Consider the following 72,089-nt stretch of genomic DNA (forward strand, 5'->3'; position numbering starts at 1 on the left):
GTGGGGACAAGGGTAAAGACCAGAAGTCTTCACAAGGGCCCCAAAAATCTTCTTCAGGTGGGGATTCACAGTCTAACAAAGGGAAAGGCCAAAAGAGACCATGGTGCAAAGTCTGTAAGCAAAAGACACACTGGACCAGTGATTGCACCAAGTCCAAAGAGAATACTCCAGCCCCCACCAATGCCCCTAAGGCACCTGCTCCCCCTAGTGCAGTTACAATTGGTGGTGGAAGTACACAAGCCAAGGGTTTAGTAGGGCCTTTACCCTTGTCCCCACCTTTGTCAGAGTTCTTAGAATCTTGCTTCTTTGGGAACGCTGCATTATGCGTTTGTCCACCCCTGAGCCTCCCAGGGGTGACAGATTCTGCATTGTGTGCAAACACCTTCAACCCATCCAGTCCTAGAGGTGAGAGGCTTTGTATACTGTGCCAACACCCCCTACCTACCCAATACTAGAGATGAACCACAACTATACGCCAGTAAATATATTACACGATCCGTATGATGTGATTTACTCTTTGATTTTAATTATTTGCATTCAAATGTTTTGCATTCTTTCTTGTTCACTCCATGAGCACATGCTGAGCATAATACTCTTTTCCAAAATTAATTTATTTCCATTGCTCAACCGATCAGGTTTCCTTATTTGCCTTTTTAATGTTAAATATTGTGATTAATATATATCTCAGGGAGGCTCCCTTCCTGTATGTTTAGTTTGGTTGCAGTCCGAAATAGTGGCTTAGATGTGTATTCATAAGCATCAAATTCCAATTTTTGCACAAGACTTTATTCAATTGTTGATACTCTGCATCGAATTCCAAGATGAACCTACGCTTCTTTTCTTGGTCAATTGTTCTGCTTTCATTTGCCTGTCATAGTTTCAAGCAAAAGATTATTATTATTTTCTTACTTTATTTATTTATTTCGCAATTTTTATTGCGCAAACAAATACCCGAAGGTGTCTCGGCGCATGTGACAAAAACGAGAGACCAAGCCGCAGGATTACTGATTGAACAGCCATGTCTTTAAGAGCCTACGAAAGCTTATCAAATTGGGGGCAGTTTTTATGGTGAGTGGCAAAAGGTTCCAGAGTTTAGGTGTGGCAACCAGGAAGCGCCTGTCTCCCCAGGTTGCCGTTCTGGTGCGAGGTAACGGAAGCAGGCAGGAGTTGGCGGATCTCAGCTGTCTCTTGGGGCTATACAACTGGAATGCTTCAATCAGAAACTTTGGACCGACGCCATGCACTGCCTTATAGGCAATGCAGAAGGCCTTGAATTTAATGCGGCCCTCTACTCTTAGCCAATGCAGGTGACGAATGGCTGGAGTAGTTGGCTGGCGGCGGGGGATGTCAAGAAGAATTCTTGCAGCAGCATTTTGTATGGACTGCAACTTAGATAGAACGAGTTTCTGAGTATTAAGGAAGAGGGCGTTCCCATAATCGATTTTAGAAAACACTAGGGTAGAGACCAGGGTCTTCCCAGCTGAGGTGGGAAGGTAAGGCAGTATTTTCCTAATTTTCTTTAAAATAAAGAACGCAGATGACACTACCTTGTTGACATGAAGGTTGAATGACAGCTTGCTGTCAAAAATGACTCCCAGGTTTCTGGCCTTATCAACTGGGACAGGAGGAGAGCCCAGCTGGTCAGGCCACCAGGCAGAAGACCAAACCGGGGAGAGATTACCAAAGGTCATGACCTCGGTTTTGATGAGTTAAGCCTCAGACAGTTGGAGGACATCCAGGTACTGACAGCAAGCATGGCGCTTTGGAAATTAGCTGCCACCGCTGGGCCGTCCTTGTGTATTGCCAGAACCAGTTGGGTGTCATCTGCGTAGGATGTAAGTCGCAGCCCATGGGCAGCTAATGTAGCTTGAAGCCCTGTTTTTGGGTAACTTCTTTCTTGAAACCTCTTTGTCATCTATTGCACTTCTTGGAAGAAATCCTCACCAGTAGCAACAGATCCTGTGAGACCTCAGTAGCAAGCCATACAGAATACCTCATTCGAGTAATTTGCGTTGGCCGCCGTTTGCATGCACTCTTCTATTGCTAGTTGCTGTTTTGGTTATCTTGTTCCTTAATATCAAGACATTTAATGTTCTCTGAGTTTATATTACTTGTTGAACTTGTTTTTTATTCAACCTCTCAATCAAATCTTCCAGTAGAATCTCTTCTCCAGCCTAAATCAGGAACAGGCCATTGATGAGTCTTGTCCAAAGAACAATATGATCCATCATTTCTTGATTCATCTCTGCCCAGGCTACTTCTGTCTCCAACCATCCCATAAAGAGTTTGGCATATGTTGGGGCAAAATAAGTACCCTTTGCAGTACCTTGCTTCTGCAGGAAAAAGAGACATTGGGAGTTATATAACCTGTGAGCCCGAAGGAAACATAAGGGCCTTGAGCGAAAGAGGAATGTATGGACGGTCTATGTTTGCATCCTCCCAAGACACATTCTAAGTGACAAGACAGACAAATGAGACATAAGAGAATATTACCAGGTCCACACCTCAGGAATTTACAAACTACAGAGGGTCCAGAAATCCCTATAAGGCAAAAGACAAATAGAACCAGAAAATTACAAACATTTGTAAGGAACTGCCTGACAGACCACCCTGAGTGCCATGCTTCATCATCGCCATCGTCACTCGCCAAAGAATCCTCTAATGGCGAACTTCCAGTGCTGGAAGGAAGCGCTTATGGAGGACATGGGATCCAAATAGTAAAGGTAAAAATCAAGGATGCCTACTATTAGGAAATATCTTTTATTAGCAAGATGGTAAAAAAAAAGTCATACGTCAGTAGCAACAAAAAAAGTGATGTATGGAATTCCAAAATTCGCCACACGCAAGCACTCAAGCCACACTTAGTCCAGTTGGTCTAGGGCTACTTGTGTTCCTGCTCAGATGGACCATCCTTTGAAGTTCAGGATGGACCTTTCCTATTGGAGCAGAACCGCAGCTAATTTGCATATGGCTGATTCATGATTGAGGTGGCACAGTGGGTAAAATAAAATGACACACTGGAGTGCAGGCCAAAGTGATTAGCAGGGGCAGCAGGCAACTCAATCAATGCATCATTTGTTTGCCACTTCTATTAAAAAAGTACCTTCTATATCGTTCTGGTGGATCTTCTAATCACAGATTCCTCACCTTCGTTATTAGTCCCCAGTGACACATTGGATCCAACAGGGACCCAATATGGCTCTCACAAGTGAGAGTGGAGTCTTAATCTTGCTGATATCAGTTTCTTAATCTTTCTCCTGCAATGCTCCAGAGGCAGCATATACATAGCATAATTGCAGGTGACAATGCACCAAGATTAACTTTCAACCTTATTATTAAGGCTCCCTGTTTACCAGTTTTACTGATATTTACAGATAAATACAGACAGAAATCAATGTGCTTTCTGTCTGCATTAATTTTTTTAATTGGACAAGTACAGAAATTGTGCTCCTTTTTAGTGACTCTCCGTGCGGTCTTTCATGAATTATAGCCCAACAGCTGAGCAGATCGACAGCATGGGAAATTAAAAACAGGATGAAATTCCTTTAAAAAACTGAATTTTTCAACATACATTTGTGATATAATGCTAATATTTGTCAGTATATGTACTGTTATGTAGTATTTGGCAACTTAAATAGCTAAAACACGACCAAAATCAAAGTATGAGTGCACGTCTATCATTAAAATAAATATGGAAATGTACAGTTTCACAACTACATTTGTATGCAAAACACAAAATAAATATGGATAAATGCAGATGGAAATGTTAAAAAAATAAATAACATAAAACTGGGAGCCCTAATTATTATGCACCAGAATTCAGTCCACTAGAACAGGGAGCTGGGAGGGCACCTAGTAATATTTGAGACTCAGCCGGAAAGATGGTCACCAAACGTTACTTGTTCTTCTGATTGATATTGCTAATCTCAGATTCTTCACCTTTGGAATAGATACCACATCACTACCCCTCAGTGGAGGGTCTGAGGAGTAGGGAATCTTGCCGTACTGAGAGGGGAAGTGGCCATCCCATCGGATCTGGCAATCAAGATAGTGGTTTGTGAGCATGTGCACAGATGACCACTTTGCAGCCTGGCAGCTTTCCAAAATTGGCGCTCCCCCCCTTGCCAATTCAGTAATGCTTGCCTTGGCCCTGGTGAAATGAGCAAGCATGCCTTCATGGTGTTTCTTCTTTGCCAGTTCATGACAGATGTTAAAGCGGTGGATTACCCACAAGGACAGAGTCCTTTCACACTGCCTGGCTTTTTTTTTGGTCCCCTAGAGCCCCACAAAGATCTCATCATCTACATAATGGCTTCTCATATGGTCTGCATAGAAGCTCCCCACTTTTAGGGTCAAGCCAGTGGAGCCAGTTCTTTTTCAAGGAATGGTACAGAGCGTCGGGGGGCGGCTAGTGACATTTGAAAGTGATGAGGCGTAAAATGATTGGCATACTGCATCCGAGGCGAGCGAGCCCGAACAACCTAAGGGGGTTTCGGGGGGGGGGGGGGGTAATGGTACATTTTCAAGAAAATTTGAGAAAGCAGGAAGGTTAATAAAGCAATTGTGAAAGTGCAGTTATTACATTAATAAAGATATGTCATACAACATAGGTAGCTGCTTATTCAGGCTTTCTTTCACCCCATTGTTCAGCAGGGTCTTGATACAAGACAGATAAGAGAAAAAGCAGTGTGGTCCTCGGCCAGGAAGACTCATATTTCGTTGGTAAGAAGTCAAAAGATTGGTCAAATTGAAAACCTGAAATGCAATACACAATCCAACAATTTGCAAGTACATCTCATCTATGTTCACCAAGCCATGTTTTACCCATGATTGGAATTGTGAATCACCAAATAAACTGAGCCACTGCAATCAAAAGCAGAGGGCCTCCTCAAAACGTATGCCCTTAAGAGAGTTCTCTCATCTCATATCCTCTCTATATTTTCTCTGGAAGTTCAAAACTCATCACAGTCTACTGCACAAACCTGAACCCTTCTGCATATTCCAACACCAGAACTCATTCTTGACCATTTAGTTTGGAGCCATTCATACCAGGAATACAGAAAATACCTTTAAATAGAGTAGAAGGTATTCCAAAACACTGAGTGCTGAAATGTTGCTTAAGATAAGATGTACACACTAAGTACTATGGCCAAGAGCACGTAATGTTCAGTCAACAATAGGCTTAGGAAAAACCAACCATTCTGAGAGCACCTACAGTCAAGATCCTTCACCTGAGACTATGTGTTCCCAAAGATATAGGGATATGTTAACAGCTGTAGGTAGACTTAAGGCCTTTTAACTGATGTACAAGGTGAAGGGTCTGGACTGTGGGTGCTCTCAGAATGGTTGGTTTTTCCTAAGTCTATTGTTGACTCTTTCTTCCCTCTCCCTTTGTCCTCTACACTGTCTCTATCTGTGCTTTTTTCCCTCACTTCCATTTGTCTATTTCATCATCTAGAGCTCAGTTCCTTTACTTTTTCTCTACTGGCATCCTCTTTCTATGCTACTATTCTTTATTTGTTTCCGACTTTCTCTTTATTTACGTATGTGCTTTGTTTGCTTGCTCTGTTGCTCTCATTCAGATGATTTCTTTTTCTGTCTTGTGTTCTTTCTTGCTCTTTTTATTTCTTCCCTCCTTTCTTGCCATCACACCTGTCCCATCCCTTTCTCACTACCCTTTTTTCACTTAACTTTCTTCATCCCATCTTTACTATCCTCTTTCCCTTACTTCCATTTCCCCCTTCTTTGTTTTCGTTTCCCTCTTCCCTTCTCTTTCTGTTCCTTTTCTTTAACAAATTTCTCATTTCCACCCCCTTCCTCCATCTATTTATCTTTAACTTTTTCTTTCCTTCGCCCTTCTTTCCCACCATAGTCCATTTATTTGCTTACTTCCTCGTGCATTTCTTCCTCCCTACCTCCTTTATTTACACATGTTCTCCCTCCAGTTTATCTGTCACCACTTCCCTCCTCCATCTTATCCCAACCCCACTTCTTCCCTTGTCCCTCTCATCTCCTTTTTGCTCTCCCCTTCTGTTGTCTCCTCGCCTTCTTCTTTACCTCTAGCTCTCCCCATCTCGCTTTGCTTTCCCTCTCTTCAGCAGTTTTAATTTTCCAGGCAGTGCTCTGCGCCGGGTCAATCCCAAACATTGTTCTTCCCTAGTGTCACAGCAGCCCTCGCGCCCAGGCAGCAGGCTTCAGACACAATCAGCTGCTCTATGGATTATCCATCCTTGTTTACTGCTGGGGACCATTGATCAACTAAATGCCTTTATGTTAATGAAGGAGCTTTTTCACCTTCATTTTTCTTAGCCAGGCCTAGAAAGCCTCTGACAGGTGCTGCAAGCCCCATTTCTTAAAGGCACAGCTCCCTGTTCTATCATCTGCGTGTTATTCTAAGGGCTCGACTAAAAGATTGCGAGAAAAGTCAAATACGTACATTCAGTGACAAATGAAGGGCCCAGTGCAAGCCTGAGGCAACAAAATTCTGCAATATCTTTTTTTGCATTGAGGCTTTCGGAGTACATTTTAAGAAATGTTAGTCTAGCATCCCTTTCATGTACACCACTTAATACAAGCTTTAATGCCAACAAAAATCAATTCGTATATCCCGATATTCGCACCATGAGGTTGATCTGCTTTCGGAAGCGGGTTATGGTCCCCCCACTAGGTGGGAAACATGATCGAGAGTTCTCTGAGCTATGAAAAGGCTGCTGTATTCCCCCCCCCCCTCACCCCACCCCCCCACGTGCTCTGGGTTTCAGAAAATGCGGGTTTCACCAAACTAAAATAATGGGGGATAACTGCAACATGAAACAAAAAAAGCATTTTATTTTTGTGAGAAAATCAGGTTCTGTTTTCAGAAAGCGATGCTCTGAATGAATTCTATAATTTATTGGCTTGGCATGCGATGGCTGTACCTTAAAGGAAAGAACCGATAACACGAATGTAAACCCCTTAAGCAACACTGCTTCTCACGAACTCACAAGCACCAATCCCGAAACCTGCATACAAGGCCACACTCCATCTTATTTTCCTGTATACTTATTTGATTAAAACAAACTAATTGCCTTTCTCACTCGGTCTAAGCCTTCCGACAACAACAAAAAAACCATGTCAGCCACAACCAGCCAGTTAATGGTTTTCCATTTTTCCTGCTCTTTTTGGGTTGTAATTTCCCACGCGGCGCCAATTTCCCATCACTAATGTAAGGCGCATTTGCATATCTAACCATCGCAGTCACTATCCTATCAGCTGCTCTTGAACTTCTGATTCAAGGCGCCATTGTTCCGGGTGCCCTTCAGCATATCGGATCCAAAAAAAAAACAGCAAAGAGATAATTTTCCTTTCAGTCATTTTGTTTGTATATGTGCGCGCGATTTAGAGAAGTAATTACACGTCTCTTCCGAGGCACGAGTCAAAGATTGCTTTGTAGCAGCCCTGGCCGGCCCCGACGCCCACCCGCTCAAGAAGTGGAAGGATTCAAGGGAATGCTGTCGCGGGGTGTCGTGGATGGGTGAGGGCCGGGAGGGGGTTTAAAATAAAAATCCTACCTGGCCAGGTCCGCGCCGCCTCGGGTCCGTTGGCACCTACACTCAGGAACAGCCGCATCACTGCTGGCAAGTGGCAACCCCTCTCAACCAATCCTGGCGCCGCTAGCAGTGCCAGGATTAACTGAGGGCACGGTTACTCTCCGCCCGCCTGCCCATTAGAGAACAGAGGTTTGAGCCTTTGCTCAACCCTCGCTTTCCTAATGGACATGCGCCAGCCTGTGCAGCCACTAATGCGCATGAGTGGGCACGGGCAAAAAAATGTGCAGACCTTCCCCATTCATGCGCACTTGTGTATTGTGCTGCTGCATGCCCCTAGTGAAGGTCTGACTGACAATGCATGTAAAATGTGAGCAAGGTGATCAATTGACCGACCGGGTAGTGCAATACCACCTTTCGGCGAAAGGTTGCCTGAGCCACAGATCCAATTTGTCCAGGGAGAAAGTGGCTTAGGGAGAATGCACAGAGGGCTTATAGTTCACTCACTTGGTGCATGGAAGTTATAGCAGCAAGACCATCTTGATCAGATGCTGTTCTGAGCAACTGTGCTTAGGCTCGAAAGACAAACAAAAGGAACAGGAGTAGTTTGAGGTCCCACTGATGCTCGATGAATTGCTTGAGGGTGTATATGCATCAGGTCATTTACAAAAATCATCACAAATAGTTATTCAAAGAGAATTGTCAAGCAAACAAACACGTTAGAAGTACAGACACGTAGCCATGAACTGTTCCCACTGCAAAGGCATGCTGGGCCAATGACAATTCTAACAATAAATCAGAGTTTGGCTCACAAAGAGTTTAGATGACTTACACCATGCCAGACCACAAACATTTCCCAGCCTCCCCACATAGATGGATTTGGTCTACAAGTGTCTGACTGCAAGGATGACATCTACAACTTCAGGAAGCAAGCCAAACTAATTTACCATTCACAGATTAATCTTCAAACATGGAGTGGAAGTTGCAGAGATTCAGGTAAAGAACTCTCTCCTTTTGCAGAGATACAAGGCTTTCCTGGGGAGATAGCCAGAGTGAAGGGTAGATGCTCAAAAGCACTGGCCACCACTCTCCTACCACACTCTAGGCTATTAAGATGACTTAGGCCCAGTCTGTCCTCACTTTCCTCAGAATTGGATGTGGGGGGGGGGGGAACACATACAGAAGAACTGTTTCCCATCCAAATGAAGGCCTCCAAGGACTGTTGGAGGAAACTTCGGTGCTCAAAAATTTTGGCAATGCAAGTACAATGGTGGTGAAAGATCAAGCCATGGCACGACCCACTGATCAAGGATGCCCTGTACTCCCTCAGGATAGAGATGCTACTCATGGTCCACCAGCAGACATCTGCACAGCTCATCAGTACTGGAGTTCAGGAACAGACCCATCAGATGGTTGGCCACCATGAATATCTTCTGCTGATCCAGGCACCACCATAGAGAGTCCCTTCTGGCACAAGAGACAAGACCCACACACCTTCTGGCTTATTGCAGGGCCAAACAGCGCTCATGTTTTCCATTTAGACCTGTACCATCCTTACCTAGATGGTTGGTTGGAAGGGCCAAACTGAGCACCCAACACTCCAAACAATGGATGTGGAGCTGGCTCTCTCCTCGAGACCAGATATTACTGATCTCCACGTCCCCCAGGTGACCCAACCAGCAGCGATGCATCGTCACAACTTTGAAGTGTGAGCAGGAAAAGAATAGCGGCCTGCCATGGGTCAGGTTGGTACATGAGGTCCTGAGAGTCTCTTGTGCAATCAGGGCAGCTTTGGACACGTAGGCCTGGCGATGGGCCAATTGAAGCCTCAGATTCCTTTGAAAAGCATACGTGTGCCATTTGACATGCATGATGTGGATGCATGAGACCAGGAGCCTAAAAAAACCTCAGAACTTGCATAAGACCCATGACAGTTGATAGAAACCCCTGCACAGAAAGCCAGGCCACTGACCAGAGATGGTCTGTAACAGACTGTGTCAAACCTGCCTTGAGCAGCCAGTTGTCTAGATACGGGAATGCATGTACCCCCACCTTCGAAGATGGGCCATGACCACAATTTTTGCGAACACACAAGAGGCTGCAGTAAAGATGAAGGGCAGTACAGTAAAGGTGAGATGTTCTAACCCCACCATAACTCCTGTGCAGTCACAGGATTGGTATGTGTAAACACAAGTCCAAGGACACAATCCAGTCCCCTGGTCCAGAGCAGCGAGGATCTGAACAAGAGTGACCATTTTGGATTTGTTCTTCAGAAAGGTATTGAATGCCTAGCGATCCCAAACAGACCTATGTCATCCATCCTACTTTGGGAGAAAGTAGTGCAAACGGCACTCCTCTCGAAGTCTGGCACCCACTCAATGGCACCTTTGGGCAGCAGAACAATTTTTGCATCAAGGTAGTTGCATGGTGTGTCAAAAATCGTGGAGGAATAGGAGGTGGGAATGAAGTGAGAGGCAGGACGTGGCCTTTTTGAACAATTTGCAAGGCCCATCCGTATGGCCGGTGATGTGCCTAGGTAAATAAATCAAAGAAGCCTGCTCTGCATCAGGGGAGGAAGAGCTGGAGAACAGCTGTTCCTGATGGGGTTAACCTTGGCCGCCACCCCATCCTCTGCACCAAAGGTTAATGTTTGTCGTTGCACCTACCGAGACAGTTGATGCTAATGAAGTTTGAAATAGCCTCTAAACCTTTCATACTTCTAGGAAAATTGTCCATCTAGGGACAACCACCTCAAGGACCAAGCTGTTGCATGGCTCTCTAAATAGCTCTAGAGCCTTCTCTCCAAACATTCTAGAATCAAAGGGAATGTCCATAAAGTATGCTTGGACATCTCAAACTACCCGGTGTTCAGCATCAAGGTGTGCCTTCTTAGTACTACACTTGTGTCAATGGCACTGCCTGTGCACTATAGGTGTTCATACCTGCATGCAACACAGATGCTGCAGCTTGTTCGTCTTGGGCCTGTAAACTCCAGAGTTCCTCAGAAGGGCCGACAAGATCCCAAAGGCATGGCTGTACCTTCCTAGAAAGTACATCACATTCAAACAAGGTAAACGAAGAACTATTGATCAAATCCTTTTCTTTCCAAAGACATCACTAGGAAGAGGTGTGGCGCTGCGGGGAAGAAGTGTGGTGCCGCGGCCAGGGCGACTGACTCTGGAATCTGGGGATCATGGTTCGATCCCCGGCGGCAGATTAGCCCAGCACAATGTGACTCTGGGCAATAGCTTGCTTAATCTTCCCGACAGCCCCCAGCGCCTAGATACCCTTACGGGTAATTGTTTGCGCTTTACAAATGTAGATTACTACATTTCAACTCCCTAGCAGGGGCAAAGGGGGTTGAGGGGAAAAGCCTTTGGATTGACACTACTAGTGGATGCCCACACCACAAGGCTTCCAAGTGTTAGTGGTTTCATTAGAAAGTCTCAATTACCCAGGGATGACCTGTGCTGTCCAGTCACAGGTCATCTGACTGGAAGGGGCTGAAATCGGCTTGGATCATGTGGCCACGACAGCGTTCGTAAGAGCTTTGTTAAATGACTGTAGTGGCTCAGATGAAGTTCTGTCCTGTTGAAGAAGGTCAATAAACTGGCTTTGGTTTACAGAGAAGGCAGTTTAAACCGCTCTGCTGCTCATTGCACTTCTACAGCAAACAGGCACTTTCTTCAGGTGACAGACCAGGTGGAGAATCCCGCTCGGTCTCTGGCGAAGTATCTAGCTTCATGGCATCTTGCAAGTCTAAAGAAAGCCCAGTGTAAAGAGGGAGTAGGGAGGAACTCCTCATCTGGAGTGCCTTGAAGGACAGGGAGTATATCCTCCGTGGCAGATCAGAAGAGAGCCTCGATCCTCTTATAGTACCAGCATGTTGAGGCAGATAGTCTGGCTGCATGACCGATTGCACCTTTGTAATTCCACAGTGCACCTTAGGCCTGGCTCAGGCAGATGTCACCGTAGGGTGAGAAACCTGTGTTGTGAATGGATCCAGCAGTACAGAAGGAACTGGTGTGGACCCCAGTGCTGGAGTTGATGCCAGGACCAGCCTTGGTAAAGGCACCCAACAGGGGCAATCTACACTGGCAGCCGTCCAAGGTGAGAGTCTCACGGTTCCATGGAGCGCAAAAGGTGTCCCAGAGGGAGCTTTTTAGTCAGGAAAATTTGTAGCACGGCCTTCAAAGGCTGCCATCTGCTGCTGGGTCAATGCCAGAACCAGCTCAGTCAAAAATCACACCCTTTGAGTGATGCTCCTACAATTTAATATTATTAGGGGTGGGGTTGCAAGAAATGCTGCTTGGCTTTCCTATGCTTCTGTTGAATTTGACTTCTGAGAACAGGGCTTCAGCAGACACTAGCTAGGCGCTCACAAACAGCTCCACAACTTGAAGCATGACCTATTTTAAATGCAAACTCTTATGTTCTGCCTCACGCTCCCAGATGGCCTTCCGGTGCATGAAGGCACACATCTCATGACTTGGAGTCACGTCATGACCAGAGCCCATGCACCGTAGGCAGGCAGTGCACTGGTCTGGGATCTGCTTCAGTTTCCTGCAGTTGCGGTACAGCTTGAACCCTGTTGGGGATGCAGACTAGAAAGTAAACCGGCATCTGGATCACCTCTCTACTATTTAACACAGTTGCAGAATGTTAGACTTGGGGGTCTCTAGTTGGCATAGGTAAGTACCGGAGACAAATAGGGACCCTTGCGTCTAGTCAGTGTAAGGGGATATACTCCTAAAATAACCCCTGCCCACCCCCTTGGCACGAGCAGACAGGCTCATCTCAGAGGCAGTGTGTAAAGCATTTGTGAACACATACAGTAATTAAGTGACAACACTACAGATGGACACCACACATGTTTTATATAAAAAAAATAAGTATTCTTTATATAGACTTATCACAAGACCACAAATGACAAAAATCCACAACACTGTACTTTAAATGGTAGAATTAGCTTAGTTCTCTTAAGATGGTAAATGTGACACTCCGAGTTCAATGTACCTTAAGATGCGTAACGCAAGACAACAAAAGTGTTGCAAGGACGGTGATGCGTTGAAGATCTGGTGCAAAGAAACAAAGATGGTGTTTTCTTCTTGATGCAATACGCTTCCCGGTGATGCGGCGGCATCTGCTGTGACATCGATCCTCTACGCCGGCGCTGCGAGATGCTTCCACACGATGCGAGCCGCAACAGGCCCTGCGACATGCTTCCCAGTGATGCGGCGGCGTCTGGTGCAACGTCGATCCTCTCCCCTGGCGATGCGAGTTGCTTCCACAACAATGCGAGCCGCGACCGGCCCTGCGACACTTCCTAGTGATGCGGCGTCTGCTGCGACGTCGATCCTCTTTTCCGGTGCTGCGCACCGCTTTTGCATTGTGAAGCGACAGCAGCAGTTGGGCGATAGGCTTCTTGTTCATGAGTCGTGTTTCCAGCTCCTTGCGACACGCAGTTCCTCAGAAGGCCCAATATAGCAGCAGGCACTTCCAGAGGACTCTTGGGGAGCTGGTGGTTGAAGTCTGTTGTCCCTGAGACTTCAGCAGGAGGCAAGCTCTTTTCCAGGCCCTTGGAGATCCTTCACAAGTTGAATAAAGTACATACAATGTTCCTTTCTACTTTCTTTGGCAGTCAGGCAACCACTGCAGGCCAATCCCCCAAGCAGCACTTCAGCTTAGGGATAGTCTTTCCTCAGTTTCTTCTGGTTCCTCTCCTCAGCAAAGGTTTCTTCTTGTTTCCCAAAGTGATCTAAAGTTCTGGGGTTTGGATCCCAATATTTATACTAAGTTTCTTTGTTCTCCGAAGGCAGAGAAGCCTTTGCCTAGTCCAAACCAGTTCTGGTCAGTCCTGCAGCACTTGGTTGACAAGACTCCTTTCCTTTCAGAGTGCAGGGCAGAGACATCAGACGCACCACAGGCGGTGGAGCCAGCATTGTGGAGGGAAGGCACAGCCCTATCCAGGTCCCAGGTGCAACCCCCTCCCACTCATCTAGATGCAGATCTCTCTATTCACCCCTGTGCTGACACACTCAGTCTCCTGGAATGTCCCCAGCCCCGGTCACTCAAACTCCAGACAAGAAATACACAGCCTAGCAGAGGCAGGTTTGGATGGTTAGACAAGAAAATACCTACTGTCTAAAAGAGCTATTTTCAATCACAGAATGTTAAAACCAACTTCACTATAAGATGCATTTTATACCTCTGAGTTTAGGCATACTAAACTCAAATTTTTACCATGTTCCCTTGAGTCAGTTAGGATTATAAAATGTAATAATCACACTGCCCATTCTGGCCTATGGAGAATAGGTAGCCTTGCAATAGTGAAAAACAAAAATGGCTGTAATTCACTATTAGGACATGCCACACACATCAGGGCTTGTCCTACCTTATACTTACAATGCACCCTGCCCTTGGGCCTACCATAGGGGTGCCGGATATGAAGAAAAGGGAAGGTTTAGGGACTGGCAAGTGGGTGCACTTGCCCAGTCAGCAAGGCAGTACCAGACTGCACACAGGCTCTGCAATGGCAAGCCTTAGACACACTTTTACAGGCTGCTTCTGTGGGTGGCCCAACCAGTGCTGCAAGCCCACCAGCAGCATTTGGATTACCAGCCCTGGGCACTCCTGGTGCACTGTACTAGGGTCTGACAGGTAAACCAAACCAGCCAATCATGGAGTCACTAATCCATACATCAATTTACAATGGAGAGCGTATGCACTTTAGCACTGATCAGCAGTGGTAAAGTTCCCAGAGTCATAAAACAGCCAACAGGTCAGAATAAATATAGGCGGGAGGCAAAAAGTTCAGTGATGACCCTGCAAAAAAGGGCCAAGTCCAACACAGAACAACTGTTATTTAGCACTTATTCTGACTTTTTGCACTTCTGTTAGGCAGAAATGTTTCACTGTTTGGTTTATAATTGTTAAAAAATGATTATGCGCTGTAATAATGCTTTGCTGTTATAGGTATAGGTGTAATGGTCAATTACCTGAAATAAAGTTAACTTGAGCAAGGCATGTGCCAAAGTACACGAGTAGCGACAAACCAACCAAGTCTGGCTATTACTTTCTACTCTTAAACACTTAGACGCCTCAGGAGGCATTAAACAAGTAGTTTTACAGAACATGGACTGAGTGAGCTCAGCTTCACAACCTTACCTTTCAGCAAAAGGTAAGTGGATGATCTGACCAAAACTCAGTCAATACTCCTTCCCTGTAACTAGTGTACATTGCAATTACATGTCAAAATGGGCAGCAGCCCATGCACCCTGCAAAAGAGAACAGTTAATCAACCAGCAGTCTAGAACACCCTCCACCATGCCACAGCCTCAAACCCAGCCACCACACCCCACATACATTAGGCAAAATACCAGCCAGCAGCTCCCCACACACACACCACACAGCCAGCCACCACACACACACACACACACCCACCCAACAGCCAGCCACCCAACAGCCAGCCAGCCACACACACATCCAGCCACCAGCCACACACACATCCAGCCACCAGCCACACACACATCCAGCCACCAGCCACACACATCCAGCCACCAGCCTCCACACCCATCCAGCCACCAGCCTCCACACCCACCCAGCCACCAGCCTCAACACCCACCCACCCCCACACAGTCAGCCACCCACCCACACAGTCAGCCCACCCCCCCCACACAGTCAGCCACCACCCCACACACAGTCAGCCACCCCCCCCACACACACAGTCAGCCACCCCCCCCACACACAGTCAGCCACCCCCCACAGCCACCCCCCCACAGCCACCCACCCCCCCCCCCACACACAGCCAGCAACCACACACTACAGCCAGCCACCAGCCCTTCCCTCACACACAACACACAGCCAGCCCCACACACCCAAGCAGCCCCCCACCATGCAACCCACCAGCCCCCACCATGCAACACAAGCAACACACCAGGCCCTCCATAAAACACACCAGCACCCCCCCCATGCACCACACCAGCTCCCACGTGCAACCCACCAGGCCCCACCCCATGCAACACACCAAACCACCAGCCATCCCACAACACAATATGCCACCCCCACAACACCAAACCACCCTCCAACACCACACCAGGCCACCCAACACCAAAACACCAGCCCCCCCCCCCCCAACACACCACACCACACCAAACCACACAACACACCAAACCATACCACCAGCCCACCCCCACCCAACACACCAGGCCCCACAACACACCAGCCTACCCCCCTCCCAACACCACCGACCACAACACACCAAACCACCCCCCACAACACAAACCACCAGCTCTCCACCCCCCACCCCCACCAGGACCTTCCTCTACACTTTATGCCTGCTCATCAGGAGAGCTCGTGCCTGCGGCATCTTCAGCTGGACCAATCTAGTGCTGCCTGATTCCCAGCACATGCTCCCACCAGTTCCCTCCATTTCTAAACCTCATCTTGGTAGAGGACACGTTTCTGCCAGTTACCTGCTCCCTGCCCAGCTCCCCACTTCCGTCATACCATGTTGCTTCTACCACTTGATGCCAGCCCTACCGCCACTGAAGATCCCTGCTGCAGGTGTGGTCGCCATTTGGGTGTGATGCTGACCGTTCAAAGTGGACCAGCACATGTGGCTACGGACGGTGGGGAAAAGGGGTGCAGGCTGGGGTAGGATGGTTCTAGTTTCAAAGGGTTATGCACGACTGAGCAGCAAGTCACTATGGTATAGTACAAGCAAGGTGCTGATGAGAAATGAACCCGGTACGTCCTGCAAGCTGGTGTGCATGGAGCTTTCTCCAGGACACATCCGACTCCAACCTAACCTCTATTGAAGATCTTCAACAAGCCTCAGCCAATGCAAAGAATTCTGCCTTAAGACGGTGGAGCTGCACAAGTTCGGCTCCATTCTTTAGTTGTTGCAATTACATACTCATAACATACTCACTAGGTTGTCTTACTACATGTAAAGCATTTCAATGCACTATTGCAATGTAATCATTGAAGAGATTTAGAGACTAATGTTTAATTTAAACATGTAGCCAGGCCTTCCGATTCACGTTTTGCATTTATTCTCGTAGTTCTAAATGCATATGCATTCGAAGTTTATACTGACTGCAGAATTAACTTAGCCGGACTATAGTCCTCCGTTAAAATGCATTTAGCCAAGACGTTTTCTCCCCTTTGCAGGTGCATCGTCATGCTTCTTGTTAGAGACAGGTATGGTTTGTATAAGACTGCTGATAGTAAGGCCCGATGGGAAGAACTTGGCAGTGAAAGTGGAAACCTAAAAGGTCTTTTGTTAGTTGTGTACCAGGATGGGAAGGTCACATATCACCGCTCCAAATTCGATGCGATGGAAAACTTTAGGTGCGGACCCTCATTTCAAGTAAGGACTTGGTTGATTCCTGGTGGTGAGATAGGAGGCGGTTTCTGAAACTCCTGTGGTTTTAACTGGTGTTCGTTAGTTGGACAGATTCTTTCTGTATTTGGGGGGGGGGGGGGGGGGGGGAATACAGATCGTTCAGATTACCTTCTTACAGGTGTGAAGCTTTAGGCTATGAAATAGACAAAGCCCAAACAGGTCAAGGCACGGATAGCAGTTAGTCTTAAGAAGGAAGGAAAGCAGAAGATATAAAGGCCCCCAAGCACGAGAGAGAAAAGTTTAAGGCCGTAGGAAACAGAATGCAAGCTTAAAGACTGGAGATGGTTAAGCAAGAGAATGCCAAAGCTTGGATGCGGCCAACAAAAAGGCCCTACCTCCCCATCTTGATTTTTTATATTTAGGAACAGTTAAAAGCTTTCTGCTCAAGGATCACTGCTGTCGGTGGGAGTAGATCATTGGAAAATGTTTTTATGCCCTCCAGGCCCGATGTTATGGAGAGCCTTGTGAATGATACAAATTGGTTTGTTCACAGACAGCCAGTGAAGAATCCGAATCCCCACCAAGACTGATTGATTGTGGATGTTCTCAAATTCTAGTCTAGCTGCAGCATTCTGGACCAGCTGAAGTTTGGAAAGTACAGTCCTATTGATATCCATGTACAAGACATTGCAGTAGTCTAACCTGGATACGAGTGCCAAGGCCACTTGCTTATACACTGGAGAAGGAACTATTTCCTTGAAGGACTTAATTCAAGAACAGGTCAAAACATGCGGGTGGACCTACAGATCAAAGACATTTTTTTAGGCCTAAACTCCAAGGGGCTTAATGGAGCATAACGATCGGAGACCCATCGCTTAACAAAGATCCCATGAGCTTCAGAGTTAGGTCTGTGTCTCTCTCGTTTTATAACCCTGGTCACAAAGATCTGCATGCAAAGTCTGGTAAAGTCCAACTCCATGTATAAGCATGGTGCCTCAACTCCATGGAACCCAAGGATGTCAGACCATTTACCAACTCAGCCTGCCCCCAAGCCTTTGTTAAAAGGGCCAGCTCTTGAAGTTATTTAAGGCAAAGCACCATGCAATAACCGTAACCAAGGCTTCCAAACCAAGCTGCGCCCTGTTTACATGATAAAGGCAAACCAGTGATGGCTAAACAAGTCCAGGATGTTAATTCACTTATCAATTGACCCCCCACCTACCTGGCCCCAAAATGTACTAAATCAGCAGAACTGGTTAAAAAAAAAAATCTAGATTCTGTATTTCAGTTCTGTGACTTTCGCAGGGGAGTGGGCTATCTGGTTAACTCAGATGGTCCAACCTAAATACCTGCCTAGGTCTAAACAGTCGAAATAAATGTCTTGGAATAACAGCAGCTCCAATTTAAAAACAGCTCAAGATAATCCACCTAAAATTAGTACTCACTACAGAGACCACCAACAGTTTACAGATTTGTTCTTGGAATATCACTAGTATTACTCTTCATATGAAGAGTTCAAAACCGACTTCACTCTTTTCTAGACAAGTTTCATGTGGTGGGCCTACAAGAGTCAGAGAAAAGGACAGCTTTAGTATTCCCAATTTTACAACTTGAGAAAAAAGGACAGATGTCACCCATAGGGAGTATTTATGTTATGCAATAAGCAATGCAAAGTCCCACCAATCAATCTTGGTCGCCAAGGCAAGTACTTTAAGAAATGAATGGCTATAGATTATAAATATCTACTTGCCATCTTCTTGGACCGATTTGGCAAATTTTACTCACAACTTGGACAAGTTGGGAACATCTAATTGGTCACTACAGGGACTTTCCTTGCTTTGTTGGGGAGGGGGTGGGGCGGGGTCATTCTAGGATGACCTCGTCGCTGCATTTTTTGAATGGAGTACTTCCAAAGTGATACCGGATGAAGCCCAATTCCACGCCCTTATTTCTAAGAAGAGCGTGAAGCCACTCCGAAATGTAAAAGGTTTAGACCCTTTAGTGGAATCTGGACTGTTCAAAAAACGAACCGTTAAGACATCAACCTGCTAAATAGAAGTTTCTCGGTAAACCAGTACTATTCTAGATTTTACCAGGGTCTAATTTTCCCACTTTTGCATGTATGGAAACTATCTCTAGGGTAGGGTGGAAAGTGATCACAATACTCTGAATACTACATTAAGATGTGCACTTTCAAGTATAATTACTTGATAGATCAGTATAATTAACAGTATATAAAATCTGAAAATGTCAATAAATGTTACAAAAATATATAAGATTCGCACTTTCAAACACGACACTGTACACCAGCCTCGATAATTGTCATAAACAAATATATGGTGTGGAATTTAAAACCATCAATCAAGCTTGTATCATTAGCCATTAACCCCTTGTTAAGAGAAGCACTGGAAGAATGCAATAAACTGGATGGGAAGGATAACACGTGGAGAGAATCGTGGGACAACATGACAAAAATCATGATCTAATTTGTCCCAAAATAGTCAAATCAGCTCAGTGACTAAAGGAGAACTCCAAATCAAGGAGCATACAAACGATAGAGGCTATGTAGGAGATTGATGCGACATTTAGGAATTTCACGTGTATAAAGCAATTAGAAGTGGCTTACAGAAAAACATAAATGAAGATAAAACATGAGGAAACAGGAAGTAAAAATATTACATAAAAATTGAACGAAAGGTTTTGGCATCTAGTAGGGACTGGCTTCTCCTCATATAGGAGAGACAGACTACTCGATACCATCAGATAATTGTTTGCATTCGTCAAATCCCATTATACGAGACAAGATACTTTTGAATGACATCAGTACGATAAGGGGATGGCAGTCAGTGAAACTACCAGCTTCACCAATAACTAAAAGTAAGAACTCTTAGGCCACAATGGGATCACGACTGCTACAATGAAAACGGATCCAGAGTTGGAGCAGGATACTAAAGCCGGTGTTCGATCTGGTCTTGCGGTCTGGAGATGTACCCACGTCATGGCACAGGTCAATAAAACCACTACACAAAAAGGGAAGCCAATAGATCCAGCAAACTTCTCCGATAGCCCTCCTAGATGCAGAAGGCGAACTTAATTCAATACCCATCGTTACATTTAACAGAATGGATAACCTGTAACAACCAGATGCCGGTATACGAAGCAGGAATCAGAGCAAGTGGACTCCTCAGAAGACCACTGGAGGTTTGTGGTGTGGATACTTCATTTGCCTTCAAAAGGTAAATGGCAAACTTCTCTGGTTGAAGCTCAGAGAAATGGGTGCAGAAGCCAAGTATCTGCATCGGATAATTTCACTACATCCAAAGTCCTAGATGCAGACCAAGCCGGTGTGGGGCTTGCAGTCGCATCGGAGCGATGTCTTGACTCCCTACCATGGGTTCATTTGAGCAAGGGTTTAATCTTAATTTAGACCATCTAATGGTGGCTCACCCATTGAGAGGCCAATGGAACAGAGACAGGAGTGGGTCCACGTGATGGACTGTGTCCAATGCAGTGTTTTCCTTTGTACTTTTTACCGCCCTATTAGAGCGAGATTCATCAGGCCACACATTAATTTAAGGCCGGCCTTGCGGTTTATTCAATCTGTTCCTAATGCCCAAGTAGCTCCATCAATTGTAAATTTGGCTTCCGCTGCTGTGCCAAGAAGGAAGAATCTGCTCGATTTTATGGTATGACTATTTGTAGCGGATGGTGCCCATCATATTTTTATCGATATGCTATTCCACACTTAAGAGTGCTGCATTAGTTGGACGTCAGTTTGCATTTTCCATCAATAGTAGATCACTGCTCAGTTAGCTATTTAGCATACGGAGACAAACTTGTTATCTGCTCAGACAACTGGATTACAGCATCAACTCGCTGCTCTTGATGATTACAACCAGATGAAAGGCCTGTCGCGAATATCAACAAAAGTAAAAAAAATAATCATAGCCTTTGGGAAGAATCCAGACATTCACATGGAAATTGGGAGACAAAGTAGAGGCAGTAAACATTTGTTTACCTGGCCAAGAATTAAGCCTTTTTTGTAAAAAAAAACAAAAAAAAAAACAAAAAAAAAAAAACACATTTTTAGGAGTCCGGCGTAACAAAAGTGCTAAAAAAAAGTTTGCACAAGCATATGAAGGGGGTGTGATCAGGCCCCCCATAACTGCTTTAAGGGCAAACTTATTGCTTACTTACAGATAGATCATATCAAATGAAGGTAGTAAAGAAATTAGAACTGTTCACATCCAAAATGCTCGCCTTCTATTTAAGTTAAGCTCCACCCCTCATGAGGTGATCAGACTCGAACCAGATCTTCCATCACTGGAGGCAGCCCACTTGAGGCGGAAAATTCATGACTCTTGGTCTAAGATCTACTCAAAATCTCAGAGGGACCCATAAACTCATTTTAACCCCAACCAGAAGTACATCCTCTTCAATCCAGAGGCACCAATTAAACAAAAATGTTTGAGATTTGCCTACTACATATATTCAGCTGAAAGAGTCGACGGCTCCTGGAAGTCCACATCTAGTCACCTCTACTGCAGAGTTGACGACTATGAAACCGAAACTCCAGGCCATATCTGCAGCTGTTCTGGGTTGAGAAACAGTCAAAGAATATTCATATTACCCTGATCCAGGAAGCAGCCACTGCACTAGAAGAGGCCGCCACTGGCTCGCTTTCAGTCACAATCAAATGCTTTTAGCTGGAAAGTGACACAATCTGGCTAGATCTTACAAAAGACTTCAATTCCACGGACTACATTTCATTTACTGAATCTTATTAATTCCAAGTAGGCACCAGTGGCAGACTGCATCAACAGGTCACAGTAAATAAAATGGTCGCCCATAAATAATTTAATAAAGTATTTATTACAAAAAAAAAAGTTTTGAAAAGCATGCAGTTATTTCAGACTGCGTGTTAAGCACTACATGTGCTACAAACATTAGTACATGTGCAACTCAAAGCAAGGCATTGCAGTCAAGCAAGTGCAGGAGGGGCTGGGGCACCAAACAGGGAAGGAAGAGGCGCAGAGATGACTGGACAGCAGCAATGGGTACAGATTGCGGTTTCAAAGGACAGCCGACCCTGCTCTGATTCAATGAGTGACTGGAGCCGGGTGGGCGCCTCGCCCTCTGCTGCCTTCATCCCGCATGTCATGGTTCTGAGAGCACACGGTTCAGGAAGGTTCGGTTTCCTCCAGATAAGGTCCATTAGAAGAACTACAAATAATCGGAACAAAATGGAACTGTTAACAGTCGAAACATTTCAGGCCACAAACCGGAGAAGAGAAGTGTAGTTCACATTCAAGGCACCAGACTGAGTAGCTATTCTCCCGAATCAGCCCCGCCCACGTCTCATCTCAAAGTGCCAAGAAGCCATCATGATCCCTCAGAGGAGCTTTAGCAACACCAGCGGCAGGAGAGCAGCGAGTCCAGCCAGCATAGAGGGTTTGACAGCAGTGCCAGGGTTGCAGAGGTCACTGGCACAGCAGGAATGGGTGACCGTGTAATCGATGCCCAGAATAGAGTTGGTCTCGTTACTAAGACACTTGGTGACATCCAGGCACCCCTTGGCATGTATCTTTATTGCACCTGAAGAAATAAAAATGGTTAAAATCAGACTGGATGAGTTCAGATCACAGTGAAATATGGATGGGCAACTTAAGAAAGCTGGAGGTGTGCCCCCTTACAACACCCACTTTGTTTCCACCACTCTAAAGCTCAGAGCAACCTCATGTGGCACTTAGCACACCCTTCCTACCCAAGCAGAGACTGGACCAAAGCCCCATCAGATGGCCATGCTTGGGGCTCTTTTTGCCTGCCAGCAGCTGGCATGGACAACTTTTTGCAGGGCCACTGGAATTATTCGGCAGGGGAGGGCCTAATTATGTGGCAGTATGGAGTAAATTATGCAGTAAGAAAAAAAAACATTTTGTAGTGTAACGCAGCAAATTACGATAGTATTACTGGATTGTTATTTTTATACCTGTTCACAAAGAGTAGGCCATTTGTACCTGTTAAACACCCACTTTGTTTCCACCACTTTAAAGCTCAGAGTGACCTCAAGCGGCACTTACCACACCCTTCCTACCCAAGCAATAGACTGGACCAAAGCCCCATCAGAGGGCCATGCTACATATAAACACATACAAATTCCATATGCAAAAGTGCAGCAATACCATTACAAGGTTATTAAATAGAAAAAGCGTAAAAGAAAGGTGTTGTATATGACCTGTTACCATTACATTAAAAACATGTTTAAAATGGGCATTAAAATATAAACACGAATATAAAACTAGTTATTTGTGTTATTTATTTGTGCTTCTCATCCCTAACACATTAAATTGACAATTTGACAATTTCTTACTAACATTTCCCAAGGGCAAGACTCCCTTGTACCTATTGTGTCTACAGCATTCCGAATTCATTTATGGTTGCCCTGGAAATACTTAATCCTATTCATCACAACTTCAATCCTGATTTGGCCCTTAGAAAGCTTATGGCAAGTAAAATGTGCTGACACTGAATACAACTGGTAGTGATGCAGAGAAGCTGAAATAATTTTGAAAACCGATACAAGACCCAATTCCCATGTTTATGCAGATTGGTTTGATCCATTTCTTTCTAGGCTTGACATATATGGAACTACAAAAAATACATGCAAATCGGTTTCTTTAACCTTGTTTGGGAATAAAGAGCACAGATCATTCCCTGTTCCAGTGTTGTTAATAGCCCAACGTGACGCAATTGCATTTATGTATAGTACACCATATCTAAACTTCATATATAAACTTTGCTAATTGTGGGCGCACCGCATCAAGAAAGGGCTCAAAATTTGCTATGTCCTTAAACAAAAGGAACCTAGTTAGGGATTCGTTGGGTAGAACATATAACATGCTATTTTGGATGTAGGCCCAAAAGGTTGTTTAGTAGTTTCTTTGAGGCTACAGATAGAAATGAGACAGAAATGAGATAGACACGTGTGCCTAAGCCACAGAATTCTCCAATGCTGGTTCAACTTCAAAATCTCCTCTAAGCCAACCTTGTAGTGTAACAATTCTGGAGTGGACCAAATTCCGACCCAAAATAGGGGTCTTAATAGTGCGTGATGGTCAGTATTACTGGATTGTTATTTTTATACCTGTTCACACTGTTTACAAAGAGTACCCTATTTGTACCTGTTAAACAATCAAATCTAGCAATAAGCAACAGAAAGTTGTCCAGTCAACCTTTGCCAAGGGCCTTCCACCGCATGCCAATCTGTGCGGCTGCAATTTTAGTAACTTTAATCCTTTGCTAATTCTCACACATCCATCCATCTGTATATGTATAATTGTCTCCTGCTCAGATTATGCAACAAATGATTAGGTGCCAAATGCTTAATTTTACAGAAAACTCCATGGCCACACAACCTCCTAATTTCACTGGCTCTCTAATCAAAAACGTATTAGCTATGTCCCAGTGGCGAGCAAGCAGCAACTGTCATCTCACTTGACAACCCACTCATCCCAGTGATGGCTGCCTCTTCCACTGCATAATGGGGGTGCCAACATCTGCCATGTAGGGAGATGCAGGGCGTTTACCTCCATAAATGCATTTTATTAATGCACCCTTTAGTATTGTCACTTTAGCCCTCAAGTCACTTGACAACTATACTCTGGCAAATTGGCTACAGCTGCAAAGACACAAAAGCATGTCCAAGGTCTTGGGGTGTGTATGGGGGGGGGGGGGGCAGTATGTAAAGGTCATTGCGATATTGACACAGCTGTGCTTGCCCTTAGCCATTAAAATGTACCAATTCCCTATACATCTTGGTTTCCTTGTTCAGGTTTGTATCCAATACTAAAAAAGGTTTACCTTACACAAATGCACCGAGAGCAGAGTGGATTTTTCGGGTACAAAACTTATGAGCAAAGGATTTCTAATTTGTCCATGACGGTTTCTCTAAGAAAGATAGGTTTTGATAAAGATTTGAGACCTTGGAAAGTAAATCCTCATTTCCCAGCTGTAGGAACGGGTCACTTGTAAAGCATTACAACGACCCAAAACAGGCATCATGGCGCTAAAATAGGAGGCACAATGAGTATGTGAGCTATAGTAGGAGGTTAGGCCTGGATGGGCGAGGGATCCCAGTAAGTTTGTTGAACTGCAGAACTTCTGGGAGAAAAAGGTAACGCTGCGACTTCACTGGGGCCTTGTCCCCTTAACCTGCCAGAAAGAGCTCACTTTATCAGCGGCTGAAAATCTCTTCCGATTCTGCAATATGCTTCCGGAAGGTGTGTTTGGTCTTCCGGGTTTGAGACGAAAGGGTTTCCGGTTCAATAGGACAAGAAGCTGCTACACAGTTTCTTTAAAAGTTTGGCTTATGAGTAGGGGAAGACTGGCAACAGAAACCGGCCCTGGCAAACTGCTCGGCCTGCCCCCCCCTGGGGGGCTGAGAGGGGTGTGGGCAAGCAGTTTGCAAGGGCCGGTTTTGGCCGATTGTTACAGGGGGCTGCCATTGCTGGACTCCTGTAACAAAAGCAGCCCCCCAGGGTGCCAAAACTGGCCCCCACCCTAGCGGCCCACCAGGGAAACGCCCGGTGCCTGCTACAGCCAGTCTGGCCCTGCTTATGAGAAAAGAGACTGGAGCTGTGTTTGACACTCACTTTAATCACGTCCTGTAGGGTCGGTCTCCAGACTAGCCGTCTATTAAAGTGCAGGGCTCACAATTATCTATCACTTGCTGGTGTCTTTAGGAATACAGGTAGAAGAAATCTAGGAGGAGACTAGGATAGAAGTGGAACAAAAGAAGTGGGATGGGTGATAATGAGGACTAGAGAGAAGCAACAAAGTAATAAAAACAATCACTGGCACAGCCAATAGGTCGCGCCTTGGGGACCCTATGTGTTTAGCCAGATATAGGCAATGTTTTTAAGGTATGTTGTAGAGCAATGTAGCTGCTGTGTTTAGTACTGTAAAGTTTGTGCGCAAGTTGTGCTTAATGTAGTGACATAAGGGCACTGGCATGGTGTGGAATGTAGTGGTGTGTTGATATGATGTGTGTTGGTGAAATGTAGGTGACGCGCCTTTTGAAATCCGGCTGACACGTACCTTTGCTTTCCTGCCTTCCTTTCCTGCCGTGAGGGGAACGGCCATCGAGGGGGAGATTTTGCCTGCAGTCCAGTCTCGCCGACGCCGTGAGGGGAACGGCCACCCAGACTACAAGCCCCAGAATCCCTGGCACTGGGCGCATGCCGATGGCGATCTCCGGCAGCATCTAGGCCTTTCAAAGGCCCTGCAGGAGCCCCGCAGCGCGGGATGCGCGCGGGCGGCGCCGTCCTTGCCCGTCACTGACCGTACCTGACTGGGCCTCCCCCCCCCTAACGAAGATTTGCTGCTGACAAGGACGTAAGGTACTGGGGAGCTCATTTCTAACGGGTCAGCGCTGTGTGTGCATTTCTTGTGCTGTATAGCCGTTAGGGCTTTCTTTTGTGATTATACCTGGTCTTGTCCAGTCTTCCCCCCCCCCCCCCCACGTGTTGACACCAATTGGGAGTAGTTGGTGTAGGGGCAATTGACTATCAATAATTTTTTATTCCCATTATCTCCCAGCCACGGCATCTGGCAATAGCACTGTTAGGTAGCGCCGGGGAAAGGACACAAGCATATCAGGTCACCTGTTTAGCCCAAGGGAGGTCATTCCTTAGACTAAAAAAAACAAAAATAAATTAAAAAAAAAAAAAAAAAAAAAAAAGGCCGGGACTCTGCTTATCTTGGTGGTTGCTTGACTTGTTGGTTCTGCAATGCCCCCTAAAGACACTAGAGGCAGAGGGGCCAATGTCCATCTTTCAGGAACTATGGACCAATTTATCACCAAGGTAAACTGTCATCGACCAAGAGATCACATTGCTGGAACGTCGCAGGACCTTGTGGTGGCAAGGAGGTACTCTATGGGTCATATTGCGCTTGTGCAGTCTCCTGATCATCAAGTCCTAAACGGTGATGATGCTCCCTGTTCACATCTTGATTCTCCAACTATAGATATAACACCTAGTGGTACAACTGCTGTATCTATGGGGGACCAGTCCACGGTCTCAGATTCGTTGACATCGCCCTGTCTGCTACCATTTGCTTCCAGCATAGTGCCAGAGCCTAGCACCAGGCAATTACGCGAGAGGAATCCTGGTGCCATTCCAAAAAACAAGCAAGGGCCCCGTACTAATAATGGTGGGAAGCACAAGACTGGTAGAAAGAAGCTGTTGGCTGTAAGTCATACTAAAAACTCTAGTATGCCTTTGCAAAAGCAACCCCCTTTGGCGGCGTCAGCAAATAAAGTTGTATCCTCAGACCATTCATTATCCACCAGAATGGCATACCAAGTTGCAAATGGAGGGACCAGCATAGATGATAAAACGGAGGGAGGGGCCCCTGAGATGTCCAACTTCTATGATGCAATTAGGCTTCTCCTCCGTCCCCTAGAGGACAGAATTTCTAAGATTGAGCAGCATTTACTTAGTATAGAGCAAGGTTTTGGGGGAATTGTAGATTCTTTAAAGCATGTCCCTCACCATAGGGCCCCCAAATTACTGGTTACTCCTGGAGCAGAAAATGTTCCAGCTTCTTTAAATAATCCCCCTGTATTGTCTATAGATCACCAGGCCTCCTCTGATGTTATTATGGGCACAGCTGTGCCTTTTGCTACTAAGCCCCCCCGGCACGATATATCCCAACCTAAGGAGGATGGGAGGACTGCCTCCCCCCAGATTACCAGGAGGGATAATGTCCCAAATTTACCTCTGGAGGCTTCTCCCTTTGTGGTAATCCTTACAGGGGTCCCCGAATTGAGTACCCACGAAGTAGAATCTCCCACCATTTTAAAGAATAGGGTTGTGCATTGGCTCAATAAAAATAGACCATTGCCAACACACAGTGTGCAAGATTCTTATGGTTAGGAGGGTCTCATGGGTAGGCCATTTGGCCAAAAATATTAGCGGGGACTGTGTCTTAATTAATTTCAATGACCCCAAAATAGTGGAGTTCATTTGTAATTGGAGACACCCTAGCACAGGAACATCCATACGTTCACTCCCCCTGACCCATTTCTATCCCCCTGGTCATTTCACCTCACCAATGGATGGGTGGACATTGGTCCAGCGAAATGGGAGGAGTTTCCCGCAAGGGGGTTGGCTCAGACCTATACCACCTTTAGATCCTACTGTCATTCAAAATCGCTTCAGCACCCTGGAGGCTGATTGACTGACTCCAGGGCAGTGGTGGAGCACCCTCCAGTCCTTCGCTCCAGTCCTTCGCTATCCCCGAGTTGCTATACCTCTGAACCCACAACACCACCAAATTCTTTGGGTCTAGATTCATCCACCCCCGTTATTCCAACACAGAGGGTTATTATTAATAACATTGATTCACATCTGGTCCATCCCCTAAACATCGCAGGTCCATGGGTTGACTCTTCTAGCCATCTCAAGCTTGCGTCGTGGAACGTGGCAGGTTTGCGCAGCAAGCTCTCTTCCGGACTGGAATGCTTTTATTGATGGTTATGACCTGTGTATGTTCCAGGAAACCTGGAGCCTTGAGCCATTGTATAAGTCGGGTTTTTCTTGTTATTTTGTTCCTGCCACCACGGTGGGCCGAGGCTGCCCCATCTGGTGGACTTATGGTTTGGGTTAGGGCAGAACGTAATCTCAAGATAACTCAGCATATCTGTTCCACACTGGATGTAATGCGGCTATCCATCAAGTGCTCCAGGAGCAATTATACTTGGGAAATTTTTAATGTATATGTACGGGGAACCCAAGGGGGTGCAAAATCTCCTACTATCTCTGCCCTCTCCGACCTGCTCCACTGCTGCCATTCAGACTCCTTTCTTTTGGTTGGCGGTGATTTTAATTGTTCATTCGAGCCCCTTGCAACTGATGACGTCCTGGGAATTTAGGATGAGGACGCCAGATGGGGCGTTCCGTCTTTGTCACTCAAGCCAGTGAAGAGATGGTCACCAGTTGTTATTCAAATAAATGCTCTATCATTAGAATTTGGGCTAAGAGCTGCCAATGGACGCACAATTTCCGATGTATTGGGAGCTAATACCTTCAATAGGGTCCCCTCCCAAAGCAGAATAGACTATATAATGATCGATAGGAGGGCATGGAAATTAGTCATAGATATGGCTATTATACCAACAATAAATAGCGATCATAATGTTGTGTCCCTTAAAATGCGGGAAACATGGCTCAGTAAAGAGTTCATACCCACTCCCGAAATGCGTATGTTGTCCAAGACAGTTTTACCATCTAACTGCAAAAGGTTTCTTAAATGGCCTAAATTTATCTTGAGTGACTCAAAACTTATTACCCTTGAGGAAATTCTTGCTGACCAGACTCTTAAGCTCTCAGCAGTTTGCAGGGATGGGGCAGGCCCTGCTGCAGCAGTGAAAGTCTACGTGGAAACTATCGATTCGATAGGTTCTTTATTTCTTGACCATAATAAAAAAAGTCAAACGAGTGTCAAGCCAGCGCAGAAGTGGTTTAATAGGAATTGTAGATTTAAAAAAAACCAAAAAAAGAACACAAACAGCCTGGTCCTTGCCATTAAAACTAATAATCCGGGTGATGTTCGGCTGGCAAGACTGCATTATAGGCAGTCCATTGCAGCTGCAAAGAAAGATTGGGAAGAGCTGCGTTGGGATAGCCTAAAAACTGCGTGCCATTAAAAAAATGCTGAGCTCTTCTGGTCTTTAGTGAGAAGATTTTCCAGATGTGAATTGGACCAAATTCCCAACCACATAACAGATAGGGAATGGTTTGAGCACTTCCCTAAATTATATGTAGGGGACGAGCAAATAGGTGATCCTCGCCCACGAGTTGGGAATATAGCCATTGACTCTGTACAACCCCCATTTACTAAGATAGAGAAAAGGGAGGTCGAAGTAGCAATTAATAAGATCGTACCTGCAAAAGCCCCGGACCTGATGGCATCCCAGGTGATTTATTTAAAGCTAATGTGGAGGATGGGCCTCTTACTTGGAGCTCTTTATTAATGCCTTGCTGGAGGGCTCACCGGTACCAAATTCTACACTATTCACAAAGCTGATTATGTTTAATACATTTTTAATTATTTATTGTATTTAAAAACCTTTTTTACGACTTGTTCTTATATGTATTTCATTGAATTGTGTTACTATGTGTAAATGCGCTTTTATGATATTACTTGTCGAAATAAAGCTGTTGATGAAGAAATGTAGGTTTGTATATCATAACAAACTTTGAGAACAAACTTTGAGATTATAATTGAGTACCTCACATTTCTTTATTTAATGATATACCTTTAGAAATGAAATTTGCTGAGAAAATAAAAATTGTGATTTGTCAGGCTGGACACGTGATAGCTAGGAATAAACATCAAAATGCAGTAGGGCACCATATAAGGGCCCCATCTTTCCCTCAAAAGGTCTTTGAGCATTTGTGTTGCGCACTGCAAATATTTCTGTTATCCGTAGTGATTTTGTAGATTGGTAACTCATGATTGTGTTCGCTCTGCAAGCAGGTTGTAGCAACAAAAAAATTGAAATTCATAAATTACGTTTTTTAAATTAAATCTCATAACTAATTTGGAAAGAACATTAATACTCCAGAACACATTACATGATTCCATTCAATGCGATTTTATTGTGCTACGATTATTTAAGCTACTTAACAGATATGTTTCAATAACTTGGTGAGGTTTCCTTTAGAATATTTTGCAGTGGCCATAGTCATGACTTAAAAATGTCCCACTGGGCCACACATAAGCCTGCTCCTTAGCCAGAACGTGAAGACCTAAGAACCCAGAGAAGGCACTCGTCCACAGGAATGGTATTCACCAAAATCAGATGCCCCACACAAAATGGAATTTAATCACAACAGGTAACAGACCAGGGGAGAAAGCCTGCAATCTTTCCTCCTAGTTGTTCATCCCGTGGCCCAGGCACAGATTTGTTTAATGCAATATCACGTGGGCCTATCCTAGTTTAACTCTTGACTGAATTATGTGGCACTGCCAGAAGATGAAATCCGATAACCCATGCATTTCCTTGCAGCGCTTCTGAAAGCCCTTTACAAAGCCTGACTGATCACCTATGTGCTGCTTATTGCTATATTTGGGTGTTACACTGGTACTAATGAGGCGAATCCAAAGCTCCGTGTTAGCATGTTCACAAAATTGCAAAATAATGAAGTAATTCCATCACAAAATGTGGGGCATTGTGCCTTTTAATTGGTCTTTTCTTGCCACACATTTACTCAAACCTGCTGCATATTTTGCCATCCCCTGCCAATTAATTACGGTGGCCCCAATTATTACCCTCACACAGTAGGAACCTATCCACGTCTTTTTATATATATATATATATATATTCAGTCTGTACTGCAGAAGTGCAATCGCATGCATATTCAATAATTCAGGTGTTGTAAAATCGTAGCGTGCCATGGTATACAGACTGATAATGCTCCGGAAGTGGAAGCATAGTGTCCATGGTATACACATCAGTAATGCTACGGAACTGGAAGCATAGTGTGCCATGGTAAACACCAGTAAGGCTCTGGAAGTGGAACATTTCCAGTAATCGGGAATGGAAGCGTAGTGTGCTATGGTATGCACACCAGTAATGCTGCAGAATCATAGTGTGCCATGGTAAACACACCGGTAATGTTCCGGATGTGGAAGCGTAAAGGCAATGGTATACACACCAGTAATGCTCCAAAATGAGAAGCCTAGTGTACCATGGTATACACACACGGGTAATGCTGTGGAAGCGTATTGTGCCATGGTATACACACCGGTAGTGCAAGCATAGTGTCCATGGTATACACACCGGTAATGCTCCAGAACTGGAAGAGTATTGTGCCATGGAAAACACATTAGTAATGTGTCAGAAGCATAGTGTGCCATGGTAAACACACCAGTAATGCTCCTGAAGGGGAAACGTAATGTACCATGAAAACACAACGGTAATGCTCCAAAAATGTGCCATGGTAAACACACCGGTAATTTTCCGGAAGTTGAAGCGTAATGGCCAAAGTATACACACCGGTAATGCTCCAAAAGTAGAAGCGTAGGGTGCCTTGATATACCATCCAGTAATGCTCCGGGAGTGCGGCGGTCTACTAAGCTGACAAGACTATGCCTGCCTTGCAGGAGTGTGCTGCCTTCTTAGAAGATATTGTAATTCAATAAATAACGTGCATGCAATCAAATAAACCAATGGGAGATAGTGTCAAATTAAAAAGAGCAAGAAACAAATAAAGGAGTGACCATGAAAAAGAACCACAGACAAGTATGCGCTGTGAAAGTGAAAGTGACCGCGCTAGGTTTAATTTGTAACATGATCCACGACAAGGGAGGAATGCAGCTGGCAGGCTGCTGCTCACTCCCGACAGCTGGAGGCCACGGGAGTGATCATTTAGAGAAAAGGTGGGACATGCACCCGCCATTGGCCAATTGCGAGCTTTCATTTTTGAAAGCCAAACGCAAAGGCCAATAGTATTTGTGGAAATTGAAAAACCACATGGAAAAGTCGGGAAGTCTGGAGTGATTCCAAGAGGCCTCCCCGTAGAGCACCGCATGCGCGCTGCGCTAGGCCAGACCAAAAAAGGGAGGTGGGAAGAAGAGCAAACCAGAGGCTTGCACAGGGTAGGAAAAGCGAAATGAAGGGAGGGGTGTGTGGAAAAGAGCATGACGGAGGTCGAGTGGCAGCAAAAACGAGAAGCTGGTGGAAGCAGCGGGCGGAAGTCACATGATATTTTGATAAAGGAGAGGGTTTGAGAAGGGTGGAAAAAAAAATATACCACAAAAGAGTGGAAATGGAGATACGGAAAAAAGGGTCACCATAATGATCAGATTGTAAATACTACAACCCTTCACCCTATAGTGGAAGACAAAAAAGCGGGAGCCCCTTACCCCCATGATAAGGGGCTGGCAGATCCGTCTCGTCCTCCTGAAACAGAATTTCCAAGTCCTTTGCAAAATCACCAGCATTTCCAGCTACTCAGGAATGTGCCCAACATTTTAATATGGCGATTGCAGATGTTTCAAAACGAATTTGCACTCTTGAACCCTCAACCAGATATCTTACTTGCCTAGGATTACTCTCCTCACCCCCCCCCCCACCTTCGATCTCCCTCAGTGGTGTTGCCCCCCTACCCATTTAATGTCAGTCGATTTGTAGAGCGCTACAAGTCACCCAGGAGTGTAAAAAGGTGCTGTGGCAAGAACCATTAGGATCTTCAGGCCAACCCAGAAAGAAAACAAATGATCAAAAGAGGGAGCAGAGACCTTGAACCACGGTGCCTGTGTGATAGCCAGGCTTTAAGTGGTCCAGGTCCTGCCAGCGCTCAGCACCAGTAGTCCTATAATGTAGGGGCTGAGAAGGGTCTCTAGGAAGCTCTCCATTTTTGCCCTCACCCCAAGGGTGAAAATAAAATCTTAGCTCTACAGCAGTACCACCCTTCGCTGCCTTGGATGTACCTTCAAAGTGACTCCGTTCTTTCAGAACTGAATCCTTTTCAATGTGCTATACAATGAAGCATTGTTTTTGCTCTGGTCTTATGCAACTAACAATCATTAATAAAGCCAATAGGCCTGGCTTGTTGTAACTGCAATGTTACTTGTATTATATATCTGGGTGCAACAGGTGTGCAACGCCCATAGGGGTAAAAGGGCTTCAGCCCCCATACCCTGGTGTGTCTCAACTCGAGCTGCTGTGGTCTCGGCAGGGCAGTGTCTGGAGTCTCATCTCCGGCACGCCCAGTTTTTCACTGGTCTTTAACCCCTTCAGTGCCCATGACGAGACTATCTCGTCATGAACCCCGCCCGCTAATTCAACGCCCGGCACAGGGCGGGGAAAGGGTAGGGGCACAGAAGGGGTTAAAACCCATTTGTATATTTACATACCTTTGTAAACTGGTTATAGAGTCTTTGTTTTTTTCTGGTTCCAGTGCCCCCTGCCCCCCCAATCTGCCTATTGCTTTGCAGTACTGTGAGAATGCATTTCATGAAAAGGAATTTAAAGTAGGGTTGACAAAAGGTAAATGCCAGCCATGTGTTGTTTAAAGAGCCTGCAAAGACCGAGTCTTGACACTAACTAGGGTTATAGATTAAAAAACAAGGTATGTATTCATTTGTAATGTGACTTCTGTCTTTGTTCCCTTTAATTATTTCCTATAGTAGCGCTTTAAGTGGGCCGAGGCCTGTTGGTGCTCAGCACCGGCAGATCTTAAAAGCAGACACACTCAGAATGGGAAAAAATAAAAAAATATATCTTAACTCTGCAGCAGGTCACTGTTTTGGTGCAACTTATATTTTTGAAGTTCTGAATTGCTAAACTTTAAGTGCTTTACATGAGCACCAACAAGGACATCTACATTTATTTTTTGTTAGGCACAGGTGATAACGTGATTTACCCAGAAACACAGGATGTTGAGCCGACGCGGAGACTCAAACCTGCTTCTTTAGCACCAAAGTTGGCAGCTCTAGCTATTACGCCACAGCCTCTTGCGCAAGAACTAAAGCATTTTCAATATTATATACACAACTAAGCCATAGTGTTATGTATGCGTGTAGTATAGTTATCTGACGCAACTAACAACCTTTGACAAAGCCAATAGTCCTGGCTTATTGTAGGAGTAATGTTACTTATGGGGAGTCAATAACAGAAGCAGCAAAATACCCGTCGGGCGGCACATTATGCTGAGCACAGATTTCTAGCATAAATGTTTTAAGCCAAACCCTTAATTAAGTCAGCTACACCACTCCGAGAGAGACCCCCCCCCCCCCAGTCCACACTTAAGCCCTGCATAATAGCAATAGTTTAACTTACATCTGAAACTCTACACCATCAATAGCATGCAGATTTACTTCGAGTGTCTGGGAATGCACCCTGCATTCAGACAACTCCCTCCTTATTGTCACACTGCTCACCCTGCAGTCGCACGAGCACACTACTCCCCCTGCACTTATGTGACACTACACTCACCTGTCCCCCCCCTCACTGCTTAATCTGCAATCTCACTCAAACAAGCCCATCACCAACATGCATTCATTTGTTCCACTCTGCACTCACATGCACACCGAATTTCATATGGTCCTCACCCACACTGCAGTCACTCCTCTTACCCTACTCTCACACCGTTGCATTGCCACTCCTCACTCACATGCACACCGAATTTCATATGGTACTCACCCACACTGCAGTCACTCCTCTTACCCTACTCTCACACCGTTGCATTGCCACTCTGCACTCACATGCACACCGAATTTCATATGGTCCTCACCCACACTGCAGTCACTCCTCTTACCCTACTCTCACACCGTTGCATTGCCACTCTGCACTCACATGCACGCCGAATTTCATATGGTCCTCACCCACACTGCAGTCACCACACTGCAGTCACTCCTCTTACCCTACTCTCACACCGTTGCATTGCCACCTGCACTCACATGAGCTCCTGCCACCCACACAGTGCTAGGCCAGCCCTGGCTGAGAGTGTTAGCCCCCCGCAGTTCAGGTCTACTTGCGCCCCTGGGGTGCAATGACAGAAGCAGCAAAATACCAGTTGGGCGGCCGCTAAGCACAGATTTAGCTTGTGTTTAAGACACGCCCTTAATTGTATGGGTCACGCCCCTTTGAGTACCCCCGAGTTTTCCATTCCACTTAAAGCAATGGGTGATACTGGGTTGGGCCGAGCTGCACAAGGGTGAAAGATGCCAACAGCGGATGGAGCCACACCATACAACCACGTGCACGTCACGTGATATCTCAGCCTTCAGAGCCACGACCAGAGAATCAGCAGCATGCTGGAGTGATGGCACCCACCAAAGACACAGCACGTGCTCGGGGAGACCAGACTGCAGGCACGTGATCTAGAAACCAACCGGGGCTTAATACATTTACAGTGACCGAGAAGATGACTTCCTACTATTAGAGACCAAACTCCTACCCACTGATCCTACAATTAAAAAATAAAAAGCAATTCCAGCCGCCAGGGGCGCTAGGCTTCCGTCACCTACCTTTAGAAGCTGTGCGGGTGTCGCAGGTCTGGAGGGGGCCACAGGTGGCAGTGGTGATGGCCAGACACGGATAGTCACACTGCCTGCAATCCAACCCCTCACCTGAAGGAGGAGAAAAAAAAAAAAAAAAGATTAGAAGCCACAAAGCACTGGACAACATTGCAGGCGAACAAGACAAGTTTTAGACTTTACGGAAACTCGACCAAGTCACCCTCTCCCCATACACACCAGCAAGTAAACTAAACCGACTTTGTAAGGATTGTGGGATCAAATGCAGTGTGGCATAACGGACCGGAGCTGCCGCCTTTGGAACTGCTCTAAATTAGAGTCTTAGCGTCAGCTCAACATGCGATTCTGGGAAAATCACTTAATCTCCCCATGCTTATGTAAAGTGATCCATACCATCTGTTTGGCACAGCATATTAAACAAACAAAATTTAAAAAAAAAAAAAAAGCCCCACACAAACACAAAAGCCCCCAAATTTCCTAGAAGTTTGCAGTACAGTTGGTGGCATGCAACGCAGAGTCCATCACACAGGATGGTAAATCTGTAACAAGCATATGATAGGAGTCCTGTCGCCCCCTGCCCCCCACCCATACTCCCTACTCCAGGATCTGCCAAGAAAAACGCAGTCCACAGATGCTGTGTGCCCTTCTGGCAGCAGCGCCAGGCCTATGACAGTCTCCTGGTCCGCACCACCCTCCTATATGTCTGCAAGGCGTGGCACTCCGTGTGTGCTGATGTACCCTTGTGCCCACAGCCTCTGAGGCACTTATGACTATCAGCCCCACCAACTACAGTCAGCAGCATTCTGGTGTCATAGGTTCTATGCAGAATGTTTAGCTGCACGAAGCGGAACCCTATCTTAATCGCCACCTCTTTTGGACCCATGTGGGCCTCATTCCAATCGTTTGCCAATATCCCGTTCCCATAGCCCCCCACCCTCAATGCCACCAAGCCAATCCACACATTGGAAGAAGCTATCGGGGGATGAAGTATGGTGTATACTAGTATGCGTCTCTAATCATTGGAGGTAAGGAAGAGCGAGATTTTACTGAGGCCCAACACCCTAGCTCCTCCCGGGAAACACTTCATTTGTTGCCAATACCAGGGTAAATCCTCCTCTGCCAAGTGGGCACAGTTTGAATCCGATGGCTAGGGTACATGTCACCGGAAGAGCTGAATCTCAGATCCTGGTGCCTTCACACACCCGTTAGGGTATCATGATTCGTCATTGAACACACTCGGGCCAGCGCAGCAATGCCCGACGGTGCTACGGGCTTCTTTGATCTGGAGATGCCGTGTAGATTAATGCAAGTGTGGGAATTAAACTAGTTTGGCGAGCGAGTTGTGACCAAAATCGGCTCTGGTATTGGTAACCTAAAAACATTTATATGCAATGGTACCAGGACTAAGTAAAAACAGTGGTGCTTTCATATGGTCTTCAGGTACCAGGATAGCTACTAGTCAGAAGTGGTCACTAGTTTGGTCAACATGTTTCTTGTCTTGAGAGCTCCATGGTTGGGCGGCACTTTGTCAGGACCAAGAAAGAATCCGTTAATGCCCCTATCCGGGGCTAAGGATCTCCACTCTAAGAAAATATGGCCTATTCGTGTTTACCGAGGTCCCCTGGATGGGTGCCGTCAATGATTCCACCTACAAGGAGGAAACACAAGGTGCAAAGGTACAAGTGACACATTTTTAAATAGAGGTCAAGGTGTACCATACAGGTGCAATAGGGGATTTACAAGTTCTGTAAAAAGTGACTCCGGCCTACTTGATTATTCAATCGTGATGGAAGGTTTCTACTCAAAAGTCATGCCAAGAACCAAGCCCACGTCATGCCGCACTGGCCATTTTTAATTTGTCAATTCGAGACGGCGGATACCCTATTATATCGGGAATTAACACTTTAAATAAGTTTGCAAAAAAAGTTGCGGCTGTAAGGCAGACGAAAAAGATACAAATAAAACCACACCTGAAATCAAGGACATAGGGCAGGGTCAGGTGTGGGGCGTCAGGCTGCCCAGTGCACCCCCACCACACTTGGGGTGACCACAACGTACATACAAAGTATCTTCAAGGCGAGTTTGTACTATATAAAACTGCAACAAAAAAAATTGTAAATCCTTACTGATCAATCCAACTTGACCCAAGAGCCCCACGTTTCACAACTAGTGGCGATGGGGCTGGTTTGGAACAAACAGTTCAGGATTTGTTTTCCCATTAAAAAGCTTCAATGGGATGAAGTCAAGCAGTGTAGCACCGCCGTCGCTCTGAGCGACATGTTTTTTGGCGCTCCCGCAATGGATTCCCGCCCGACCACCCTTTAACAGTCCCATAACCACCCTCTCAGGTGCAGTTAATCAGTTTTATAGCGTCAGTTATCAAAGCGAAGGATGTCCAAGCACTTTACAATACTCACAGATTACAGAGGCAATCAAAAATCACACATTACAGAAGACCGAGGTCTACAAGGGGTGGGATGGACATGCCCTCCATACCGGTGGGCAGTATACTTTAGGGGGGCTTGGTCTGGAGAAGCGCAAACTCGGGATTTGAAACGTATCACAACGGTTGGGGGTAAATGATTTCTGCCCACATTAATCCTTTGTGAAACATTAGAATAAAAGTCTGGGGGAAAAAACAAAACCAGTACGCTCCAATTTAAGATTGAAGTCTGCGTTTCAGTTCTTTGATGACAGTAAAGAGCTCACTGTTTTACATTAGGAGTTTAAAGTGTAAACTGAAAGTAACAAAGGAAGTCTAACGAAAGCAGTAACCCACTGACCTATTAATGTTATATTCCCTTTTGATTGGCATGGTACACATTCTTTGCAGCAGGCATATTAACTAGAAAACAGGCGCCCCCACGCTAAGTTTGCACCCGGTGCGGTGTCACCGGTCGCACGGCCCTGAGAAATCGCGTTTTACAGCTTGGGGGATTCAAACGAACATGACGGGGCAGAAGGCCGCGTTATAACAGGGGAGGGCAGTGGACGCTTCAGAAGAACAACGTCGATGGCTGGAGGGATCAATCAAAACAACATTTAAAAGGCCCCCCTCTCTAAGAGTAGAGGCCCCTGGGACAAAAAAAGGTCACCTAGTTGCTTATAGTCAGTAGTTAATGAGGACCCCCAGGGTGGGCTGCAGGTGCCACTATGCCTTATCTGGTGGGAAGCAAGGCGGTTCAGAGTTGTGCGGATTTTTTGTTTAAGTTCACATCGAACGACATATACCTACATTGGCGGCGAGGGCGCATCTTTCTTTACGTATACACCACCCACAACAAGGGCTACATCATCAAAGGCGCTTTGTTAAGCCCCGTCCTTACCCAGGTCCAGGCTGCAGAGCAGCAGGAACGCGGCGCTGAGAAAGGTCTTCATGCTTCTAGGAGCTGGATAGAGAACCGTGTACAAGCGAAGCTCAGGAAACTGGCGGTAACAATGAAAGGGGGTGGGGCAGGACCTGCTTATAAACCGACCCTCAGGTGGGGCCCGACCGGCCGCTATGCCTTTGACCCCTCCCCACTAAATGCCGGTGATTGATTCCGTGACGGTGTGTGCGGTTTATCAATTCACGGGTCCAGGGCTCTCTGGGCGCTACGTTTGTTCCTCAGTTTATTTCATGCAGCAGTTTCGCTATTTGGGGTGCTGCGCTCGTTTGCAGATTTTTTTTCCCGTTATCGGTTTATGTCCACGTTTGTGCATATCTAATCAGTTATTAATGTAATCATTTTCTTGTTTTACTCTCTCGTACGTGGTTTGTTCATTTACGATCGCTCTGATTTTCAACTCTATTGATGGTGTTGTATTTTCATTAAACTTTGAGTTATTTTTTTGAATGTTTATCATGTATTCCTTATTACCGCTTCCCTTAAGTATTGAAGCAGCGCGGTGTTTTTTTAGGTCTCGCCTAACGACGCAGCGAAGCTGCTCGCTAGCGAGATCTATTGTTGCGGACTTGACTTTGGAAGGGGGACAGGAGATGTGCACTTTCTCAGACCGACGATGTGCACGCTCACGGCGTGTGTATCAGCTTGCTCCGGGACAGCACATGGGCACGCGCACAGCGTGTCTTGCAGCTTGTGCCTGGAGCTTGCCCCCGGACAGCAGATGAGCACGCGCAGGCGTCTCTAAACTTTCAGGCGCTCCCAGCCACGGCGCGCTCGCCTGGACAGTCCCATCGGCCTGAGTTGGACGCGCACAGCGCCTCTTAACTTTCGAGCGCTCCCACCGTGCGCTCGGCTCGACAGCCCCATCAGCCTGAGTTGGCGGCGGGTCTGCGCTTTGTGCACGGCTGAGGAGAAGCGCTGTTTCTCACTCAGGAGGGACTCCGCTTGCCCCCTGTCCCTGCCGGCATCCTCCCAATGCGCTCAAGGCTGAAGGCGGGAGGCTTCTGCGGCTGCAGTCCCCATGTACTTACGAGGCGAAGGAGCAAGGTGGACAACAAGCATTTGCAATGCAATCGGTCTCGCCTTTGGGACCTTATAAGTATTTAGCCATGCAGTACATTATACTGGGCACTGCAACATCTACTGTTCTTAACATGGAATTCTTCCCAAAGTTGGGGGTTGCTTAAAGCAACATATTTAAGGGGAGAATGAAGAATGAAAAAGGTATTATTTTATTTTACCTGTTCAAAATGTCGAGGGTCACCGGTGATGGAACGATTCAGATAGGGCAAGCTGAGAGAGTGTGCGTGAGAGAGCTTTAGTGAGAGAGTGTGTGTGTGAGGGTGAAACTGTGTGAGAGAAGAGAGGGGGTGTCTGAAATCATGTGCAAGAAAAATGTGTGTGTGAGTATAAATTGGTTGCGTGTGTTTGAGAGAAAACGTGTGCATAAGAATGTGTTTGATAAACAACTTAAGAAGTAGTTCATATATAGGTCTGTTTGGGAAAGTGTGGTGTCTGAGAAAGAGAATGTGTGTGTGAAAGAGTGTGTGAGAGAGAGAGGGCACGAGAAAGGTGAAATTCATAGTGCAGCTAAAAACGAGGCAAAAGCAGGAGAGAGCAATGCAGCAACACGGGAGAGCTGGGCAATCTGCAACGATCAGTGTTTGGAAATTGTGGTATGGTCCAATGAACAAAACATGCACACAAATGTTAGCAAAGCACTTTGGGTATTGAGATCTATATGAACGGAAGTGACTGGCTACAAATTAACTATAGTATCGCTGAAGAAGCTAGCATCTCTTTGCTAAACAGGCATTCACAGATGCAAGATGTTTTAACCAAAATATAAGGGGATATGTGAGGAAACCACATAGTGAACAAATCATGTAATATCTGGTATGCTAAAAGCAGTTTCAGGAAATACATCAATCAAATATAGCACCTTTGCTATCCTTATTAATACAATATTTTAGATGGTGTAATTTCGTTGATGAAGTTACCCAGAATCCATAAAAAACAATTTGTCCCGTAACGCAGTTCGTTATGGCCGATGCTAGGCATGTTTCACCTCAAGATGGTGCAGCACTTTTTATAGGAACCCGTCCTGTTTCTTGCTCTTCTACAGTTAGCATAGGCAGAATAGCTGACTGTGGGGGTATCAGGGCCGGACTGGCCGTAGCGGGCACCGGGCAATCCCCTGGTGCTCCGCACGGGTGGGGGCCGGTTCTGGGCCCCTGGGGGCCATTTTTGTTACAGGGCCGTTTTTGCAGCATAGCTGCAAAATCGGCCCTGTAACAAAAACGGCCGAAAACCGGCCCTGGCAAAGAGCTCGGTGGCACCCCCAAGCCCTGGGGGGCCAGCCAAGCACTTTGCCAGGGCAGGTTTTGGTTCCCAGTCCGGCCCTGGGGGGTATGCAAGGACATCTTTGTGCCGAACTACAACAGATCTTCGCCAGAGCAGCGCGGACTAAGAATGAGGAATTACCACTGTGACCAGAGACGCAACTAACAGCACTGGCTAGGGGACTAAGATGACTAATTACCACTGGGACCAGAGAAGCACCATGCCTTGCAAAGGAGCACATGCGCGCTGCTAGTCTCGACCTAAAAAAAACCCCCACAGGTGTAAAATAAAGGGGCAGAATGCTTGGCGGTGGAAGAATGACGCATGAGGTGGAATGCAGACACATTCTTGATATCTGGCAATGATGACATTCGTGTGTGCAGTCTGCTGGCTTTGAACAAAGTTTTGGGCACCAGCATGTATTATTTTATAAAGTGACAGCTGTGCGCAAAGGGGCAAACACTTTCACACACAAAACAGAAAAGCACAAACACGCAAACGTAGAATGATACACATTCAAGAAAACACACAAACATCAGATTAACGCACACAAGTCAAAAAGTCCAGAATCTCACACAAATACATAAAAAAAACATGGACTGCAACGCGGACAAACTGAAATTTACTATTAAGTCACAAACACAAAATGAAGAGAATTCCACAAGGAAACACAAAGAGGCTCTTCACACACAAACAAAAATATAACTACAATAGAAACAGACACCACTCACTACATGAACTTCCTGAAATATGCAAAGAAACACATACAAACACCATAAAACAGCTACGAGGCAATCCCTTCGATTCATTAAAAAACCATGCAGAGTTCGAATGTAAAACATGTGCAGTAAGGCGTGTATGCTTGTGTTGCATGGTTAGAATTATTTTTAGTTTCTGTTTTGGCACAGCCGTTATAGCTCTGCTTAACTGAAAGAAACAGATGCCCCGGTTACTTACCGGTAATCTTCATTACTCCGAGTATAGTCTTCCTCGCCACATGACTAACAAAGTGAGCTTCAGCTCCACACCAGAACCCTCCAAAGCAAAAAAGTCAGCCTCCCATGCCTCCAATCCCTTCCCAATATGGCCGACCCATTACACCCTCGACCTCTATAAGAGGCGGGCTGGCCCAACCCATCAGCCTGAAACTACCAAGCATAAACATGAAGCCGACAGCCAGACAGGGAGGGAGGGATGGGAACTCATGTGGCGAGGAAGACTATACTCAGAGTAATGAAGATTACAGGTAAGTAACCGGGACATTACCTCCTCGTTAGTTTTCCTCGCCACATGACTAACAAAGTGAGCATATACCAAAGCCAAGCGGCTTCATGGAAACTCACAAGAAACCAACGGACCAGAATGGGATGCCCACTAAAGAGGGCAAACCCAACAGACCAGACAAATGGAAGGACCACCCAAGAGAGAGGCAACCACGAGCAGGAAGAACCAGCCTGGGACAAAAAAATACCGGGAAGGCCAAAAACGCGGACCCCCGAGACACGAAGTGCCGCTAGAAAATCCGCCCCAACCAAAGGCCGAAGAAGGACAGAGAAGGCATGGAACCAGACCGCACAGAGCCAAAAGCAACAGCAAACAGGCCCCAGAACAGAAAGCAGCAAGCCGGGCCAAACACACCAAGGCTGCCCAACAGATAGCCAAAAGTGAGAGGGGAGCAAAAGCCCAGAGAGAGGAACTGAATAAACAGAGGGCATCCCCACCACAGCGACCCAACAAAAAAGCCACAGCAGAAAGAGAGACGCAGTCCGACAAACACAGCAACACCGCATGGTAGACCACCACCTGGAAGAGAGCCGAAATCACTAGAGGAACGGGGCAGTGGAACCAGATGCAAACAAACAGACTGGCAAGAACCGCAAGAGCAGAAGGGAAGCAAAGGAAAACCAGCACACCCACCGAACAACCAAAAAAACGAGGGCCACCACAACCATACCTGCAAGAAGAGAAACAGGTGAGACACGGACCCCAGTCACACAAGGATCCCCCAGAAGGGATCGTGACACCAAGGAGAGAACCTAGGCAGGCACAAGGCAAAACAGACCCAGGAAGGTGCCGGAAACAACACTGAAGAGACCCGGCCACCAAGGGGACCCAACCGGCCAACAGCGAAAAGCGGAAAGCCCAAAGGACCGCCCACGTAGTCCGAAGAGCGGAAGGGACCAGGCCCAAAGCCAAGCCATCAGAAAGGAAGCGATTGGACACCAGAGTACCCCAAGCAGAAGAAAACACACAGAGTCCGGAAGTAAGGGAAATACAGCGGGGCGGCCCGAGACCGCCCCGCACAGGGACCAAGCAACCCGACCCAGGAACGTCCCATAAGAAGGAAGCAAGCCGCCGAAGCGAGCACCCAGGCGGCCACACAGCCAGCCAGCCAGCCAACAACCAGGCCCTGCTCAGTCGAACAACGAAGAACCAACAGGAACAGGAGCGCAGTGGGAGAAAAAGCCACAGGCAGAAACACACCAAAGGCGAGAGGGACAGAAGGGCAGGGCGAAATGAGCCCAAGCCATGTCAATACTCTCAGGGAGCCACCCGAGCCAACAGGCCCCTGGACACCAAAACCAGGGACAAAAGACGAGGACACAAATTCACACTGGAAGAGGAGAACAGAGAGTTCCAGCACCCCCGGACACCCAACAGCACCCCCGGAAACAAAAACCATCAAGGGAAAGCCAGATGCAGGGGCAGGACACAAAACCCGCGTCCACATAGGCATAACACGGATCAAAGAGCAACATTTCCCAAGTCAACCACCGCAGCAGCAGACACCAATGGAGACGCAACCAGGCGAACACCACCAACAGGACAAAAGCCTTGGCCAGGCCAAACAAGCCCAGAACCCCTGGAAGAAAAAGGACCCCAGGAGAACTCCCATCCAGGCACTAAAGAGGTCCAACCCACATTACTTAACGAGAGCAGAGGATAACAAGAGCACTCAGGGAGGTACGGCCGGAGCCAGAAGAAAAGTGACCTAGGCAAAGACAGCACCATTGCGCCAAAAAACAACAGGGGCGAACCCACGCAAACACCCCGGAGCATGAAGCAGGGGAGAAACCGCCCAGGAGAGCAACAAGAAGCCCCCACAGGGCCAGGGAAAAACCCAGAGAAGCCAAAGAACGGGTGACAGAAGGCCGACCAACCGACCCAGCACGCCCCAAAGGACGGCAAAGGCCCCCAGCACCCGGGAAGGGGCACCCAGAACAGAAAGACCACTGGTCCAAGAAGGAAACGTCCGAAGACAAACAAGACATGGACCCCACAGGAGAGGCAGCCCAAAGCACTAGGAAGACCCAGGCAGCCACCCATCAAGGTGCAAACCAGTCCAGACCTGGCCAACTTCCCAGATCAGACGAGGTCAGATGCACACAGGGCAACAAGGTCACAGGGTCCTGGAAGACCAAGTACGGGAAGCATGAGGAAACATCCAAATGGCAAGGAGCAGCACCACAAGAGCTGTGGCAGCTAGCCATACCTATGTATAGAAAGATAAACAATGGGAGAACGACCCCGGCACAACCAGAATCCCTCACAACCACATGAAAGGGATACTAGAAAGGACGGGAACACAAAACCAGTGGAGCAAGGGGGGTGTGTCCAGCAGCATGGCCGAGTAGGACACGCTTTCGCCGAGCTCCGGCTGAAAGCCTAATCCGACATTAATTCCGGCACCCGCAGACCCGGAGAACACCTTCAATGCCGAGGACATGCTTGGCTGACACCCGACCTTAAGGAAACGGGGGGCAAGATGCTCCGGCCGAGCCCTGAGGACCGATATGCTGACTCGCTCGGCTGTGGAGAAGCGACCTAAGATGGTGCAGCGGAGAAGCTGTGGGGCAGAAGAGCAGACCTGAGTGCCGGGACCCGGGATTGAGGAGCTGCCCGGAGCCAGTGCTGCCGCGGTGAGTCGGGCCCCCTCTGAACACCATCTGGAGGGGCCAGGGTGAAGCGCTACCCCTGGAGTTACAGCGGACGGAGCGCCGCGGGCCGAGACACGGAGCCCCTCCCCCTCCGGGTCTGAGAGCTGCAGCGCAGCCGAGAAGAGGAGGCACGGAGACGGGCCTAGCTACGGGGGCCCTGAGAGGGGTTGACGACTGGCCCTCGAGCGTTGTGAGTGGAGCTGCTTTCTAGTGGAGCGGCGGCTGGGGGAGTGCAGGAAGAACTACACTGAAGGGGGTCTGGCCTGAGGGGATGAGAGTCGGCGCCTGAGCGTCGGGACCCCGGAGTACTGCGGTGGGGCCGGCGGTGGGCGCTGGATCGGCCCTTCCTGCTTCTTGTCTCACCGATTCTGCATGGAACCGGCTGGACTGTGGAAAACAAATACTGGTGAGGTGAGCAGAGCCCTCCCACACTCCCCCCCCCACCAAGCATCATCCGAAGTGGCCGAAGTAAGGGGTTGTCCCTGGGGGAAGGGCTGGAACTCACGAGGCACCGGGGGCCTGGGAGCGGAGTCCTCGCCCCCCCCTACATCTGGGATTATAAGGTGTTACTGAGGCGCAGAGCTGGGGCACGGAGCCTGGAGGTAGAGACAGCCTACGTGGGCTGCGGGTGGCGCTGCTGCCCACTGGAACAGACGGCAGTGATTTGGACCCAAGACGGGGTGACAGTGACTGAGATACTTGGAGGTGACTGCGGAGAGCTGAGCGCGGGAGGCTCTGGCCAGGGGAGCCGGGAGACGGCGCCGGAGGATTGGACCCTTGGGGAGCTAGGGTGAAGCCTGGTGGTGGTCGTGGATGTCGGGCTGTCCCCCTCCCCCCCGTCTCCGATTACCCACTTATACTTGGTTGTCCCCCCCTGTGACGCAACATCCCTGGAAGACATCCGGCTCGTGGGCGTGTGAGGTGGGCCTCCCTGTAGACTCAGAGTACATTGTGGGGTGGGGTGGTTGGGCGGTCTTGCATTCCCCCCAACCCCCTGGCCTGACCGTATCCACAGGCCCCGGAGACGACGTGGCTGACCCCAGACCGCGCCACCTCACCATGGGAAAGGACAGGGATCCAAAACCACCCCGACAGGGCAAGATGGACCAGTATGCGAAGGTTATCGCTCTCCCACAGGGGAGCGCCCAGGCGCCCGCTCGGATACGGATACCCTCCTCCAGGCGATCCAGGCATCCAGGACGGCGCTGGAGGGTCAGATTGGTGCGATTGGGGCAGAGGTGGCGCTCCTGCGCCAGGATCTCAGGAATCTAGCTGCAGGGGTCACGGAAACGGAGACGCGACTGGGCGAGACGGAAGATTCCGTACAAGACCTCCGCAAAGGTATGAAGGAGCTCGAGTCCTCACACAAAGACTTGCTGTGGAGGGTGGACGATGCGGAAAACAGAGCAAGACACAACAATCTCCGCTTCGTGGGCTTTAGAGAAGGGATTGAAGGGACAAACATGCCGTAATTTCTGCACACGTGGTTACGGAGCACCTTCCCAGCAGACAAATTCTCTTCTTGTTTCGTCATAGAAAGGACCCACAGGGCGCTGATGGCCCGACCTCTTGTGGGAGCGCAGCCTAAGCCCGTGATAGCGCGCTTTCTGAATTTCCTGGACAGGGACATGATACTTCGGGAAGCTAGAAAGCTAGGGGAAATAAGACATGAAAATACTCGCATAATGATTTTCCCAGACTATAGTAGGGAGGTACAGAAGCAGAGACGCACCTTTGACTCAGTGAAAGCCAAATTAAGAGAATGCAAGATACAATATATGTTGCTTTTCCCCGCCAAATTGAAAGTCCTGTTTCATGGTAAATCCCACTTCTTCCAGACGCCGGAGGAGGCCTGGCACTGGCTCGAGGAGCTTACCCCCCCCCCACCCGGGGCGCCTGGAAACACAGATGCGCGGCACGGCGCCCTCAGGTGGAGTTGGCAATTGGCCCATGGACCCTCAGCGATCATTGAGACCGCGGCAGCTACGAAAGGGTCGCACCCTAGAAACCACCCCGTACACCCCGAAGGGCACAGGAAGACGAAGGCGACGAAGCGGTGGGTCACTTGATTCCCGGGTCTCGGCGGGCGCCCGCATGCTCTGTTCCCTTGGAGGGCCTCAGCCTGATAATGACATCGGTAATGCAACAGGAAAGGAAGACGGACACTCCACCAAGGAGGAGGAGGCAGAGGAGGTTGTGGGCCCCTCAATGCACCCGTTGGCGGTTGAAATACTGGCAATGGAACAAGACACATTGGCAGAGGCTGGGACATCCCAGAGTGACCCCCCGGACTCCAACTCGTGAGCATGGGCCTGCAGGGTTGGCCGTGGTTTGACCTACTGTACTGGAGCATGCACGCTGGACACACATTCCCTCTTGTTTTCTATTTTCTTCTCTCTTTTCTCTTCTTCTTTATTCGCTTCCTTCATTATCCCTCTCTTTTTTCTTTCCATCTCGTTATCTGCGGAGGGCTGGGGATAACTTGGTGGCTGCATTCCCAACGGTCCCAGTGGAGTTCTATCCTCCGTCTTTAGTCTCACCTCTTTGTGATTTTGTTTTGAAGGTTTTGGGACTACTGCTGCGGGAGTTAGAACTTGCAGTGTAAGTTGGGTGAGGGAGGGCGACAGACCTCCGCCTGCCCTAAAGTCCCCACCCCAGCGTCTTGCCGGGGATGAGTCATGGGGGAGGGGGTTATATTTGTTTCAAGGTTGAGGAGGTTGTGTTCCAATTGTTATTCTATGTTTAGCTGGCACACTGATCGCAGGACCACACTTGTAGACGTACTCACCGTCCGCCTGACTGACCGTATACCCCACGAGGATGGACTGGCAACTGGCCCCTACAAGGTTCTTACATGGAACGTGAATGGTCTGGGGGGAAAAATGAAAAGAGGGTTGGTGATGGCACATATTAAATGGGTACACCCCGATATAGCCCTCCTCCAGGAGACCCACCTGAAAGGAACGAAATGTGGGTTTCTTGCAAGAGGAACCTACAAAGTATTGGCACATGCGGGATTCACAGCGGGTTCACGGGGAGTAGCTATCTTGATTAAAAAATCCCCTCCCTTTACGGTAAATCGGACTTGGACGGATCCCCAGGGGACTTATGTAGGAGTTACAGGAACATAGGGGTGACGGAGGGCCACAATAGCCTCGATCTATGTGCCTGAGAAACTCCAGGCCAGGACCCTCTCCGGCTTGGCCGCTATTCTGTTAACACACCAGATACGTTACATATCATAGGAGGTGACTTCAATGACGTCATGTCTATCCCCATGGACCGATCAGGGAACCATGCTGACAACCCCCGACTACGCCTCTGGCTAGGGTTGTGACTACATTGGGCCTGACAGACGTATGTCTTTCTCCCCCGGCACGCACTTAGGACTGAGGATGAAGCCGAGTACCTGGCAAGGGGGATTTCGGATCATTCGCCCCTTTTGGTTCGGCTGGGTGGTCGGCCTAGGGCCAGCGGTGGGGGCTGGAGACTGACGGCATGGGATCTGCAAACTAATGAGCTACTGCAGGGCCTCCGAGCTGACACGAAAGTGTACTTTGCAGAAAATGTGGGATTGGTGCGGTCGGGCGTTGTAGTGTGGGAAGCCTATAAATCAGTGCTCCGGGACAGGGCCCAAAATCGAATCTCATGGGGGAAGCGGAAAGCGCAAGAGGAGCTTACCTCCCTGGAAACCCGAATATTAGAACTGGAGAGGCAATACCTGTCCGACAGGGACCCACAGGTGCTCCGGCGCCTGACTGATACCCAACAGCAATATAAAACCCTCGCAACAGACGAAGCCAAAGCACAGGCGCTAGCGACCCTCCACAGGTTATATGACGTGGGAGACAAGTCCGGAAAGCTGTTGGCTTGGCTAAGCCGTAAGAAAAGGGATGCCAGGTGGATAGAGGGCGTGGTTGATGGGCAGGGACAGCTGCAGAGGGGGGACGACCAGATAGTTCAGACCTTTGCCTCCTACTTCAGGGAAGTTTACAAAGCTAGGGAACTGGGGGAGGCAGACGAGATTATGGCCTATCTGACTACTATTCAAACCCCGATCTTAACGGACGAGGACAGAGAGTCCCTTGAAACTGACATATCTGCCGCTGAAATTAGAGAGGCAATAACCAGACTCTGTCCGGGGAAGTCCCCAGGTCTAAATGGACTTCCAGCTGAATTTTTAAAAAAGGGAGCCAATTTGTTGACGGCCCACCTGCTAGCACTGTTTTGGGACGCAACCCAAGAGGGCATCCTCCCACTTAACCTGCGGATGGCCACAATCATACCCATATATAAACAAGGTAGACCCACTGAGGAATGCGCGTCTTATCGACCAATCTCCCTCCTGAATGTGGAGGCTAAGCTATTGGCGACGATTTTGGCCCTCCGACTGCGCCAGGTGATTTCAGGTCTGGTACATCAGGACCAGACGGGATTCCTACCGGACAGGGCGACTAGGCAAAATTTGCGACGGACCCACAATTGGCTCATAGAGGTGAAGGGACGGGAGGACCCACATATGTTCCTTTCCCTGGACGCTGAAAAAGCGTTCAATGCTGTACACTGGCCCTTTCTGGAGGCAGCACTGCGTAAGTTTGGCGTTGGCCCCGACTTCAGGAAATGGGTGGGACGTCTATATAGCGACCCACCCCTTGGCTCCCAATCCTCATTTCCTTCATTATCGCCATCTCCTTTAATTTCCTTCTCTTCACTCTGCCTCCCTCTCACGTCCACCCAACATGCCCCTTCACAGCACTGACCATCACCCTCAGGACCATACCCTCTCTAAACATGGCCCCAACTCCTGGACCATTCTCTACCCCCCAAATCTCTCCAAACACGCTAGAAAAAATTTCAAACATAAACTCCTCATCCGCAACCCTGAAACACTCATTGTCGATAACTACCTCAGCCTCACCTCCCCCATTATTACCAACTACATCTTCTACTCCAAACGCCCTTCCAAATGGAAGAGCATCTTCCTACAACACCTCCTTATCTCTACATCAACCAAAATACCATATGGATGTAAAATATCCACCGCTCCCTCCCCAGCCTTTCATGGTGATATTGATATCTCCATCTTCAAAACAGGTAACATCCTCATACAAGCCTCGCCATCCCACCTCTCTATCTTTGAACACCACTTTAGCACTATGTCTCTCCTCCTTAACCACTTAGCGCCTAACACTCCTCCTCCCCAAACGAACAGAACCCCTCAAACCTCTTCCTCCCCCTCCCCCCACTCTACCTCCACTCTCAACCTCCAAAAATTTACCTCACCATCTCCCTCCCTGGACCCCCCTATTGATAACGACTACCCCCATCCCCAATTACCTACTTCTCATCCCCCACTTATCTCCCTCTCTCCCCTAACCCCCTTAACCCTTACTCCTCGGACCCCTCCTTGAATAACGGTAACCCCAAACTCCTGTCACCTACTTATCATTCCCCTCCCATGACCCGCCCTCCCCCTGTCCCTCCCCCAAACCTCCCTCCCCATGACCCAACCACTCACTTACTCCACTGTCTTTTCCCCGCAATCACCTATCACAACTCCTCACCCCTCTACTCCTACCAATCCCGTACACCCTCTGCTCCTCCCCTTCCTCTCTACCCTCCCCCTCAGGCTCTACCTACCCAACCCCCAACCCCCAATAAACACCCATCTCCCTCACACCCCCTCACCCTATCCCTCAATAATCACACATCCCCATCACACCAATATATTCGTTTCTCACTCGCTTCATGCCCTTTTATCCTCTCTGACCACATCACCTGAAGATTTCTGCCCCCTGTATAACCTAACCCCTCCACTCACACTTAACAGCTCCGCCACCCATCACTCCATACCTACTACCCTATCTCTCCCCTCACACAGCAGGCCTCCCTCCGCAACTAATCACGACCACTCCCTATCCCCAGACCATATTCCTCCCACCTCCTACGCCCCTTCATGCCTTCCCTGTACCCGGAATACCCCGAGCCTACACAACATTGTACCCGTCCTACCTACTTTAACTTCCGAACCCCTCACTCCTCCCAGCCCCATCACCCCTCACCCCACACCATCTACCACATCTCCCTCCTCACACATTAGTCCACCCTCTGCAAATAACACAGACCACGCACTCCCGATACCTCCCCTCTCCTCAATTGCCCAGATCCTACACAACATTGAATGTGACCTATCTAATTTAACCACGGAATTTGCCAGACTCAGAAAAGATTTCTTCTTCCACAGCACCAGAACCCTCCCCCACCATAAAACCACCATCCTCCCTCCCTCAAACATTCCCAATAACAAACACAACCTTTGGAGATCGCTCCCTCTCCGATGCCGTAAGCATAGACCTCTCCGCACCTCGAACCATCTCTCCCCGTCCGACCTCGCCGACCTATGTAACTCCTACCTTCCTAATCTGCCAACCACCAACCCTCCACTCCCCTATGCGTCCATCCCTGTTATCATAGGGACAAATAGAACCCCCTCCTCCCCCGCTTCCCCCAGACCACCACCCCAACTTACGCTGATCCACTCTTGCCCACCTTCCATACCCAACCCCACACCACTGAAGTGCATGCTAGTTTACTGTCGCTTCGCGGTCCTACACGCCACGGAAATCTCGGAAACCATTCTGAGTGAATCCATTGATATTGCATTCCTCACTGAAACCTGGCTAAATGACCACTCAATGAGCATACTTGACTTACTCTCCCCCCCGGGATACTCTATTCTTAGAAAAGACAGACCTAACAGAGTTGGGGGAGGGCTAGCCATTATCTTCAAAAAGGAACTTCAGATTTCCCTTGTCACTAACCCAGGCTACTCCTCATGCGAATACCTGAAAGCAGAACTGTTAACTCAAAACTCCCTCCCAATTCGTCTATGTCAAGAATTCCTGTCATGCGAGGGGAGGAAAACGGTAACCAGCGAAAACGGACTACATCTCCCAGGATGCTTAGCGGTTGAGAGGTTATGTAAACAGGAGAGCTGTTACATAACTCAAGGAAAACACGCCCTTATGTAAAACAGGAGAGCTGTTACATAACTCAAGGAAAACACGCCCTTATGTAAACAGGAGAGCTGTTACATAACTCAAGGAAAACACGCCCTTATGTAAACAGGAGAGCTGTTACATAACTCAAGGAAAACAACGCCCTATAAAGGGAGGAACCGGGAGGTACAACGCTGTCGGATATTGTGTTTACAACCGACGTACCTGCTTAGTGAAGAGCAGTGTTCCGGAGTGGTGCTCCAGTAAGGCAAGAACGGAGGTAGGTCGAGTCGTTACTCCCTGGGCCGTGTCTTGCCCCATCGTCACCTGTGAAGGACCCGGAAGCTCTACCGGATAACCATTGAGCTTTGCTTTTTGACTCGGCTGAGTCAAAGCGCAGTGGCGCTTTTGCTGGTTGGAGTCGTAACTCCCAGCCCGACCAGAGATACAGGGACTGCCAGCTGTAACGCACACCAGGAGGTGTTTGCCGCGTTACAGACTCGGAAGTCCACAGGATCGATCGAGCGGCTGCTCTCAGTTCAGTCTTCTTTGCTTGTGATTGGGGTATCGGTGATGCATCACCAGGAGGTGACTCCGCGTCCCGGTGCAGTCTGAGGAAGAGGTTGAGCGGCTGCTCCCTTCAGGTAGAGACCCCGGCTGGGTGTTTCCCTGACTCCTCGATTCTCCCCAACACTCTTCGTGCCCCTCACAGCCTACCGATTGGCATTGTCGGCCATTTCATTTCTGCCCTCTGTTGGCATACGCCGGGATCGGCGTATATGCAGAGGACGGTTAGGACCATCCGTGCTGTGGGCTGGTAACGTACTTAGCCTGGAGGATTCCAGTGACTATAACCTTTGTTTATTCCTTGTATTATTTTTGCCTTCATTAAAATAACTAAACCTTCACAAGTGGTTGCGTTCTCATTATCGTGTCTGTTAAACGATCCTGAGACGTTCAGGGCGTTACAAAATATCCGACCTTAATAACACTAACTGTCTCCCGGTCGATAACAGACATGGCAACACTTGATGATGTGCTGGCTGCTTTAGCGACCGTGCAAATTGAATTGGCTGCCTCCAGGCAAGAAACAGCCGATGTAAAAGCCAGACTGGATGCTATCCAATTGGACCCGCTCACGCCCAGCACCTCCCTCACGAACCAGACCCCTGCGGTAGTAGTGGAAATGCCGGTAGCCGTCCCCTTGGCAACACCAGAGAGGTACAGTGGGGATCCTAACACAGTGCAGGTTTTCCTCACACAAGTGGCGCTACATCTATCGTGCAAACCAAGGGCGTTCCCCACGAGTCAGGCTCGTGTGGCTTTCCTTATATCCTATTTGGCTGGAAACGCGGCACAATGGGCCGTACCTCTGGTGAGCAGGGACGACCCCATCTTATGTGATTGGGGTGCTTTTCGCGAGGAATTCCTGAAGGTCTTCGACAGAAGGGCTGACTCGTACACGGCGGACCGTGAAATGCTTGAGTTGAGACAGGGATCCAACGACCTGGTGCAGTATCTCAACGCGTTCCGAAGGCTGGTTGCGGAAACCAAGTGGCCTGTTGCTAAAACAGACGGCGCTCTTCCATCACGGGCTGTGCGATGAGCTAAAGGACGCCGTGGCTCATATTGACCCACAACCCAAGACATGTGAGGGCCTTATCAACCTGGTATTACGGCTGGAACATAGGCTAAGTGAAAGAAAGGGGGATCATGGGAGAAAAGGAAAATCCCTTCCATCCTATGTGACAGTGGGAAGTCCTGAAACTTCCACCGCATCCAAGGGAGAACCCATGGACATCGGCGCAATACGAGCGAGCCTCACAGCCACGGAGAAAGAGTCACGCCGTAAACAAGGATTGTGCCTATATTGTGGCAAAAAAGGCCACTACGTACGTGAATGCCCTGCCAAACCGAAGACGTCACGTTATCGGGCCAACCGGTCGGTAACAGCCGTGGTGGACGTACCAGCGGAAAACTAGAGGACTCCCAGACCAAAGAAGGGGCATCTCGGAGTCACTCATCCATCCCTTCACTTTCCAACTCGGTCACTAAGGGACAACGACACCTGTTTCTCACGGTGCACGTGGGAGTGCATGACCAGTGGATACCCGTTGTGGCCATGGTGGATTCAGGGGCCACTGGCATGTTTATGGACCACAACGAGGCATGCAGGCTAGGGCTAGTGCTTCTTCCCAAAGCTGTACCCGAAGACGTCTATGCTGTAGACGGAAGGCGATTGGTGACGGGGCCCATCGGGCAGCACACGGGGGTCCTTCCGATGAGATGTGGGAGGAACCATTTGGAACAAATCGATTTTAACATCATCCGAGCGCCCCAATATGGCGTCATATTGGGATTGCCGTGGCTACAGAAACACAACCCCTCTGTGGATTGGCCAACACATCGCATCAAACTGACGTCACCGTATTGCATCCTGCATTGTGGCATAGGAACGGAATCCCTTGACGCAGATAAGAGCGGGAGTCAGACGGTGGCTACAGCGGCAGAAAAAGATGTGGCTCTCCCCCAGGCTTATCACAGTTTTGAGGATGTATTTGATGAGGTGAAGGCGGAAGTGCTACCACCACATAGACAGTTTGACTGCCAGATCGACCTGGTGCCAGGGGCCAGCGTTCCCAGCGGCAGGCTGTATGCCCTGACGGAGCCCGAAAACGTGCATCTCCGGGGGTACCTGGATAAACTCCTCAAGCTAGGATTCATCCGCCCGTCCAAGTCTCCGGCCGCCTCGCCACTCTTCTTCATCCCGAAGGCTAATGGGGAGCTGAGAGCCTGTGTGGACTTTAGGGCATTGAATGCGATAACCGTAAAGAATCGGTACCCCTTGCCTCTCATCAGTGTACTCCTGGAACAGGTCAAGAAAGCTCGTATCTACACCAAGTTGGATTTGAAAGGGGCATACCATCTGGTGCGCATGAGGGACGGAGACGAGTGGAAGACCGCCTTTAAGACCAGGTTCGGCCTTTTTGAGTACCTCGTCATGCCGTTCGGTCTGTGCAACGCCCCGGCAGCCTTTCAGTACTTTTTGAATGAGGTATTCAGAGAGGAGTTGGATATCTACGTGGTCGTATATATCGACGACATCCTCATCTATTCGTCCAGTGTGGAGGAGCACGTACACCACGTCAAAGCTGTGCTCCAAAAGCTGAGGGAAAACATGCTGTTTTGTAAACTCAGCAAGTGTGACTTCCACGTCACATCCGTGGAATTCCTCGGAGTGATGCTGAGTCCAGAGGGACAGGAGATGGCAGAACGAAAGATCAAGGCGGTGAAAGAATGGGCGGTGCCCCAAAGCGTGAAGGACGTCCAAAGTTTCATTGGCTTCGCCAACTTTTACAGGCGGTTTATAGATGGATTTTCAGGATTGGTGGCCCCAATCACACAGCTACTGAGGAAGTCCAAGGAGTTTGTCTGGTCCCCTGAAGCGAACAAAGCCTTTGAGGCCCTGAAAAGCGCCTTTGGTAAGGCACCGGTGTTGGCTCACCCCGATCCGGATCTCCCCTACGTGGTGGAAGCGGACGCATCGGATGTGGCGCTGGGGGCTATCTTGTCCCAACGCAACCACGACACGGGGTGCTTCATCCCGTTGCGTACATGTCCCGCAAACTCAACGACGCCGAACGCAACTACCATATTGCGGAGAAGGAGCTTCTCGCAATCAAGGACGCCTTCACCGAATGGAGGCATTGGTTGATGGGGGCAAGACATGTGGTATCAGTGTACACGGACCATCGGAACCTACAGTTCATGACGGCCACAAGACACCTTTCTCCCAGACAGCTGCGGTGGATGATCTTCTTTGCGGGGTTCAACTTCCGCATCACATATCGGCCGGGGACGGAAAACCGGAAGGCGGACGCCCTGTCCCGTCAATCTGCAGTTAAGGAACCATTGCCTGCGACCGAGCATTCCATCATTTCCCCGAGGATGGTATTGGGGGTTATCCAACCGGATACTTTCCTGAGGGGAATAAAGAGAGGGATCAGGTCATTCGCATGGCGGAGGTGGCTCCTCAGTCACAGAGAATGGCAGCTGAAGGACGGGATACCCCTGAAGGGCAGGTGCCTATTGATACCCACGCCTAGGCTAAGGAAACAAGCATTCATCTGGTGCCATGACTCTCCATGCGCAGGTCATTTGGGCTTTGAAAAAACGGTGGCTAGCATGGGACGGCATTTCTGGTGGCCAACCATGAGAGTGGATGTCAGGAGGTGGGGACAGGAGTGTCCTACGTGTGCTACCATGAAGGCCGACCATGGCCGAACCCAAGGGCTCTTACATCCACTTCCGACCCCGGATAGACCATGGGATAGCATATCACTGGACTTCGTGGTGGGCCTACCGGTAGACCAGGGGATGACGGCAATACTGGTGGTGGTGGATTACTTGACGAAAATGGGGCACTTCATCCCCTGCAAGAGAGTCCCTACGGCCAGGGAATTGGCGTCACTACTCCTAAAGAATGTGGTACGACTGCATGGATTACCTGGGGTGATCGTGTCGGACCGGGGGTCGCAGTTTACTGCGCAATTCTGGAAGACTTGGTGCACTGTGCTGCATGTTAAGACCGCCCTGTCCACCAGCTACCACCCTCAAACGGACGGCCAAACCGAGCGCCTGAACCAAACGCTCAAACAGTATCTGCGATGTTTTGTGGACCAGGGCAGGGAAGAATGGGTCGACTTGCTATGGGTTGCAGAGATCGCCTATAACAACGCCACTCACAGCTCCACACAGTCATCTCCGTTCTATAGCAACTATGGCCAACATCCCAGGTTCTTGCCATTTCTACATCCGTTCAGAGAGGACAGGATTCCCGCCACAGCGGACAGGGTGGCACACATAAAAGACACGTTGATGCGCTCAAGGGCTGTCCTAATAGAGGCCAAGAGAAGATACAAGGCTGCGGCAGACAGGAAGAGAAGGCCCGGGCCACTGTACCGCACTGGAGACTACGTCTGGATATCCACAAGAAACATGAGGTTTCGAAAGAACAGTGTGTTCCATCCCAAGTACATGGGCCCCTATCGAATTACCAAGTGTATGGGTCCCGTGAACGTGAAGGTGTGCTTGCCCCAGTCATTGCGGATACACCCTGTCTTTCATGTATCATTGCTCAAACCAGCACCCTCCAAGCCGTCTGGGACACCTAGGCCGGTATGCGTGGAGTCGGAGGTGGAGTATGAAGTGTCGGGCATACGGGCGTCCCAATGGCGCAGGGGGAAGCTGTGGTACCTGGTTGCGTGGAAAGGCTATGGCCCGGAGGAGCAGTCATGGGAACCGGCTGAAGGGGTTCATGCTCCGCGCTTGGTCTCCTTGTTCCATCGGCGTTTTCCTGCCAGCGCTGGACCCGTGGGGAGCCGCTGAGAGGGAGGATGTACTGTCAAGAATTCCTGTCATGCGAGGGGAGGAAAACGGTAACCAGCGAAAACGGACTACATCTCCCAGGATGCTTAGCGGTTGAGAGGTTATGTAAACAGGAGAGCTGTTACATAACTCAAGGAAAACACGCCCTTATGTAAAACAGGAGAGCTGTTACATAACTCAAGGAAAACACGCCCTTATGTAAACAGGAGAGCTGTTACATAACTCAAGGAAAACACGCCCTTATGTAAACAGGAGAGCTGTTACATAACTCAAGGAAAACAACGCCCTATAAAGGGAGGAACCGGGAGGTACAACGCTGTCGGATATTGTGTTTACAACCGACGTACCTGCTTAGTGAAGAGCAGTGTTCCGGAGTGGTGCTCCAGTAAGGCAAGAACGGAGGTAGGTCGAGTCGTTACTCCCTGGGCCGTGTCTTGCCCCATCGTCACCTGTGAAGGACCCGGAAGCTCTACCGGATAACCATTGAGCTTCGCTTTTTCACTCGGCTGAGTCAAAGCGCAGTGGCGCTTTTGCTGGTTGGAGTCGTAACTCCCAGCCCGACCAGAGATACAGGGACTGCCAGCTGTAACGCACACCAGGAGGTGTTTGCCGCGTTACAGACTCGGAAGTCCACAGGATCGATCGAGCGGCTGCTCTCGGTTCAGTCTTCTTTGCTTGTGATTGGGGTATCGGTGACGCATCACCAGGAGGTGACTCCGCGTCCCGGTGCAGTCTGAGGAAGAGGTTGAGCGGCTGCTCCCTTCAGGTAGAGACCCCGGCTGGGTGTTTCCCTGACTCCTCGATTCTCCCCAACACTCTTCGTGCCCCTCACAGCCTACCGATTGGCATTGTCGGCCATTTCATTTCTGCCCTCTGTTGGCATACGCCGGGATCGGCGTATATGCAGAGGACGGTTAGGACCATCCGTGCTGTGGGCTGGTAACGTACTTAGCCTGGAGGATTCCAGTGACTATAACCTTTGTTTATTCCTTGTATTATTTTTGCCTTCATTAAAATAACTAAACCTTCACAAGTGGTTGCGTTCTCATTATCGTGTCTGTTAAACGATCCTGAGACGTTACAGTCTACACAACATCTATCGCCCCCCGGGACCACCACATCCCTTCATTGAGGACTTATCGGATCTACTGGCGCAATCGGCATTATCCAACTCAAAAAATCTCTTTCTTGGGGATCTTATCCTCCATTGGAATGATACCAATGACCCCACCATCTCCCTCCTCACTACACTTCTTGAAATTAACAAACTCAAACAACTATGCCAATCTCCAACTCACACTAAAGGATCCATACTTGACGTCATTCTGTCCAACGAAGATCTGACCTCCGTTTCCAATATCATCCCCACTGACTGGTCCGACCATCACCTTATACTGTTCACCATTGCTACCTCAGCAAACCTCCCCGCCCCTAAAACTGTCAGACCTAAGAAATTGACCAGAAACCTAAAAGGCATCCCCCCAGGTGTTCTACAATCGAATCTCCAAGCTCAACTTCTTCTCATTCCCCCCTCACAAAATGCAAATGAGCTCACTGAACTATTTAACAATACTGTTACAGATATTATTGACCAACTGGCCCCGCCTAAACTCAAAAACCAAAGAAACACCCCCTCAAACTCTTGGTTTAATACAGAGATAAATAATGAAAGACGGGCACTCAGACTGTCGCAAAGAACCTGGAGACACCATCCCTCACCCTCCCATCTTGCACTTCTCAGACGTGCTAGATCCACTTACAAAAAACACATCCTCAAAGAAAAGGCATCCTTCTTCCGCACTCAACTTGATCGTGTCAAAAACAGACCCAGGGAACTCTTCAAAATCCCCCCCCGCACCTCCAAATATGACAGCCTCATCAGACAGATGTGAAGTAATTGCCCACTTCTTCTCGGAAAAAATTGCCAAAATTGATCAATCCTTCCTTCCCACACAACTATCCTCCAACTCCCAATCCAATCTTGTCCTCACCTCTAATGCCTACTCCACATCCCCCCTTCCAGACGACACCTTCTCTCCTCTGCCCTCTATCCTACCGCTCCCCAGCGAGCCTCCTCACCCACCCATTTCCATACCCCACCACCACTCCACAGGCCTCTCACCTTCCACATCTCCAGTAACCAACTCCCCTAAATCTCAACTTAAGAACAATGCCTCCTTGCTCAACTTTCTCCCCGTCACTGAGCTTGAAGTCCTCAATATAATTGGCAATCTAAAACTGTCCTCCCACACAAAAGACCCAATACCCTCCAACCTTGTCCCTGCCCTTAAGCACATCATCACCCCATTCTGGACCAAAATCATCAACACCTCTCTCTCCACGGGCTGTGTCCCCACCTCCCTTCAGCTTGGTCAAATCTCACCCATAATCAAAAACCCCAATGCTGATCCCAATGACCTAAATAATCTCCGCCCCATCACTAACCTCCCCCTTCTCTCAAAGGTACTTGAAAAATGTGTCCTACTACAACTAGACAAACACATAGAAAATTTCAACCTTCTCGACCCCTTTCAATCTGGCTTCAGAAAAGGCTGCAGCACCGAAACGGCAATGCTCAATGTCATAGATGACATCCATCAATCACTTGACAATGGCGAGACCTGCCTTCTTATACTTCTTGATCCCTCCGCAGCATTCGATACATTCAACCATTCAGCCCTACTTAATGTGCTTAGGACCCGTTTCGGCCTTAATGGCTCTTATCTACAACACTGTACTCAGCAAATCAAAATTCAAAACTGTCTCTCTACCCCCACTCCTGTCTCCCTTGGAGTCCCCCAAGGATCTATTCTCTCTCCCTCCCTCTTTAACCTCTTTATGGAAGCCCTGACCCTCATTCTTAACCAAGCAGGCATAAGTTACCACCTCTACGCCGATGACACCCAAATCTATTACAAGATTAAAACTCATGCTGACATCTTACACCTGAACAATACCCTTACCAAGATCCAAACCTGGTTCCATTCCAATCATCTCAAACTCAGCCGAAACAAAACCGAAATCATTCTCTTCTCTCCCAAAAATAACCCTCTACCCGTTCAATCTTGGATCTCTGACCTAAATGTACTCAATTGCTCACTCACCCTGTCCAACTCCATCAAATCTCTTGGCATCACTATCGACAACACCCTAACCCTTAATGTTCACATCAAAAACTCTGCCAAAGGAGCCCTCTTCACTCTCCGTCACCTCAAGAAAATCAAACCATTCATACCCACTGATGATTTCAAACTCGTAGTTCAGTCTCTTGTTCTGTCACGTATTGATTATGGTAATGCCATCCTTAATGGAATCCCCAAGGTACACCTAGCTCCAATCAAAGCTGTGCTCAACCTTGCTGCCAGGCTCATCACGGACTGCAAACGCTTCGATCATATATCCCCGGCTCTCAAATCTCTTAAATGGCTCCCTATCGAAGGCAGATCTGCCTACAAAACCGCCTGGATTACTCATAAAGTCCTCCACCAAAACACTCCGCAGTACCTCTCAAAGAAACTCCACATTGCGGGCTCCACTCGACCTCTGAGAAGCACCAACACCCTACTCCTAATCCCACCTCTGCATAAAAAGAAAACCACACAATCTCGCTCCTTCTCAGGCAATGTCCCTATTATCTGGAATGCCCTCCCAAAAAACCTGTGCTGTAATCCCTCCTATTCTAGTTTAAAAAAAGACCTCAAAACCCACCTCCTCAATTATTATTGGGGTTCCTAACCTGTGTCCTACTCCTGATCTCTTATCAATCATACTATATTTGTTCAGTAATATATACCCTGTTCCCCTGTTCACCATTTACCTAATTACTTAAATGTATAGCTCCTGCCCCTGTTTATTTATCTTGATTTGTATAATGATCATGTTGTTTGTACTTTGTATATTTCAAATTATTTTTGCGCTACCTTTCATATGCTTTGATACCCTATGTGCCTTATACTATCCTTACCTTGTAAAGCACTCTGATACCTCTGGGTCTAGCCAGCGCTATATAAAACCTTCAAAATTAAAATAAAAAATAAATATACAGACCCCAGAGCCCGGGTTAAGGTGAACGGGATCATATCTGAGGATTTTCCTATTAGGAGGGGGACCCGGCAGGGATGCTCTCTATCTCCACTACTATTCGCCCTCACCATCGAAATAGTGGCCTAGAGGTCTGGGAAAGGACAACAAAGATGATGGGGTGGACACATAAACCAACAAAGCAGACATCAGTATGGACCTGTTCCTGGCTGAGGGAGCTCCACAAACTCAAGGGTTTTGGAGTCTGGGATGACATTAGAATCTCCACACTGGGGGACCTGGTAGTGAAGGGGGATCTTAAGCCCTATGGGACCCTGGCGACGGAGTACGGGCTACACCCCACTCAGTTCCTTAAATACGTGCAACTGCGTCATGCGTGGAGGGCTGAGGTGGCACTTTCCTCTTCCTTGCCAGAATATGCCCCGTTGGAGGGTCATCTGCTGCAAGAACAGATACCCAATAAGTTAGTATCCCTGACATATAAGATCTTAAATAATAACACACCAGATAGATTGGGGAGACTGAGAGCAACCTGGGAAAGGGACTTGGGTGAGCTGGACACAATAGAGTGGGAAGCAGCCCTGATGCACCACAGGGAAGTCGCGATTAAATCCCGGCTACGACTCATCCAATATAAGATCCTGCACAGGGTATATTATAGTAGAGTTCGGCTACACCACATGGGTCGAGCCAGTGACTCCTGTTGCCTTCGTTGCGGGCACTCGCAGGGGGACTTCTACCATGTTATTTGGGACTGCCCCATAATCCACACTTATTGGACACAAATCCTGAGTGAGTTGAATAAGGTGCTGGAGACCGCGCTCTCAGTGGAACCAAAATTTGTTTTATTGAGAATAACTACTGATGTAGACCTGAGCCGCCCGCATCTGATCTTTGCAATGCTGGCCCTTGTGGTGGCCAAAAGGGACGTGGCGCGGGCGTGTGGAGCGGCGATACCTCCCCAACTGGGGGAATGGAGGAGGGGTATGGACCTATATATGGTGGCGGAAAGGGTCACCTACAAAGCGAGGGGCTGTCCCCGGAAATTCCACAGAGTGTGGGGAAAATGGAGGAGGTACCATGGTCTTGATGGGGGTCTGGGACCAGATTGACACGCTGAGAGTCCTACTGAGCAAGGCCTTGTCCCAAGCTGATGGGGGACGGTCCATGGGCATTAGGCCTGAGGGGAGTCGATGGAGAATAAAAGGGCACTATGGAATTCCGCCCTGTGAAAGGAAACTGGATATTGTCGGACTGATGATCATGATGTTGTCACTATGGGTGATGGGTGGGGGGACGGAGGAGCGCCTGGGTATGTGGATAATCACTTGTGACTTGCCAGCTGTGTTTGTGTTGGTTAAAATGCAAATAAAAATATTTATTAAAAAAAACCAGTGGAGCAAGACACCCCAACCACCAGGCCACGGTAACTCACGGACAAGGGAAAGCACAACAAGGGCCCGAAAATGAGCCCAGGGACAAAATCCAGACAACAGACACAGAGGCAGCACGCAAGAGTCCAGGCCCTCGAAACATACCCAAAAAATGCCATACAACACCTCGGCCATACCGAGAGATGGAAGTACACTCTGGGACGAAGGGGGCCCCCCGGCAACGAGGCCAAGGAGTCCAAGAACAAGCTGCAAAGCAGAGAGCCACACTCCTGCCGCAAATGTAAGCAGACAACGAGGAAGGCAGAAAAAACCACACAGCGCCTCTGCCCAACATAGCGTCCCAAGCCCCAGGAGGGATTCGGGGAATGCAAAAGAAAGACGATCCCATATCGCCTGTGCCCCCACACAGCAACCACAGAAACAGCCCAGGGAAGGAAGGGCAGGCGCCAACAGCAGCCCACCCCCATCAGAAACACAGAAGCCAACAGCCCCTGGAAACCCCAGGAGGATGCCCAAAAAGGGAACAACCAGGTCAAACCCCGCACCATAAAGGAGAGCAGGAGGAACAGACTGCAGGCCCAAAGCCCCGATGGAGGTGCTACCACCAGCACGGCCAATAAAGACAAAACACACAGTTCCAACTGAATGCATGAAGCACTACCCAAAGGAACCCTCGCTGGCAGAAAAGGAAGAGTGAGAAAACACCGGGAAGGCCCCAACGCAGCCACCATTTGCATAAAAAAGGAACAATGACTCCATCCTTGACCAAGAACTCACAATAAGTGAGACAGCAGGAGCGGCATTCACAACATCTTGAGGAAGAGCAGCTACCACAACTGCCAGATCACAGCGCCACATCCAGGCAAACAATCAGGGAACCAACGCAACCAAGGGAAGAAGTAGAGGACCCTCCTATACATAGCACAAACTCGCAAGGCGGAGCACAGGCAGGAGTTGAACCCACATCCTGCGCGAGCCGGAGCCACCAGCAGCCCAAGACCAACCAGAGTCCAAAAACCCATAAGCCCAATCACAGAATGCGCCATGAAGCAGGTCACAGGAATATGCGAGGCTGAAACCCGAACCAGGACCCCCAGGACTCAAGCCAGCAGCCCGAAGCAGTGCCAGATCCAAACAAAGGAAAATTGCAAGGCACACACATACCTCTTGCTGCAAATGGAGCCCAGAAAACGTGTTTTGAGAGTGCATGCATCACATGTAGGAGGCCCCGGGGCCAAACCCCGGCAACTCCAGGAGTCTCCGTGGCCCAACTCAGCAGGTTTCTGAAGGCCAGACCACTATCAAGCACAGAAACCGAAACGGGCCAGCAGAAGAAAAACGAGCAGAAACGAGAGCACAAAACCAAAGTGCCCTCGGTGAAGATGGTAGTGTAAGAGTCTGCAACCCCACCAATAGGTCCCTGCGAAGCAGGCAACACTACCAGCTCACCAACACTGACGGAAGCCAGGTGCGCAGTGCGAGGACAATGAAGTGCGCATGCGTGTGAGCAAGACACCGCAATGCGAAGAACCGCATATGTGTACAGTGCAGAAGTCCGTTGCTCCACAACTAGACAAGATACCGTGAGCAGCGCTCGATATTGCGGTCCGGGCACCTACCGTCATTGTCCCATTGGTCACTCGAGCAGTTGAGGAGTCCGTCACCCTGCACCCGAGCATCTCCGGGCGCCACCAACGGACACACATGTGTGCTTATCAGCATTGCAAGCGCACCTTAGTCTATGGTTGGTGAAACGCAGCACACTACGCATTTACATGGCGCCAACATGGAAAGGGTATTTGCGAGGAGAGCCGTGCTAGCACGGTGAGGCCGAGGAACGGGCCAGAATGCGGGATCGCACGGCACAGGGTCCCACTGAGGAAAAGGCAGCAGCGTGTGGCACCCTGTGCACGCTACAACGTGCGCGGCTCCCAGCAATGTGTGCGCCCACCCCATCCGTGAGAGGGCGCAGCAGGAGGAAAAACGCAGGGCGCAGAGTCCCCACTCAGCAGGGAGACCAACGGGGCAGGAGCCTAAAGGAGCAGCCAGACCAAAATCTGCCAAGGACAGAAAGTGCGCTCCCGGCGCCGCCAAAACCCCACGCAGCCAGGCTACCTGCCGCGAGGAGCGTCACCCCCGGAGGCAGTTCACAAACCTCCTTGACCCCAGCACAGCAGCGCACCCACACCCGGACCCAGCAGACAGAATGGACGCGAGTCCAGGGTGATCCAGGAGCCGTCCAGACAACCACCAGGCCAGAGAAGACCAAACAGGTGAGCCCTCTCAGTGCATAGCTACCAAGGATTCAGAGTGCTTATGTATGACATTTCCGTAATGTCAGTGTAATTATGAGTGATATTCGGGGACTATGACAGACAAGCAAAATCAAGTAATGAAGACGAGGGAAACCTGTAAATATGAGACATTAAAACCTCATTGTTGCCAGGTTTTCAGTGTACTAATGAGCGACATTCAACTACCAAAGCCGACAGCAATTATTTAAAAAGGTACTCCTTGACTGGACTTACTGATGGCTAAAATCATTATACCCCGAGTGTTCGGTTAACATCCCCCACCCCTGCCGACCGGTAGTGAGTGCGACTTCAACTAAGTCGCGCAGCTCCTGTAAAAGTGGCTGTACACCACAGACTACTAGACTGAGACTGTGTGTGAACTTCAGCTGTAACACATAGGGCAGGCAGTTGATGACCATGCTACAACCTATCTTTCATAAATTATTATAAGCCAAACATTTTTATTAGCAGAGAGTAGACTGATAAAATATACACAATTCAGGGCACGGGCACACTTATTTTTTGAGGTGAGCAGAGTGGCATTTCAGTTACGGGCTCCCGCGACAAACGTCCTATGGCTACACAGTGGTGTTCTGAGCTCCACAGCAGCCGTGGTCCTTGGGATTGGTTCCAGGTCCGTCCAGCAGTCGCGGGGCTCAACACTGATTGTAAAAGTTTGTTTACTGTGCAGTGATGCAAGCCCAGTGAAATTGCCACAGCCAGCCTCTTAACCCTGCAAACTTATTATGCATTGCTTGAATGAGGATCCACGTGTGTGTCGGATTTAAAAATAGAACAGAGAGAGAAAGCGAAACTATTCAAATAAAAGTACACTGCAGAACGGCTTGGCCATAACAAGACTTCCGGAGCAACCAAGGTTTTTTTTCTGGTGCACCCCAGGGACTTCACGTCTGGGAAGCCTGTGCACTCTTTTGCAATGCAATTCTACTCGCATTTACGCGAGGTATTGCATTAAAAATGCGAGTGCGGGTGTGAAAGAAGGCACGAACGGGAGTGTGGGGGTGAAGAGTTGGCAAAAAATCACGGACTGCGTGATGGAGAGGGAGGGGGGACACAGGTAAAAAATAATGTTCAGTAAAGGTGCCAATAGACTCGGATGTGTACAAATTACGCTATGGACATTAGGAGGGGGGACTAACAAGGGAATAACCAATCAGAAGGTACCATTTAGGATAGAAGCCAAACAAAAAGATGGGCGGAGAGTGGGCGGAGCTTAGGCGAAGCTTCCCCACTAAAGTATATACCATATGCCTCGCAAAGAGTGCAGCGTATGCGCTGCAGCGCTAGGCGCGAGACATAAAAAGAGGTAGGGTTTGTTTCAAATAAAGCATAATTATAACATCACTGTAAACGATTGGCCCGATGATGACAGCGCAGGAAATCTAATAAGTGCTGTTGCTCATTAGTTGCCTCGATTCCAAACGTGTACGGCGTCTCTTTTACTGAGAAGATGTGCACGCGTACAGACGCGCAATGTACACATCTCCTGTCCCCCTTCCGTCGTCGCAAGCCTCACGCAGTTTCACTTTGGTAATGTGCACGCGCGCTCAATTCGGGATGTCCTCAAGCCCCGATGAGCGACGCGCTTTCGCTTGTTTGTCTTGCATCAGCGAATCTGGTGTGAGAGCGCTTGTAAAGCAACACCTATGTTTTAGTGTATTCCAATACCCCAAGGGAGCCCACAGTAAGTGACACTGCTCCAGCCCTAGACTGGCCTATCCACATTGCAAAGGGCCGGCTTGGCCTGACTATTGTTGCAGGGATTCTGCTCATGCACAGAACTATGCGCAGGAAACCAGGACCTCAGTGAATTGCGGTGTACCAAAAACTCACTTCCGTACCCAGAACCCCAATCCGACTAGCATCAGTGTCCCATTCGTTATCCGTATTCTCTCGGAGCTCCCAATGTATAGACAACCCAGAACAAGCAACTTAGAGTACTCTCAGGAATGGTGGGAATCAGAAAGACCTGTTTGTTATTATTCTCATATCAGTCCACAACAAGAGTAATCAGAGACACGGTAAAGTTTAAAATGTTTATTTTATAAACTACGTGTCCTAAGATGCAGTACCTTAGCTAACATAAGCAGACAAATGATTATAATTAAAACCATCAGCATTGTTACAATACCATAGAAAATGAAGGGAGAAATCATATTACAAATGACAGTGGAATACAACCACCCTTCCTTCACCAGTGAGCTAGTATTATTATACTAATAGAAGGTCTCTAGGTTTGAATGGGGAACCCTATACCGTAAAGATCAGCTTAGGTAAATCACATCACAGGATCAGCTTTGCTCTGCACCTGGAAAGTTCTTCTCCAGAATGTGTGTCTAATGCATGCAAACTGCAATATTAAAGGCTCTCTACTTTCAGGTATTTGCAGCTGTGTGCGTGTTATGGCTAGAGAGTGGGCCGATCAACCTGAACTCAAAAACATACATTGTTTGGCAGCTCAGACTGTTTCTGCACACAATGTTCAGACCAAGGTCGCAGTGCACGTCTAGAGATGTGAACAACAGACAGTTCTCATGTGAAGAAAAGGCAAGCAAGCAGTTTTCAAATAATAACATGTATCTGCAGTGTCTTGTGCAAAAGCAGCAAAAGTGGCAAGATGGCGTTTCTAACATCTAACGCGCTTATGCTAACATAGCAATGTATGTATCTAAAATGCTGCCTCCACTACACTATCACTGCCCCGTTTCTTTACCCACTTTTCAGAGGGAGCGGCTTCACATGCGATTAACCAGCCTCCAGTTTGTTCTACCTATCCGTGGCATCATATTTCACTAACCTTGGCCCAGCCCTACCCCTCTTTTTAAGTGAGATAAAAAACGGGAGTCTCTCATAGGGGCGTGACCGCTGTAATAAAGGGCGTGGCTTAAAACACAAGCTAAAAATGTGTGCTTAGCATAGCGTGCCACCCGACTGGTATTTTGCTACTTCTATCCATTCATCCATATATATTACACAACAAATAACATTACACCTACAACAAGCCCGGACTATTGGCTTAACGTTGCTTTCCATACGTTGCTTTTCTGTCCATCACTTTCTCCCTGCTGCTGCTTCACGTTTTTTTTGTATTATTCCGTTACAAGCGCACAGCTTTTTTTTAATTAACGTTGCTTTCCACCCGTTTTTTAAAATTCCTTTACGAGCGCTGCTTATGTCATGCCGCCTTCCTGAACAGCAATGGTAAACTCCCTTGCTTTCAAAACGGCCACTTGCAGACAAACTCTTCATGTACAACAGGATTCGTGTGGTTATTTTGTTTTATGGCTGGAAAAGGTAGCCTTTAGGTTTAAAAAAAAAAAATGGTGTTTAAATAATTATTCGCTTGGAAAACTTTAGACTTCATTGTCATTGCAATTTTTGACATGCTTCAAAAAGCATTCGTATGCTCCGATTGAGTGTGTACTCAGAAGTACCCCATGGCACAATTAGGCACTGACTTAAGTGATTCCCGATCATCGTGCACTAAGTAGTCCCCCCCCCCCCCCCCAAGCCAAAGCAGGCGCCTACTTCTGTGCTTAGAGTGAAGGTATGGCTGGTGGACAACTCTCAAAAAACACATGAACAGGGGTGACTGAAAATTTACGTCTTATCTTACCAGGTTAATCATGCAAAATCTCATATTTTACAAACACTCTCTCCCTTCTATCTCACTCTTGCTCGCAAATACATTCTACACACAGGCGAGTGCTTCCTCCTACTGCCACATACCCTCCTGCGTATCTCACCAGGTCGCTCCTCTCCAATCCCCAGCTGTCCCTGTACCCCCTCCAGTATCAGCCAGCCCTGCGCCATCTGCCGACCCCCACCATATTCTTCCAGGACTACAGACTTCATTTCCTACCCCCGACAGGACGAAGGCATCGAGGCAGAACCTTTCAGCCCCTGACGCCCCTCCATACAGCTACTCCCTCCCCACATTCTTTACAGTTACGCCATACATTGTGCGATGCCTTGCAGCATGTCCACAGAGCTCACGGAGTGCTCGGTGTACCTCTCTGCCCCGGCGGCCGTTCAAGGACACTTCGGCCTCGGATTTAGACTCGGAGCCTCAGCGCGGATAGATGGCGTGTCTTCACTGGCGATCCTCAGGTTGCGCCGGGACAGCCGATGTGCATGCTTACGGCATCTTGTGCGCTCCCACTGCGCTTTCAGTTTCGCTCCTGCCCTCCAGCAACTTCCAGACATCAATTACAATGTCAAGAGAAGCCCCATCATTAATCGGCTTCCTAGAAACAGACAGGAGGTTTCTGTAGTGGAAAGTTTGACTCATCCTGAGGCAGCACAGAGGGTTAAACTGCCTGCTGCTAAGAAAGTGTCCCACTAGTTTTTCTTTCCTTTGGCGTGCAGTCAAGTACCCTTGACCCTAGGTACTGAGTTGGGCTCTGGCCTAGTCAGAGAAACCACTCAGGCTGTTCTTGTTTGTGATGGGAGCATGGATATGACCCCCTCTGTGAGTCCCAGTAACTTGGGCAAGTACAGGCAACAGCCTTTAATCAATGGAGTACAGGCTTTGGCATTCAGGGACACAGGAGCAAGTGTCACTATGGTGACAAAAGATCTTGTGGATCCTGGGCAGATTATACTTGGTGAAATGTACCAAGTGACCAATGCTAGCAATGTCAGAACAGACCATTCTGTGGCAGTTGTTAACTTCTCCTGGGGAGGGGTAACTGGCCTTAAGAAGTTTGTGGTGAGTACAGACCTACCAGTCGAATGCTTGCTGCTAAAGACCAGAAGTCTTCACAAGGGCCCCAAAAATCTTCTTCAGGTGGGGATTCACAGTCTAACAAAGGGAAAGGCCAAAAGAAACCATGGTGCAAAATCTGTAAGCAAAAGACACACTGGACCAGTGATTACACCAAGTCCAAAGAGAATACTCCAGCCCCCACCAATGCCCCTAAGGCACCAGCTCCCCCTAGTGCAGTTACAATTGGTGGTACCAACTTCATGTCTGGTTACTTAAGGGCAATGTAGAAGGAGTGTGGAGTGACTTACAAGTTCACCACACCCTACCACCCACAATGCAATGGTTTGGTTGAAAGGTTCAACAAAACCTTAAAGGGCATGATTAAAGGGCTCCCAGAAAAGCTTAGGTGAAGATGGGACATGCTCTTGCCCTGCCTTTTGATTGCATACAGGGAGGTGCCACAAAAGGGGGTTGGCTACATCCCCTTTGAACTTTTGTTTGGTCACCCTGTCAGGGGTCCATTGTGTTTGGTGAAGGGAGGATGGGAGTTACCTCTCAAGCACCCCAAGCAAGACATAGTGGACTATGTACTTGGTCTCCGCTCCAGGATGGCTGACTACATGAAAAAGGCAACTAAAAACCTTGAGGCTAGCCAGGAACTGCAAAAAGCCTGGCATGACCAAACGGCTGTACTGACTGTTTACCAGCCAAGACAGAAAGTGTGGGTGTTGAAGCCTGTGGCCCCAGCAGCTCTCCAAGACAAATGGAGTGGACCCCACACTATTGTTGAACAGGAGGGAGAGGTTACCTACTTAGTAGACCTAGGAACTCCCCGGAGTCCCCCCAGGGTTCTCCCTGTCAACAGGCTAAAGCGATATGTAGACAGGGCTGACATGGGCTTGCTCATGGCTACTGATGAGGGACAGGAGGAAGAGAGTGACCCGCTCCCTGACCTCCTCTCACAGAACCCTGATGATGGGTCAGTTGAAGGTGTGGCCTTGGCAGGCAGCCTCGCTGCTCAGCAGCAAACTGAATGTAGCTAGGTGCTCAAACAGTTCAGAAAAATGTTTTCTCTGACTCCAAGTCAGACTACCTGGTGCACTCATGAAGTGGACACTGGGGACAGTCTGCCTATTAAAAATAAGATTTATAGGCAACCTGACCATGTCAGGGACTGTATCAGGACAAAAGTCCAGAAAATGTTGGATTTGGGAGTGATTGAACCCTCAGATAGCCCTTGGGCTAGTCCAGTGGTCCTTGTGCCAAAACCTCACACCAGTGGTGGGAAAAGAGAGATGAGGTTTTGTGTGGGCTACAGGGGTCTCAATGCAGTCACTAGGACTGATGCCCATCCAATTCCAAGAGCAGATGAGCTTATAGATACTTTGGCCTCAGTCAAGTACCTTAGCACATTTGACTTGACAGCTGGCTACTGGCAGATCAGACTAGCTGATGATGCAAAGCCAAAAACAGCATTTTCGACCCCAAGTGGGCACTACCAATTTGTTGTGATGCCCTTTGGTTTGAAGAATGCACCTGCCACTTTCCAGAGGTTGGTGAATACAGTTCTCACAGGTTTGGAAGCTTACAGTGCAGCTTATCTAGATGATATTGCTGTCTTTAGCTCCACCTGGGAGGATCACCTGATCCACC

The 72,089-nt window shown here is 48.3% G+C and overlaps 1 protein-coding gene across 1 annotated transcript; it reads right to left on the minus strand.

The window, feature by feature from the left end:
• Nucleotides 1-21,726: 21,726 nt before the first annotated feature.
• Nucleotides 21,727-39,408, minus strand: LOC146822055 (sperm acrosome membrane-associated protein 4-like). Its single transcript, XM_085609421.1, has 3 exons — nt 39,252-39,408; nt 35,917-36,018; nt 21,727-22,470 (listed from the first exon to the last, which is right to left on the minus strand). Exons 1-3 carry the CDS (start codon nt 39,301-39,303, stop codon nt 22,268-22,270), a joined length of 357 nt encoding a protein of 118 aa, XP_085465547.1. The 5' UTR covers nt 39,304-39,408; the 3' UTR covers nt 21,727-22,267.
• Nucleotides 39,409-72,089: the final 32,681 nt, after the last annotated feature.

Source organism: Triturus cristatus, chromosome 6 (assembly GCF_964204655.1).
Source record: "Triturus cristatus chromosome 6, aTriCri1.1, whole genome shotgun sequence".
NCBI classification, from domain to species: Eukaryota; Metazoa; Chordata; class Amphibia; order Caudata; family Salamandridae; genus Triturus; species Triturus cristatus.

What these genes read in the sequence shown, in the direction of transcription:
- LOC146822055 (XM_085609421.1), bottom strand. Translation starts at nt 39,303, where the DNA reads ATGAAGACCTTTCTCAGCGCCGCGTTCCTGCTGCTCTGCAGCCTGGAC. An exon ending in GCTCTGCAGCCTGGACCTGG is followed by an intron (nt 36,019 to 39,251) that starts GTAAGGACGGGG and finishes CTCCTCCTTCAG; the next exon opens with GTGAGGGGTTGGATTGCAGG. An exon ending in CACCCGCACAGCTTCTAAAG is followed by an intron (nt 22,471 to 35,916) that starts GTAGGTGACGGA and finishes TTATTTCTTCAG; the next exon opens with GTGCAATAAAGATACATGCC.